Raw genomic sequence first — 71,361 nt, forward strand, 5'->3', positions numbered from 1 at the left:
TCTGGTGCGTGATCTCCTTCCTTTTCTGGCACATCTGATTGTTACAACTTCGGGCCCATTGGCGCACCGGACACTGTCCGGTGCACACCGGATAGTCCGGTGCCCCCTGCCGACCGTTGGTGCGGGCCACGCGTCGCCCGCTGATTGCGCGGCCGACCGTTGCGCTGGTGACCGTTGGCTCACCGGACAGTCCGGTGCACCACCAGACAGTCCGGTGAATTATAGCCGTACGCCGCCAAACTTTTCCCGAGAGCGGCCTTTTCACCGGAGATCAGCCTGGCGCACCGGACACTGTCCGGTGCACCACCGGACAGTCCGGTGTGCCAGACTGAGCTGAGTTTTGGCTGCACCGAGCCAAGTCTTTTTGGTTTCTTTTCTTCCTGTTTCTAGTACTAAGACAAAATATGTTAGTACTCAAAACAATGTACTAAGTCTAGAAACGTACCCTGTTACATGATTGATTTGCACTTCTTACTTGTTTGGCACATAGCTACTCACTTACTATGTGTTGGACACTTAATCACCAAAACATTATAGAAATGGTCCAAGGGCACATTTTCCTTTCAGCTGGCTCGGCCCAGATAGCTTCTCTCTTGTCGGGCGTGAAACGACACAACTTTTGTCGGATCGGCCTCGCCTGGGGGTAGACCTTCAGTTTGTGCTCGGCCAGTTCTCTTGGGACTCCCGGCATATCTGCAGGTTGCCATGCGAATACGTCTCGGTTATCTTGCAGAAACTGGACGAGTGCGCCTTCCTATTTGTCGTCCAAGTTGGAGCTGATGATAGTGGTCTTGCGTTCATCAGCGAACCCGAGGTTGATTCTTTTCGTTTCCTCAGTCGGCCGCATAGAGGTCACGGCTTGAGCTTCATTTGCAGGTACTGCGAGGTCCTCCTCAGGCTTTGAGATCGCTTGCGCGGAAGAAGTCGTTGATGATTTGGTGGTGAGGGCCGCCTGAATGGCCACTCGGAAGCATTCTGCGGCGCCTTGGAAGTCAGTGCGCACGGTGATGATTCCTTGTGGTCCTGGCATCTTCAATATCATGTATGTATAGTGCGGAATGGCCATGAATTTCGCTAATCCCGGCCTGCCGATGATAGCGTTGTATTTGCAGTCGAAGCTTGCTACCTCGAACCTCAAGAACTCGGTTCTGTAGTTTTCTGGAGTTCTGAAGCTAACCGACATGTAGATATGTCCGAGTGGATATTCTCCTTTAGTCGGCACAATGCCGAAGAAAGGAGTGTCTGACTCATGGAGCTCTTTGAGTGTGACTCCCAAGCCTAGGAGTGTCTGGGGGAAGGTGACGTTGATGCTGCTTCCCCCGTCCACTAACACCTTCTTTACCCTGCTCTCTCGGATCACCGGATCAACGAGGAGCGGGTATTTCCCCGGATGATCGAAGTTGAGCCACTGATCCGCCCAAGTGAAGGTGATCGGGTGTTCAAACCATCGATATGGACGGGAGGACTAGTGGCCGCCACCAGTATCTGACGGTCGTTGAGCTTCTGCTGCCTCTTGCTCTCTTGCGACCCGTGCCCGCCGAAGATGACGTTGACTTCTCCGTCAACGCGCGGGAATGCTTCGCCTCCTTCCCCTTCCTGCTGCTAGGGTTGTCGAGGTTCTCCGGGTCCTCCTCGTGGTGGGGGAGGTGGCAGAGGTTGGAAGGGTCGGCCGTTCCCGATGGAGTGCTTGAAATCTCTACAGTTCTGGAGGGTGTGGCACATGTACTTGTGGTACGGACATTGGGTGTCGAGGATGTCGTCCAATGTCCGTTCGCCTTCGTGGGGTGCCCCTTGGACAGGAGAGACGGGTGATCCGGCGGCGTGGACTTCTTCGTGAGGCCTCTTCTCCCAACGCTTGTCGGGTTGCTGGTTCATGTCACGTCGTGGTGCCGGCGGTGTAGGCTTCGTTCCTTCGATGAGGTCCTGAGCCCGTTCGTCGGCGGTGATGTAGAGGTCCGCTTCCCTGAATAGCTGCTCGGAGGTAGTCGGCGCCTTTTGCAGTATTTTTCGAACGAAGGCCGAGTCATTAGATCCCCGGTAGAAGTCCTCGATCACCACTGCTTCCGCAACCTCGGGGATACGATTTCTCATGGTCTGAAATATTTTGAGGTATGATCGGAGAGTCTCATACCCTCGGCGCCTGATGGATTTGAGGTCCCATGGCTGCGCCGGCTTGTCAGAGAGGGATTGGAAGTTGGCGATAAAACACCGACTGAAGTCGCTCCAATCGTCGATGCAGTGTTGAGGCAGGTGTCGTAGCCATTTCAGCGCATCTTGCCCAAGGACGATGGGCAAATACGCAATCATCACATCCTCAGTTGCCCCAGCGGCCCGTGCAGTAGTGGTATAGACAACCAACTAGCCTCCCGGGTCCTGCTTGGGCTCGTACTTGTCGACATTGGAGACCTTGAAGTTAGGGGGCCACTGAATGGCCCTGAGACGTGGAGTAAGCGCCGATACTCCACATGTATCTTCCTGTCGAAGGTTGTGGTGTCGGTCCCAGGGAGGGGAGTTGTCGTTGTGCTGCCTCGACCGTCCCTGGGTTGTGCCGCCAGTTGAAGCTGTTGCCGACTCAACCCTAGTAGCCTGGCTTCGTGCAGGGATGCCGTGATCCCGATCATACTCTTCTCGACGCTGAATCTCGTTCTCATGTCGTCGTTCGCGCGAAGCATTGATGGAACTCCGTGCGCCCCGTCGACTATTGATGGCGTGTCGTAGATCGCTCAGAGGATGAGCGAGAGGCAGAAGATGGTTAGCTGCCCGAGTGAGTAGCCGCCGATATCCCTCGGCGTCTGGAGTCCGAGGGAGGCCTTCGGCTATCCGAGCCAACACTCCATCGACCTCACTCGGGGTGTTCATGGCTCGAGCGAAGTCGGGGTTCAAGTTTCGTCCGAGGAGAGGGTTCTCTTGACGTTGTCTCGCCTCCTGCTCGGCCTGCTCTTGAGCTTGTCGACGATCACGTCGGCGGGAATTCCTCCTTTCCCTGAAGACTCGTTCATCTAGAGTTTCTCCCACCTCCGAGATCTCATCTCACGACACGGGCTGCGCCGGATCTCGTTCTCCGGCTTCATGATGTCGCCGGGCGTTACGACGTCGGTTCCTTTGTCAACGAGCTTCCCGCTGAGGCGGTTCTTCCCTAGGCACAATTGGTTCGTCGTCGGAGATGGGGGACGATTCCACTCTCCCCCCGATAAAGAGGACGTCGGGGTAGAACGGAGTTGTCGTGACGACAAGCTTCTTTCTGTTCTCCTTTGAGGGCGGAGGCTCCAGAAGGGAAGCTTGACGGGTCCTTGTTTCTTTTTTCCTCGTAATCCACGTCCACTCTTCTGTGGATGAGGCGGACAACAGGGTTCTTCGGGTGAATGAATTTTCCGCTCCTGGCTTGCAGGAGGTAGTCTTCACTCGGAGCGCTGGAGGTTGCGCTACTTCCTGTTCCGACTTTCCCAGAGATTATCGAGGAAGGTTTTCTCTCCGGTGGATCCGCTATGCGATGTAGAGTTCCTTCTTCGTCTGCCATGGATGAGATGGTTCCGAAGCAGAACACGAATCCAGGGCGGAGAGCGATCTTGTGCTGGAAAGTGACGGCCATTGAGCTATCTTGGATCAGTGACACACCCCCTACCTGGCGCGCTAGCTGTCGGTGTTTTGGGTCCGACCGCGCACCCGGGGTTGCCCCTCGAGGTGCTTTTTGGAGTAGGACGGTGTTACCGACTGTAGCTCGATGGTTCGTGCGAGATGCATGAGAGACAATGGACAATTTTATACAGGTTTGGGCCGCTTAGAGAGGCGTAACACCCTACTTCCTAGTGTGGATCTTTTATGTGGTAGGTTACATGGGAGTTCTCTAGTATGAGGGATACTAGAGAACTGAGTAGACGGCTAATGAGTGAGTTGTTGTTTGATGGGGTGCCCCTAGGCCTTATATACTCGACCATGGGGCGTTACATGCAGATATGATAACAACGTGCGCCTAAGTAATAGTGAACCGACTGAGCTTATCTTCCTATAATCCTGCCGACTTATCATCATTCAGTTCCGACGTCTGAGGGCGCTGCGCGGGAGAATCGGATCACTGTTGTGGATAACGTTTGAATTCAGTGAGCCGCATGGGCTCGAGTCGATCCGATCTCACGTTGATCCATTTTGCTAGACATTCCTCCCCTGGCCCACGAAGGGATGGCCTTGCGAAATAATGGGCCCAAGGCCTTTCGTGGGGCCTTCTTGCCTTCTAGTGGACCCGGGGGATATCTGTCCCCCATAGGCTCCGCGACCCTTGATGGCGGCGTAGAGACGGGATCTGCGCGATGGGGAGGATCGCGGGGGAGAGGGGGCAGAACCGTGCACCATGTCATGTGGACACCTACACTACTGTCTTAAGAAGTAGTATAGATATAGATAAAGAAGGAAGTCTAATTTAACCATTAAACTTCAAAACTATATTTTAGGATGGTGGGAGTAGTTTTTAAAGAACATACAATTTTTTGAATAAGACGAGTGATTGGGGTTTTTGAAAAAAAACAACCACTTAATAAAAAAGAACGAAGGTACAATCAAAGACCTTTCGATGAACCAAGTATATCTATTTTTAATAATTTGATGCCGAAGATACCTGATTTTGAAGTTCAATATTTAAATATAGACTTCTTCATAAAAATATGTGCCTATTTTATGTTTAACACTAAAAACGAGGCTCATAAATTTAAATATTTTACTTATTTATGTTTTTCTTATAGATAGGAGAGATAAAAAAGGGTAAGAAATAAATATGAGTAATTTGATCTATTTATACATGGTGTAAGCAATGAAAAATGCAAAAAATATAGATCGAGTGTTGTTTTCTAAATAAATTTGGTGAAACAGATGTTCTATGAATTGTTTGAAAACGAATGTTGTTTTCTGAACACCGTCTCAAACTAGTGTTGTTTTGTTTCGTGGATTCTCCGCTACGGATACCTGATGCAGGTGCGTGGTCTGCATTCGTTCAACTTGCATGGGGCCCATTCGAAGAAACAATGAAGAAAATTGAGGAGTTCAAGAAGCCGAGAGAGGAACAAGATAAAGAGTTTTAAAAAAATATATGAGTGAGAAGTGAGATCATAGGTGCAAGCCAAGAAACCTCACGTGGAGGTTCCTCCAGCAACAAAAGGATAATGATGGCCATCTTGACACCGAATCCTCAAAAACACGGTTCCATACACACTCCTATGATAACAACAAGATTTCTATATGTCCCAACATGCACTTCAACCCGTTCAATGTCGGTAACGCGTCACATTTTGATGGTATCAAATAAAGATGCATCTTGTGTCTCTTCACCATCGTATTTGGAAGATCTTGATGACTCCAGAAGAAGCACAATATCTCTACCACAATGTTCAAGCGACATCCGTAATTATTTCACGCTTGAATCCAGATGAGTTCAATAAAGTAATTTGAATATCAGATTCTCAATATCTGCTATAAATCAAACATGGCCATACAAGTTCACTTCTAATTGTTTTCAGGTGCTACAACAGGTAAACAACTTGAATATATTCAATTGTAACAGTGAGGAGCATGACAAAAATAGAATTTTCTATTTTGATGGTTACTTCTTTCTTTTGAAAACCTGTGAATTATAACTTGCAAGTAAACAATGTGAATAAATTCAATTGTAACAATGAGGAACGCGACAAAATATAATTTTCTATTTTGTTGACTAATTCTTTCTTTTGAAAGTTTATGAATATCAATTTGTGTCATTACAGTTGGATGAGATTTATCCTTTATGGCTAGTTTAGAAACTCAAATCACCTTCGAGATTGAAGGGGATTCGAGAGGAAATTAGTTCATTTCCACCTCAATCCCCTCAAATCCTGAAGGGGATTCGAGGTTTCCAAAGTAGCCCTTAGGCTAATCACAATGGAGGTTTTATGAGGTGTTTCATGTATTAATTAGCCTGCCACATCAGCTATTTAGATGACATGTCACATCATTTAAGAAGGAATAGTTTCATGGAGTTTTATGGGGATGAAACCACGTTAACTCGTTTCCAAGGTCTTGGAAACTGTGTGAAACCTCCACCGAGAGTATTTTGTTTCATCTTTATATAATTGAGTAAATTCTATTGGTTATTTATATGCAGCATTTAAGAAAGATGTTGACATATCTGTACTATAACTATTAAGACCGGAATGTAGACTGCCCCCGCCCTGCAACCGCCGCTCCGTTGCGGCACATTCCTTTGACATGGCGCACTGATCTCGTTGCCTCATCCTATGGCAGCTTTATGGTATGTTGAATTACTATCCCCTAGAACTACAAGCCTTCAATGTCTCTAGCTGATTACCCATCACTTCCTGCTCCCATGTATGTGCAGATGGGTTGTACTTGATAGAGGTTGATCGTATCCTGCATCCTAGAGGTTATTGGATTTTATCTGGACCCCTAATCAACTAGAAGAAACACCTAATCAACTGGAAGAAACACTGGAAGGGGTGGCACAGGACTAAAGAGGACCTGGATGCAGAGCAGAAAGCCATTGAGGCAGTTGTCAGGAGCCTCTTCTGGAAGAAGATCAAGGAGGAGGGCGACATTGCTATCTAGCGGAAAGCCAATTAATCACATTCATTGCAAGGCCATCCACAAAGTTATCAAGTCACCACCCTTCTGTTCTAACAAAAACCCAGATGCTGCCTGCTACATACAACATCATGCTAACCATTTTCAGTTTGATTCGTGGTACTCTATGGTAAATCAGTAACCTTATTCATGCGATCAATTTTAGGTACGACAAGATAGAAGCTTGCATAACTCCAGTGCTAGATTAGGTCACCGCGCATAGCAGGGTATTTTCATGATCAAGCACCAACTAACTAATCATTTTGTTGAATATTTTATATACCGTTGCAAAGCACGGGCACCTAACTATAACAATATAACACATATATACATAAGTTATTGTGTTATTATACGGTTCCGTTGCAACGCACGGACACTCATCTAGTGAAATAGTAAGATAAAACTTTCTATTGAGAGGGGGTGTTTCATTCATCCATAAAATTGACGTGGCATTTTTGAAAATAGGGATATGAAATCCTCACTGTGATTAACCTTAGAAATATTTAATTATTAATATTTTATCGAATAGCCAGAGACTGCATATACGTTCCGTCCGAAACCGAAAAGAAACTGGGAAACGCAACGGAATCCGGGGAGAGACGTCTCAAAAGGGTGAGAGATCCAAATCTCCATGACTCCATCCCATAGCCCCGCTCACGCTGTCGCTGTCACGCACATCATCGTCCTCCTCCCTTCCCCGCAGGCCCCCTCGCCTCGCGCGTGCGCCCCCCCTACCCCGTCTCCTCCCTGCCTGCGCGAGCGACTAGTAGAAATAGGCGCGCGTGCCGCCTCGGCCGCTCGCTCCTCTGGTTAATCCCCCCTCGCCACGACTCGCAGCCATCCCTTCACATTATCCGCGCGCGCGCGAGCGGACGTAGCGTGTGGGTAGCGTCGCCGTGCGGACGGTCTCTTGGTGCCGGTGCGGGCCGCGTGACGGTGCGTGTGCCGCCCGCGGGGAGGAGGTCGTTCGGTTGGTTGGCCCTCGGCGACGATGGCGGTCCACGGCGGAGAGGCGGTCTCCGTCGCGCTCCTCTTCTCCCTCGCTTTCTTCTGCGCTCGCCTCCTGCTCGACCGCCTCGTCTACAAGGTATACCCCCGTCCCGACACCGCCAGATTCGTGCCGGGTTCCGCGAGATCTCTGGTCTCCCCGGTTTCGCTCCCACGCCCCAATGCCCCCCGGTCGCGACTCGCGAGTGGCGACGCGGGCGCGGGGCGTGGTATCCGCCGCCGCTCGTTGCACCTTCCTTACCGATCAGCTGATTCCGCTCGTCCGGCGGGGGATCATCCGAGTGCGTGTGACGTAATGCTCCCGCCAGTCGTTAATTGCGTTACTGGTGGCTGGCTGGCCGCTACTCTGTTAAGGACCAACGGCGCTGGTGCGGTTTGCAGTAGTATGTGCAGATGTGCTCGCAGTAGAGCATGGATCAATAACTTTGTCCTTATGCAAAGATTGTTCGTAATAGAACCTTGCACCTAACAAGTCTACATCTGGCATGGCTTGCCAATTGCATGATATTTTCCTGAATTCCTGCAAGCCAGCTATACGTCTTCCCTTTCTCTAGAAGGTTTGAGCCCAACAGAGGTGATGATGTAAATAAGGTGGCAAGGTGATGTATGTACAAGTTTTTTTTCTATATAAGCACAGTGGTACTCATAAGCTGTGCCAATATGCAACTCTTAATTATCTTGGCATTGGATCGCTTCTAAAATTTCAGTATGAATAGTACCTTTTGATATCATATGGCAGTTTAACTACACATCTTAACGCTATGCTTTCCAGCCATTAGCAGTCTACCTTTTCAACACCAAAGCTTCTAAGTTGATGAATAATGAGGCCAGGCAAGCAAAGATTGTCAAGTTCTCAGAGTCCATTTGGAAACTTACCTACTATGCTTCTGTTCAAGCATGGGTCCTCATGATAATAAAGCAGGAACCATGGTCATTGGATATGATGCAATACTTTGATGGCTGGCCGAACCAACCCATCGTGTGAGTGCATACTGTTTCCTCAATAAAATTACTTAAATATACTGGTCCTGCAGGAGCATTTTCCCTTATATTCAGTATCTAAGTTTGACTGCATAGTTATTGCAGGCTATTTAACATGTCCTATATCCAGTCTCTTTGAAGTTGAAGAGACAGCACTTGGCTATATCATTAGGATAAAGGGCCTGTTTGGTTGGTTGTCTAACTTGCCACACTTTGCCTAACTTTTCTGCCTAAGGTTAGTTCTTCAATTCAAACGACTAACCTTAGGCAAAGTGTGGCATAGTTGGCCACAAACCAAACAGACCCAAATTATCCTCTGGATGTTCTTAGAAGTATAGCCCTTGGAACTTTCAAGGGTATTTAAGTGTTTGGTGCGGTTGTTGTGGAAGTCTCGTTTGCTTGTTATCAACATTTTCCTTGTTATTTGTTAAGGCAACAAGATAAAATTGAATGTTACAAATAAAGTCATTTTTTCATGCAACCATATCTATTTAGGATTCCACACTGTAACACTTGTGTGTATTTTTATGGTTGCACTTGAAAAGTTGAAAATAAGAATAATATGGAGTAGCTTACTTGTACAGCTCTATTCATACACTTGTCATTTACTCTTCCATTTTTTATGTAGTCTTCCATTTTTTTTTGTGCATACAATTTACAAACAAAATCTGTATACATGCTACTGCTTTTTATTCAGTTCTTCAGCATTATTGTTTTCACAGCTTATGCATCTTGATTTTTTATGGCTAAATCACTACCAGCTGTAACCATATGAATCCTAAATGTAACCGCCTCAAGTTTACTTCTGTTTGCCGTTTTTTCTCTCTCTACAAACGACAGGGGCACGTCTTGTGACCTTCTGCTAAAAATGGGCTATACAAACTTTTGATCTGTGCCATTCAATGTCAGCACCACCAAACACCATCGAATGCTGACTGAATGCCTTAGATTGGGGGTTGTGATCCTTTTATACTTATTTCCACAAGTGAAAGACACCTAGACAAAAGATGGTATTCAAGGCGATTGACAAAATAAGAAGGGCTTTTCTATGGAAGGGAAGAAAAGAGATTAATGGTGGTAGTTGCTTAGTCGCACGGGAAAAAGGTGATCAGACCTCTTGAGTTGGGGGGGCCTCGGTATTCCAAACCTATAGATCATGGAATGGGCTTTGCAGATGAGATGGTCATGGTTTTGCAAAACCGACACGGCGACACCAGAAAGTCTTGGGCGGGGTTGAAGTGTTGAACATCCCATTAGAGCCGCAGGCTAGAGCTCTTTTCTCTATCTCAGTGGTTACCCAAGTTAGCAATGGCATGAATACACTTTTTGGGGCTGACATATGGCTGTATGGTTGCTTCATAAAAGATCTTGCACCGAAGATTGTTGCTGCTGTTCCCAAGAGGTTCCTGTTTAACAGGACGGTCGCCCTGGCCCTTGAGAATAGGTGCTGGGTTTCCAACATCCAGGGAGCCTTATCGTTGGAAGGTTTACAGCAGTATTTACAGCGTTGGGATGCTCTGGCAAATATAACCTTAACCCAAGAGACAGATGAACACTCCTGGAAACTTGAAGCATCAGGGAGATTCTCTTTCAAGTCTTGTTACAAGGCATTCATTTGTGGTTTGATCAGTTTTGAGCCCTGGAAGAGAGTATGAAAAACTTGGGCTCCTCCAAAATGCAAAATGTTATGTTGGGGTTGGCTATTAAGAGCAAGTGTTGGACAACTGAACGACTGGCACAAAGAGGACTCTCTCTTCCAGAGCGGTGTTTTTTTTTGTAACCAGGGGGACGAGACAATTCAACTTATTGTAACAACTTGCGTGTTTGCTCGTCAGTTTTGGCATAACCTCCTGGGCCCCTGGCCCCTTTGGGCCTGGATCAATTGTCTCCTAGCAGGGAAGAGCTGAACTTCGCAGAGTGGTGGAGGAGATCAACTAGGAGAATTGATAAATCTCAGAGGAAATGTTTCAATAGCATTGTGGCTCTAGGTTAGAATTAATGTATGTGCTCTTGTGCTTAATGTACTAGAATAGTATAGATGAGTCTTTAGACTTCTAGACAATTAGCTGTTGCTGACAGCTAGCTAGCAGCAGTAGGCAGCTGTCAAACAGCTGCATGTACTGCAGCAGCCGGTCTTACTGTAGCAGCCGACGTACTGTAGCAGCCGCCCTAGCAAGCCTTAAAAATAGCCATGTACCCCTCATTGTATACCAAGGCTTGTGATTCTACATACAAACATCTATATACTTCATCCAAAAGGCAGTGTGTGTGGTGTGCCCCTGAGGGGAAGGAGGTGCTGGTTTTGCTAAGAGTGGCATCGGGGGTTGGTTTGGAGCTTTGGTTTCTAAAGAGATGTCGCGAGTGATGAGGTCCCACCGTCCCAGTCCTCTGGACGTCGGGAGCGGTGAGGATCCAACTTGTCGGGGCACAACCACGGTGGCGGAGGCGGTGCTTTGGTCATCCAGCGGAGGGTGCGGTCCCCTGGTCGTCGGGACCTTCATCATCACCATCATACTCGATGCTCACCCGCACCAACTATGACAACTGGGTGGTGATGATGAAGGTCATGATGGAGGCATGTGGGCTGTGGGAGGCAGTCGACACCAGCAACGTCGAGCGCAGCGAGGATCGGTGGGTGATGGAGGCGAGCCTACGAGTGGTTCCTCCGGAGATGCACCAGTCCTTGGGGGTGAAGGTGACGACAAAGGAGGCCTAGGACAACCTGAACACGATGCGGACCGGCTCAAGGCTGGTGAAGTGGGCCAAGATACAACAACTGAGGCAGGAGTATGAGCTCCTAGAGTTCAAGGAAGGGGAAGGATTGATGAAGGCGCAAGCTGGAGCTGGGAGACGCCAGATGCAGGGGAAGATGGGCGCGACTAGAGCTCCTTCACCATCAATTACACTCTGTATTGAGGTGCAGGGGAAAAGTTGTGGGTGACGAAGCTGCGGACGCAGGGGAAGTAGAGGAGAGTGGTGGCGGGTAGCTAGAGCAAGAAGCTTTAGTTGAGCCGTCGTCGCCGCCTTCACCACTGCCTACAGTGCATGGGTCACCCACGTCCGCGGAGGCGGGCGGCTCAGTGCGCTTTGTCACGCTACCACCTGGAGCTGAAGAACACCTCGATGCGGAGTATGACGATGAGCCAAGTTGATTCCGTGCCGTCGACAACATCTTGGGAGATGCATCACCACCGGTACATGTTGTGCAAGAGTTCGACGAGCAACTTTTCTTGGCAAGCGTCGAGGAGCCACCTACGCTGGAAGCAGCAGAGGCGGATGTGCGGTGGTGGCACACCATGGAGGAGGATATGGGGTCGATCAAGGAAAACAAGAAATGGGAGCTTGTAGACCCACCGATCGGGTGCAAACCGATTGGGCTCAAGTGGGTCTTCAAGTTGAAGAAGAACGAGCGTGGAGAAGTGGTGAAGCACAGGGCAAGGTTGGTGGCGGAAGGGTTCGTGCAGCGCGAGGGAATATACTTTGAGGAGGTATTTGCGGCAGTGGCACGAATGGACTCGGTGTGCCTGCTGCTCGCCCTGGCAGCCACAAAGGACTGGAGCGTTCATCACTTGGACATGAAGTTTGCCTTTCTCAACGGGGAGCTTGTCGAGGTGGTCAATGTGCGACAGTCGCCCGTATTCATCGTCACCAGAGAAGAGCAAAGGTGTTGCGACTTCGGAAGGCGCTGTACGGGCTGCGCTAAGCGCCATGAGCGTGGAACTTGAAGCTGGATGCTCACCACGCTCGGCTTCATGGAGTGTCCATTTGAGCATGCATTATATACCCGACGCACGAAGGAGGGAGTGCTCATGGTCAGGGTGTATGTTTATGACCTGATCATCACTGGATCCGAGCAGCAGCAGAGCAACACATTCAAGAGCGATATGGCAGCAAAGTTCAAGATGAGCGATCTGAGCATCCTCACGTACTATCTTGGGATAGACGTGAGGCAAGGCAAACATGCCATTGAACTCAGCCAAGGCGCATACGTGCGCAAGTTGCTGAAGAGGGCTGGGCTGGGGAATTGCAATCCTACCCAGGTACCAATACAAGAGAAGATCAAGTTAAGCAAGGCCAGCAGTGCTGAGAAGGTGAATGCAACTGTTGGAGGCCTTAGGTACTTGACTCACACACGGCCAGCCAGACATCACGTTTGTCGTAGGGTACGTGAGTAGGTTCATGGAGGATCCTCGTAAAGACCATAAAGCAGCAGCGAAGCATTTGCTCAGGTATATTGCAGGCAATTGTGACCTTGGACTCTCATATTCTCATAGAAAGATGACAGAAGAGTTGAAGCTGATTGGATTTAATGACAGTGACATAGGGGGCGATGTCGATCGTAGGAAGAGCACCTTTGGCATGGTCTTCTTGCTAGGTTCTTGCCCCATCTCTTGGCAGTCGCAGAAGTAGCAGATTGTAGCTCCACTTGTGAGGCCGAGTACATTGCTGGAGCAGTTGCAGCCTGTCAAAGAGTCTGACTGGGACGGTTGCTGAGTGAGATCACTGGACAGGTAGTGCCGCCACTGGTTCTCAGGATCGACAACAAGTCGGCCATTGAATTGGCCAAAAATCCCGTCCTTCACAGCCGCAACAAGCACATAAATATCAAGTTTCACCTCATCAGGGACTGCGTGGAAAAGGGTCAGGTCATCCTGGAGCAAATTGGAACGGGACAACAACTCGCAAATGTGTTCACCAATCCACTGGGAAAGATCAACTTTGAGAAACTCAAGACCCAGGTGGGCATAGTGGAGATTAAACAAGAGCACCCACATTAAGGGGAAGAGATGTTAGAATTAATGTATGTGCTCTTGCGCTTAATGTACTAGAATAGTATAGATGAGTCTTTAGACTTCTAGACAGTCAGCTGTTGCTGACAGCTGGCTAGCAGCAGTAGGTAGCTGTCAAACAGTCGTAGGTACTGTAGCAGCCGAAGTACTGTAGCAACCGCCCTTGCATGCCCTACGAATAGGCATGTACCCCTCTCATGTATACCAAGGCTTGTGAAATAAGACTTCCGCATACAAACAACTCTATACTTCATCTGAAGGCAGTGTGTGGTGTGGCTGAGGGGAAGGAGGTGCTGGTTTTGCTAACATAGGTGTCTGGCCTTTGTGGTTACATAGAAACAAGTGTGTGTTTGATAGGGCTGATCCCTCTCTTGAGGTGGTTCAGCAAGCCTTTGTTGATGAGATGAAGTGTTGGATCCTAGCAGGAGCCATTGAACTACATGACCTAGGTATAGGAGAGGTTCAGGTCTGGTCAGGTCGCTTATCCGGTTAGTCTCTATCTTCGCCAGAGGCCTTGGTTAATTCCTGCTGAGGCATTGTATTGGCCGTGTAGCCAGTGCCATTTTTGTGGTACTTTTCCCTTCTCTTCTGTATGAAAGACGCACATTTATCTTGCGCGTTCAAGAGAAAGACACCCAGACATATTACTTTGTGACCATTTAACATGTTGTCTAGAGCAAAGTGCTGATATTTGCTCCCTCTAATGTATATTCTGTTTTCCCTCAGGTCTTCATTGATGCTTTTCTATATGTGCCAGTGTGGATTTTATATCTATAGCATCGGTGCTCTTGTTGCTTGGGAAACCCGCAGAAAAGATTTTGCTGTAATGATGTCTCATCATGTAATAACATCTACTCTAATTGGAGTTTCATATCTGACTGGGTAAATCTTTTTCCGTGTACTTAATGATGTATTTGCACTTCACAACTTCATTCTCATTCTGGTGCTATCTATTAAGGCTCAACCTATCATATTGTGAATTTATGAGGCTAAGCGTAATCAATTACTCCATAACTTACATACTAATTCAAGGATATACTGAACTTAGATAATTGTTCAGATCTTTTGAGTAGTCATTATTTTCTAGAGTGAGCAAAGTGCTGTAGTTTGATTCCCCAAAATGTATTCATAAGCGGTTGGATCTAGGATTGTACATACACAATAGAAAAGAAAACTCTCAATGTCAATGGGATGTAAAGGTAAGTATTGGCATCAATTGATCTTGATGTTTTAGTTATGATCCTTAATCTGGCTTTTCTCCCTTGAAGTTGTAACTATGTCCTCGAAGAATACATTAAGGTGGTGTTTGAATGCACTATAGTTAATAGTTAGCTGCTAAAATTTAGTTGAATACATCCAAACAGTATAGCTAATTGTTCAGTTATTAGCTACTTTTAGCAAATTAGCTAATAGTAGCTAGCTAATTCCACCAGCGATTTTTAACCAACTAACTATTAGCTCTAGTGTATTCAAAAACCCTCTAACTTGTCTGATAATGTGTGTGCTTAGCTAGCATGGTTTTACCAGTTTTTCTTCCACATCATTTTTCTAGTATTATGTGCTTCTGGTAGGCCTTGGGTATTGCTATTTTAAGACAATTAAAGTTATGCTCACTTTCAGATTTTTCCGAATTGGGACCATCATTCTCGCTCTTCATGATGCAAGTGATGTGTTTCTTGAGACTGCCAAATTGTGCAAATACACAGAAAAAGAGCTGGGTGCTAGCTTGTTTTTTGGTCTCTTCGCTATCTCCTGGCTTCTATTGCGTCTGATTTACTTCCCATTTTGGATAATCAAAGCCTCTAGGTTTGTTTTTTACTTCTCTTTGTGATAACTTTCTGTTTCTGTAGTCTTGTAGTTTTGGACTTATTGCTGTTGCCGTTGCAATGGCAGCTATCATTCCATCACATTCTTGAGGAAGCTGGATGAATTCCCAACAACTTTGTACTACATCTTGAACACAATGCTTCTCACATTGCTTGTATTCCATATGTACTGGTGGAAACTCATATGTTTGATGATAATGAGACAGCTGAATAATAAAGGACAAGTTACAGACGATGTCCGATCTGGTAAGAAAAATTTCTTTGGTGAAATTACTTAGGGCATGTTCATTTTTATCACAATCCACGTGGATTGGGTGGGTTTAAATCTATAACAAGTCAAAATATTTTCTATTTTTTTCTAATCTCATCCAATCTATGTGGCGTAGAAATAATCGAATAAGGCATTATATGGTTGGTTTACACTGAGCCATGAATCATAGATGTTATTTTTGGCACATCTTTATTGAAACAAGAGACGATTTATTTATTATTACAGTATTTATATTTAGGTAAAAGAAGTAAAGGATCCTTATGGCATGTGTGTTAATGACAGGCCCAGCATTTCTATTTCAGATCTCTTCTGGCAAAATGGATTGGCACACATTTTACGAGCTGTCATGTCATAATAAATATAATAGCATAGATTTGTGAACTTTCATTGGATAGAAACCCTAATGGTGAAGGCATCTGCGTGAGTTCAACTTATTTTATTTTGCTATAATGCAGATTCTGAGGATGAGGAGTAATGGGAGATTCATTCTTTGACATCTGCAACGTGGCATTTCCTCGTCAATACTTTTCTATGCCTGCTTCCAGAATTGATTGCTTTTAATCTTGGCAAGTCTCGGGAACGTATAGGAAAGTTTAATCTCTGTATATTGCCTTATGATATCAAACATGGCTAGACCGGGAATGGATCTATACATGATGACGGGCATAGCTAGCAAGCTTACTTCAAGGTTCCTTAAAAAATTTTGGTTCACCTTTATTTGATATGGGGAAAGACATGAGAGGGTGTACAGCTTTTTCCTGAAGCTTGCAGAACCCCCCTCTGTACCATGATCAATATACTTCACTTGTGAGTAGATTTAGTTCTAATTGATGATAATAAATTGATTCTTTTGATTGGGAATGAATCTCACCTGAACCTTAATGATCTCATCTGATGTGTATTGAGCATTATGATGCTATATAATTTTTTTTTTGAATCAATGCATTAGGACGTGACTTTTATCTATCCCTCGAAATGGGAGGAGAGCAAGTTTGAAAAAAAGATCGTGGAGTGTCTAGGGTCAGGCCAGGAGGAAATAAGATGGTTTGCAACTCTACCTAAGCATTTACTAGTTGATGAATTAAGTCTTAACCAGAAGGGAGTAAAAAACATTAATCTATTTATTAAGGATAATAATATCATTATTGCAGCGGGAAGAAAGGTGTGACTGATGAAGAAAATCAGTACCTTTTCTCACATGAATACGGTGCACCAGCAAATAGTCCATCAAAATTAAACCGGGTTAACTGCTGATTAGGAGACTTCCCCGTCCTAATCTAGGGATGCCTATTCTACGCAATATGATGGAGACATAGTTGAGATCTAATTTGGTTATAATAATCTCAAATTAGGCTCCTATACTGGTCGAATAAACAATTGAATGTACTCTGAACTAATCACTAATCAGAATCAATGCAGCAATTTTCATATTAATCAGATCCAGTGGAGCAATATTCATATTAACAATGGAAAAACATGTATATTAATCAGATTCAATGGAACACTACGCATTGAAAAGGAGAGCTTTTGGAGAGAGCGGGAGCGTGAGCGAGCGGTGTGTTAAACCTGGATAGAACTGGAACTAGCACGTGGACAATTTTAGCGAGGTTCATACCATAATGTGTAAAGAATCAACTGAGCACCGCTCTCCATTTCCACTTGGTTACTGTGGGAGTTCTAGTCTAATGGTCTCTAAATCACCTTCATGTCTGCCCTTAGATGTGAGTGCCCTTTCTCTGTAGGGAGTATGAAAAGAGAGAGAGCGAGAGTCCCCCCCCCCCCAATCTTTACTCTACTCCCCTTTTATAGAGCAAGTAAAATAGAGGTTACATGTTAGTCGGGCAGGGTCCAACCGACTAAGACCCAACTACCTTAGTCCCAACTACCTTGATCTTATCTTGGTTGTGAAGTCGTACGTACAACCATGCCTTTGATCGTGCCACAACATTAGGATGTCCTTCGATGGTTGTCGTACCTGCTGCAGGGGCATATTTGTCATATCGCTTCTACGATCGTCAAGGCCTATGACGTTGGGTATAGCGTAGTTGGTAATTGATGTAGCAATATGTACTTGATAATATTTCATGATATACTATAATGCACACATGTGACGACTATGGGTTGATGTACACATCAAATATTGGTCTTGTGTACCTTGCTATCTAAGTTGTGGTGATAGTGCACCTGTCAAGTTGTAATGTCACAACCCACACATTTAATATGTTTTACGAGAGGCTTATCTAGAAATGTCTGTTATGGACCTATCACCATTATGCTTCAAACATAACATCCTAGTTTCAGCGCCCAAATGCCCCTGGTGGGACTAGCCATATCCTTCTGATTTGAGGATAAGTTTACACTTATCCATAGCAAGTCCCTTGATCCTATGCGAGGCTCTAGAGCTAGGGTCCTCGAGGCCTGGTCATTCATATTATGCGAGATTGGGGATCTTAGGTACCTAGGGGCCAACAGAGGGCTTTAGGCGACTAAGTGTTTATGCCATTATGAGTATCTCGAGACACAAGAGGACTAAGACATTGAATCTATCATGAGCGCCCAGGACACAGGGGTCCAGAGGACTTGGACCATCCTTGTGGACAAGCCCCAGGGCACGAGGGGCCTGAACAAAATTATTGTAGTTGAGGGCGTCTTGATGCAACGAGGGCCCAAGGGCTTAAACCATCATCGTGCACGGGTTCCTATAAGCACGAGAGTGCCCTAAACTCAGGAGTGCTTTAGGGAACCGAGGGCCCTAGACCCTTGGTGGTGATGTCATTCTTTTAAAGTGTCTTGAGATCAAGTTACCCGAAGGGTTAAACCCCTACCTTGATGGGCCCCCAAAAGTGGTGGTCCTAGTAGCTAGACCTCATAGTAGCCTCCTATATCGAGGTCATTGAACATGTATTGGAGGTAGTATAACCATCCTCGGACACTGACAGAAGCCCTTGGGTCTGTTGCTGGACTAGTTCTATAAGCGAGTCCATCCCTCTAGTTAGACACCTAATGTAATAGATTTTGAGTATGCATTGTCGTTACCATGCATGTCATCGTTAGGGGCACCCACCTATAGGCATCATGACAACCGAGCCCTAGGATTATCAAGTGACCCATCATAACAACACAAATCCATATCATGATTTAGCTATTCCTTGGGTTTCACCTTCAGGATTTGTTGCTATGCTCGTGTGGGGCCATTTGTGAGCCATTGTTATCATTGACTTAGAAGCTGAAGCGTCGGTAGTAGTCATGTTTTGTGTTTGCACTCCTTTGATATGATATGTCGTACCTTGGGCCTAGAGCATAATCATTTAGTGAAATAAAAAGGTGTTGTCATTGATATTTTATGTGATAAGATATATTTGGTAATCATGTGTGGATCCCAAGTGTGGGCTTGGTTCCCAAGCGTGTATGACATAATATCTCGTCATGTAGGTTGAGAATCTCGGGTGTAATAACCATAGTGGTTGGACCATTATTGAAAGTCGCCTAGAGGGGGTGAATAGGCTAAACCTGAAAATTATAAACTTTGAACACGCACTTCACTCGGGGTTAGGGTTAGAAATAAATAATCTTGAATTCAGAGTGCGGAAGATAGTTCCTCTTGATATGAGTTGCTTAATCAATGCGGATAACTTTGGGAGCAAACTCAAAACAATATGAGCAAGTGAACTTTAGAGAGAGAGGATAGGGAAGAAATAAATCGAGTGAAGATCAACACAAGTGAACAAGGCGATTTGTTTACCGAGGTTCGGTTCCAAAGAACCTAGTCTCCGTTAAGAAGGCCACAAAGGCCGGGTCTACTCCAACCCTTTCCCTCTCTCAATAGGTCACTTAGACCGGTTGAGTGCTTCTTCTTAATCACAAGTGTCACTAAGACCCTACAAGGATCACCACACAATTAGGAGTCTCTTGCTAGCTTTACAAAGCAGTTGAGAAGAGTTAGAGTGAGAAGAAGAGAGCAATCTAAGCAACAAGAGCAACAAAAGAAACACAAATGACCCTCTCTCCAGTCTCTAAGCACTTGATTTGATTTTGGAGCTTGGATGGGATTGAATGCTTTGATTGTGTCTTTGGAGAGTATTCTTTGCTCTAGTATTGAATGTGAAGGTTGGAAGGCTTGGATGGCTTGAATGGAGGTGGTTGGGGATATTTATAGCCTCCAACCACTTTCTAGCCGTTGGCTGAGTTTGCTGTCGATGGGCACACCGGACAGTCCGGTGGTGCACCGGACACTGTACTGTTCACTGTCTGGTGCGTGCCACGTCAGCTGACCGTTGGGGTTTGGAGTTGTTGACCGTTGAAGTCCTTTGTCCTCTTGCGGCACCGGACAGTCCGGTGGCACACCGGAGAGTCCGATGCGTTCTGACTTTTCAGTTCTGACTTCTGACTTCTGCATTGTTTACTGTTCCCGCAGTCAGCGCATTCGACCATTGGGCGAGTTGACCGTTGCTCCGTTGGCACACCGGACAGTCCGATGAATTATAGTGGAGTGACTCTGAGAAAATCCGAGAGCGACCAGTTCGCGAGGTGCCTTGGCCTGGGCACCGGACAGTGTCTGGTGTGCCACTGGCTGCACCAAATTCTGTTTTTGCTCCAAACTTTGTAGAGTTCCCCAACTCACTTTTTTTGTTGGTTTATGTTGAACTTTATGCACCTGAGATAAAACACAACTAGGCAAACTAGTTAGTTCATATGGTTTCTGATGGACGTCAAACACCAAAATCGATTATAGGAAATGGTTAATCCCATTTCCCTTTCAATTATCATCTTTACATCAGCCATGTCACATGACTCACCTTTTTGTGCGGGTCATGCAATGTTTTAGGTTCCTAACCCTAGATCAAAGAGAGGGAGAGAGGGAAGGGCTTTAAATAGGCCTTTGTGTGGTATTTTGCCTTTCTTTTCATGTAGTCTTGAAACCTTTTTGTCCTTGCCTTCTCCCACTGGTCATCTTTCTTGAGTTGTTTTTTTCTTCGTGTCTGTCTTTCCTTCCCTTGTTCACTGCAATGGCTACATCCTTTGCCCTTAATAAGCTTCCTCGAGGGAGAGTGCTATACAAGGAGGGTTAGACAAGGTGCAAGGGCTCCTAGGACGGATCATACCACCGACTTCAAACCATGTCTGTTTGGAGACATCTCCATCGTGGACCCCTTAGGAGTGAGGAGAATACATCATTTTTTTATTCTCATGTAATGGTGGTTCTAAATTTTTCCTCTTTCTCATTTCTTTCTCCACATCCTTAACTACTACAACCTCTAGGTTAGGCATCTTTTGCCAAACATTGTCCTTGCCATCTCTATGAACACAAGGTTGATATGTGCCTCGCAGTTCGTGTTTCTGAGTGATTATAACATCTTGAATCATGTGGACTAACTGGGGCATGAGTATGTATATGCAACATATCTCTTGGCTTGTGGTGTGTAGTGTGATGTCTAGAGACGGTAGTCGATGGCTAATATGAAGGTCATATGAGTTTGTGCTGAGTGGTGAGAGACGAGCAGTGGGTCTTGACTAGGGAACTAGAAAAGCTAGGTGACTAGATGTGGTGGCTAACACTTGGGGACACCGACGAGTGCAAGGACATGGCGGAGCAGATCATGTTGCCGACATGATTTAGGACCAACAAGGCACATTTCCAGAACGTGGGAGGCACTTATAAAGTATACCTGTAGAGGTTTGGTGATTTATCTTTAAAACCACCAAGTTCTCATGTTTCGGCTGGGTTTGAGCCTTAAAACCCAACGATAAGGTTACAGAAGAAACCATAGACCACCAAGTTCTCATGTTTCGTTGGGTTTGAGCCTTAAAACCCAATGATAAGGTTACAGAAGAAACCAGAGACAACACATGGTGTTATTGCGAAGGGTACGTGAAGGCAAAACAACTTTGTAAAAAATGTGTGGCAGTCAGATTAATGCATCAAGAGTTGGTCGATTTTGACCATATGGCTGAGTGGATAGCTGGCCCATCCGTTCAGCTCTCTCTCTTAGTTGGCTCAGACGCTCAGTTCGTTATACCAAACCAGCGCTTTCTCTTACATGGCTCAGCTCAGTATACCATTTCACAGGTGCTCAGGCAGAGGAAGCAGAATTGGGGAAGTTCGAATCCTTCTAATCACGGTGAACTCACCAGTGCCAAGCAAACAATTACACCATAGCTGGCCAATAAAGAAACAAAAACGAGACATCACGGTGTCAGTAAGTTGAAGTACACAACATATGAGACGAAAGGCAAAAAGCATTGAAGAGAACCCCAAAATTGTTCTTGCTCAAACAAAAATATGCAAGGGTCAGCAAGGTTGTATTGGACTGGGGTAACAGAGTGTATGGAATTCCCATTTACTCGTTTCCGTACACTTAAAACACCAGCTAGCACATCAGGGTTATTAGTAACTGGGACACATTTAGAGAAACTCCGAATGATGGCACCTTTGTTTACAAGAGAGTGGGAGAGCTGACTAGACATCTTTGCACCTAGGAAATACACAGATTCATGCTTTGAGCACTTGAGATCCAAGTTTGAATGATCAGGCATCGGTTTCCAGCTTCTTAGAATGTAAATTGAAGCACATGCACTTATCAATGAGGGCCTCTGACTCGTTACCGTATTCTTTGAACCTGTACTCCTCCAACTTGAAGGCCGAAGGAACCTTCCCTTCACTGTAGCACCGGTTGCACAGGCTGAATGAGTGTTTTGTTTCCTTAAACCGTGACCCAATGATAGGGTACCGGCAGATGGAGCATGTGTGGCTACCATGGCGTATGTGGTCACTCTCTTCGAGCTTCACCAGAGTGCTCAGGATCCCAAATCCCCAATCCGGATCATTGAACATCTCTAAGAATTCCGTGTATGATACCATGGTAGGGTCGGACTCCCCATGCATTTCGAGCATGTCACTAGCCCCATGGGTGGGTATATAAACAGCCCGAAGAAGCTTAACGTAGGTCAATGCATCGCTCCTCCTTATCTGGCCATTGCTTCCTTCGCTAGCAGGACGCCAAAGAAGTGCATCAAAGACGATACGCTTGCGCCTATCCACAGGGCCTGAACAGATTGGAGCAATGATGGCGAAGAACATACCCAGATCAACACGACCAGAACCAGGAGCATCAAGGACAGAGAGAATTCTTTCGTTGATTGCCTTGATGGCACCCTGAAAGGTGTCTGGCTTGAGAAAAGAGAGGAGCCTGCGGAGAATAACCTCAAGAGCTGCTTTGCGTATTGACTTCTCAGGGATGCCAGTGCCTGAGTAAGATACGGGGACATCAGTCTCATTCATCTCTTTTCTAAGAAGCTCCACATCGCAGTGGCCTAGCTTCGTCATCCTCTCGAAGGCCCTTATATCTAGAGCATTGGCCAAATCCTGCCGCAAGGTAGTCTTCCTGCCAACCCTCTTGAACTTGGATGCCTCCACAATAACATAAGTCTGCTCCCCTTGACCATCATTTTTTCCTTTGGAAGGCTTTAGCTTCTTCTTTTGCAATGTCTTCAAATGTGAGATAGCATCATACACTTCCACCCTCTGTGTCATCTTAAACGCCTCCTTGAGTGCCTTCTTAGCCTCCTCGGATTCACCCTGCCCAAGCAAAGCCACTGCCTTGTTTAGCTGCGCACGCCAATGGTTTGGTCGGATGCTCAGCACACGAGTATACATCTCTGCAGCCCGTACGAAGCGGCCAGCATCCATGTTCAATCCACCAAGATTGTACAAGGCATCAACATGGCCAGGTTTGAGATCAATTGCTGTCTGAAACTCCTGGATAGCACGGTCATCCTCCCCTACTGCATGCAGGGCCGACCCAAGGTCACAGTGCGCATCAGCATAGTCTTCCTTCAGGAAGATGGCCTCCTCCAGTGCCTTCTCAGCAGCTCGGTACTCCCCAACGCCAAAGAGAGCGCTCCCCAGGAGCTTGAGTGCCCTGGCATGAGATGGGCACAATATGGCGGCTTCTCGGTAATGCTCACAGGCACCAAGTACCATCCCTTCGGCCTCCATGGCAATACCAAGGTTGACATGGATCTGCGGGAGGATGTCCGCGGACTGTGAGCCACCAGCCTCCGCGGCTTCAAGGGCAAGAAGGTACTCCTCCTTGGCTTCAGCATAGCGACCGAGGCCGTACAGGCAGTTCCCCGCGCGGAAGTGGGGACGGACGTCAGTGGGCTGCAGCTCACAGGCGCGGCGGAAGCTGGCTAGGGCGTCTCGGAAGAGGCGGTGCTCGGAAAGCGCCCGCCCGATGATCATGTGGTTGTCGAAGGCCTCCTCACGCGAGCGGGATGCGTCGGCGCGCGTGCGGAGCACGGCGAGTTCCTTGACGAAGGTGAGGTAGTCGCGGCTCGTCTCGTCCCACGGGGCGCTGGTGGATGCCGAATCCGCCGCGCCGGAGATCTCCCTGGACCACCCGGCCTCGGAGAAGGAGTCGAAGTTGCTGTTGCCGGCGCCGCCGCTCCCGTCGATGGAGCCCTTCCGCACCTGCTTTGAGCGGAGGCGCTTGACGAGTATCTCCAGGTCGTCGAGGAGCCCCCAGGAGGAGTCGAAGGCGATGCCGTGGTTGGGCGAGCCCGCCCACGCCGGCGCGGCGGCCGTGGCGCGGGAGCTGGCCGTGGCTGGCGTCGGAACGCCGCCGCCGCCGAGCGGCATGGCGTGGTCGTCGAGCAGCGACGCGGCGGAGGCGGAGGGCGGGGAGGAGTGGGCGGCGGCGTCCCCCGCGGCGATATCCGGGGATGAGGCGTCGGAATGGACGGTGGGAAGGGAGAGCGCGACGAAGTCGCGGTCGACGTCCCCGGCGCCGTCGTTGTAGGTGCGGAGCAGCCCCGACAGGGAGAGGCCGCTGCCGTCGGGGAGGATGAACTCGGCGTAGGTGCGGAACACCTCGTCGAGGATGGCGGAGATCTGGTCCTCGCTGAACTTGACCCGAGGGTTGACGGCGACGACGAGGGCGGCCATCTCGTTGCGGTCCAGCCCGCCGTCCCCATTGGTGTCGAAGCGCTCGAAGATCCTCCTCACCTTCTCCGCCCGCGACCCGCGGCCGGTCGACGCCGCCGACGCGGACAGCGCCATTACGGCTCGCTGCGCACGGGGAAAAACCAGCCGGATTACGGCGAAATTCGGGCACGCGGGGCGGGCGGAGCGACGGCACGCGCGGGTGGGGGATTTGATGCAGGAATGCCCGGGTGGGCCCAGCCAGGACGGAGAGGGCCGAGGGGAGGAGAGGAGGGCGGAGCGGAAGGGGCGGCGGAGCCGTGTGCCTGGCTGGCTGGCTCGGCTGGCTACTTGCTATTGCTAGCGAGAGGAGACGATGGTAATGATGACGGTGGATTTTGGTAGGGGCTTGCAGGCGGCGCACGAGTGGTGGCTCTGCATTGGCAAGCCTGGCTCGCTCGCTCCGCCATCAGCTCTGGTTTGGGCTGGAGCCCGAGCCACATCAGATACGCTCGTCGATGGCGGCGGGGCCGGGACGCGTCGCTGTGCTGCTGTGTGGAGGAGTAGCGGTACGGTACAGGTACAGCTGCGGCCTGTGGCGACAGCGGCAGGGGGGTCTTGTTACGCCAGGCGGCCGAGCCCGAGCTGGTGGTGGTGCGCAAAGCTGGCGTGGTCCGGGCCCAAGCAACTTTGTTGGTAGGGGTGGGCACATTTTTACCATAAACCGAAAACCGAACCGAACCGTACCGAACCGAACCGAAATTTCGGTTTTTTTGGTAGTTCGGTTCGGTTTCGGTTTTTGTATCTAAGAAGTTCGGTTTTCGGTATCGTAATCGGTTTTCACCGTATACCGAACCGAAAAAACCGAATACCAAACTTTATCAATTCTCAAATTTGACTATTCGATTATGTGAACTAATTGTGTGATATAATTAAATTGTTATTCACTTATTTGTATGTGATGTATGATGTATATCTAATTATTTGTACCTATATAATTTTTACTTTTTAAAATTATATGTAACCTATCATGTAAACTTGTTGTATGTATTGTCTTGATTATAAGTTTGGTATTCGGTTTTTACCGAAAAACCAAAGTAAAAAACCGAAACCGAACTTTTCGGTTTTTCATTTTCTAGAAAACCGAACGGTTTCTAATGTTTGAAAAACCGAAGTTTTTTAAAACCGAAAAACCGAACCGAAGTTTAGAAAAAAACCGAATGCCCAGCCCTATTTGTTGGGACCGGTGATTTGGATTTCTGAGGCGTCAAAAGCAACTGGACAAACTGTGCGCGAGGCCAGCTGTCCAAGGCCTCGCGCCGTCTACCACTATTTTTGTTGGATACCGTTACCGTCTCATCTGGCCATCTAGGGGCACGGGAGCCATTTGTTTGATCCATTTATGTTTCGTTTTTTTATTTATTATAGTGCGTGTAGAATTAGAATCTAATAAATGATACTACCTCCGTTCCGATATATACGTCGCTGCACACTAAACAGCGTCATATAAAAAAAATCGGAAGGAGTATATTGGTAGGTAGGGGGCATGGGCGTATCTGAAGAATCGAGTCCTCTCGAGCTAGCAAGTGTACGTTTCTCCTGAATACACTCATGTGACCATGTCATTACCCTAAGCTATGACCATGCCATTACCCTAACCTACGAGATAGCCGGGCCAACAGGCAACAAGGCCACAAGGGGAGGACCTGAGTGGCAAAGCAATTGATTTGCTGGGCTTGAAAGATAAGGCTATCGGTGCTTTCTGCTAACTACCAGCTCATAATTGCTGGAATCCGCCCCCAAGATAAGTAATCAGATGGCATAGCTAATGCGTGTACGCCAACCAAATTTTGAGAGTTCGTTTTGGTAGAATGAGCTTGCAAGTACAAGCCATTGCCTAGGACTAGAGACCAATCATATATAACTGTCCATATTATATAATTAATCGCAAACTCAAACACATAGTTCAGCCTGGGTCACACATCAGTGACCCAAGGATCTCGTTGCCACCTGATGTCGGGCCAAACTAACGCCATGGTCGTGTGTTATAGTTTGCGATTTTTAAGAGATTGAACTGTTCAATATCCAAATTGCCAAGTCAATGGAGGATGCTTTGCACTCCGCGCAGCACTTTGACTTCTTATTTTACAGGTATTTAAAAATTTACAAAACCTTATGGCAGAAGACGCCTTCGCTTAGACTGTCCCGCTAAATGTATCCTTTCGCAGGGGATTGCATGGAGATAACTTGGGACGGTGGTATTCGCTAGTTAACAGGGTAGTGGGCCTTTCATTAAACCAATCAAAAGACACTTTCAGTTGGAGCCTTCACCAAAACGGGAAGTTCTCCTCTCACTCGATGTATGCAGCCTTGATTGAGAGGGGAATACACCGTCAAGAGTCTCTCATCTGGAAACTTAAAGTACCACTAAAAATTAAGATATTCTGCTGGTTCCTAACACGGGGGGTGATCTTGACAAAAGACAACCTAATCAAAAGAAACTGGGTAGAATCAAAAAAGTGTATGTTTTGTTCTCATGACGAGACCATCCAACATCTTTTCTTCGATTGTCACTATGCTAGATTTCTTTGGTGAACGATTTTCTTTACCTTTGGTATTAGAGAACCAACTAGCATACAGGATATGGGATCCTCCTGGTTGCAGAAGTTCGATAAAGAAACAAAGGCAAAGATTTATGTTGGTGCCATAGCAATCTGCTGGGCGTTGTGGCTAAGTCGAAATGATGTGGTTTTTGATAAGAAGCCTATTATAACTTACTTGCAGGTACTCTTTCGAGGGACTTATTGGTGTCGGTTCTGGGGGCTTCTCCAAAGGCGTGAAGAGGACATCGTAAGGATCAAAGTTGCCTGCAGGACCCTGGAAGTCTCAATGATGCAAATCTTCGCCAAGCACGGTTGGAGCTTTAGAAATAGAATAACTAGTGGCTAGTTATTCAATCCCAACTGTGCTTGGGTCTTTTTGCCGCTTGTGGCTTCTTTTATTTTCTGGCAGTACTACTGTTTTTTGGACGGCCGTCATCTTTGATGTAGGCCGGGAACCTTTTTCCCATTATCTAAAAAAAACAGTTTGACACTCTATTTATATATACACATAAATATTTACCAAATTGCCAAGTCAATGTAGCAGTGAAAGCACAGGAGCCGGGTAAATTTTCTGAGTTCGAAACACGGCCTCAGAAGTTCAGGTGATGGAAATACAGACGGACGGTAACAATCAGTCGCACAAGACAAACTCCGCCAAGAAGTTAACCAGGAGCACAAATCAACGATGGGCTTCTCACAGAAATTTGCTGCGGTAAATCTACCATCAACGGCAGTGTCTTTTGATCCAGTGGCAAGTCATAGTGGTACTGGTACATAGGTTCTAAAGTTTGGCAATAGATTAATCGTATTAACATAGCAGTATCTCGTACGATACTCATGTGATACATAAATTCTATTCTACGCATAATATATCTCCATGCCAAGTATCTTGGAGGACTGGCACAGGGGGCAGAAGCTCAGCTTGCTCTCGCACTCCTTGCATAGACAAAGATGCCGACAAGGCAGCAAGAGCATGGATGCCTCACTTGATTTGCAGACCCTGCAAGCCGTCAAATCCTTCGGTTGTCTGTTCTCCTTCGGAGTCAGTTGAAAATTGATAGCACCACCATCGCGACAGGACGCCGTGTCATCTACCTCGCTATCGCCGCAGCCTTCCTTGAAATCCTTGCTCTGGTGAGCACAAACCTGTTCCAAGTTGTACTTGAGTGCATTGATCATGCTTTCATTGTACTTGGCCCTATGCTGCCAAGCACCAACTTCCACTCCCAAATGCTTAATCTGGTCCTCTAGTTCAGAGTTCCTTTTGTTTATGGTCTCCACTTCCGCCTCTTTGTCCCTTATTTTTCTGAGTATCTTGTCCTCAACTGAGGCCAGTGCCTCAAATTGCTTTGCCTGAACTTTTTCCAGTATAGATTGCCTCAGCCGTTCACTCTGAAAATTAAAGAACATTAGAAGTAGAACTCTAAAACAAGTATCAAACAAAGAATGTCAAGCTCATTTTTTTAACAATAATAATCACCCAGGTAAGATCGGACATGAGATTAAGACATCTGCATAAGCAGTGTTTTCCTAGACCATTGGTAACCCTTTGTTTTGCGTTTAGCCGATGTACGTGATAAATTAGACAGTTTAAACAATTTGCACTTTAGTAATAGTAAGTATGCATACAATGATAAAAACACTATAATAGTAATTTTCTGTTGGGTTATTCTTTTCAAGGGCAGGCCTGGTGTGGTGGTGAGAGTTGTCTCACCGAGTCACTAGGTCACAGGTTCGAAGCAGCCTCTCCGCATATGCTGGGGACGCTTGCCTCGGTTTATCCCTTCCCTAGACCCCACTCGTGTGGGAGCCTCTAGCCCTAAGTCTGGGTTTTAAGACTCTCAACAAACTAACTGATAACCTTCCTAGATAATCTCAACTAATCTCCTAAATAATCTCAACTAATCTTCTAATCTTATATCTAAATATCATTATCTAATCCCCTTTGAGGGCCCATGGCTACTGCTGCCGCAGCCCCTCTGTGGGCCTCCTTAGGCCCTGACAGTTATGGACCGCGATGGGTTGGAGAATTGGAGAGGGAGTTGTAGTTGCAGGAACGCCGGCCGGGAGCCTCTGCCCACGACCGGGCATTGCTTCCTAAAAGAAAGATAGTTCATGCATCCAGTACTCCAGGCATTGATAGCCAAGTTCGGACATTGGATAGAACAATTAACCAAATACTGTCAATAAAGGTAGAACTAAATAATAAAACTGGAATACTGCAAATGAGAATAAAGTGTTGAAATGACGTAGATTGGCATCTGCAATACTTGCCCTCTGCCATTGTATCTCATTTCTTTCAATGTTTGACAAGGTTCCTTCGGAGAATTTGGAAAACTTTCAAAATAGCAACATCATGGTCAGGATGTAGAAAGCATAGAATATGTCACTGAGTGTTTTTGACTGATCTGCCTACTGGCCTGAGAAACTCTACCACATACACACGCGTGCACTCTGATTGCATTGCTGCAAGATATGAAGTATGACGACTCACTCAACTGAAGCACACGCAACCAAGCTTCCCAACTTTCCTGGTTTCCACATTATTGCCCATACCCTCTTTTTCTTCATCTCCTCCCCTTCAATTATTCAACTCGATGCTGTGGTTTTTAAGTAAAAGCAACACATGTATTTCCACCATAAAGCAATTTTCCGTTGCTAAGTACCTACTTCAAAATAAACCATCATGATCCATCGTGCAAACTTTTTTAAAAAATAGTACACCCAAAAGTAAGGCCCACCAGCCAATGTACAAGTACATATGTAGCCCATCTCAACCTCAACCTCGAGAAGTCCAGATCTGCCCAAAGATTAAGTATTCTACCATCAATGAGGATTCATTAGATTTTAAATCGTGCTGCATCATTTAGACCATCCATGCCCAATGCATTCAGTGTTGGAAATACAAACAAATGACAGTAACATGAGAAATAAAACTGGGATTGGTTTTATAATCATCCTTTAACCATCAGTATAAGCACAAAGGAGGATACAAGATTATCTCTAATATTAAATATGGACAGCTACCTTGACTTGTGATATCTGTTGTGTGTATATTAAATATGGACAGCTAGTTCATTAATCACAAGCACTCACAACTAATGCTTGCAATAACATATGAAATCCTCAATGAAATGCACAAGTGATCATGATATAGCATTGGATTGCTTGTTTCAACAGAAGGCTGATGACCAAATCAACATGGCCTACTACCCATGACCCATACCGACAAGCTATTGTCCGAATGTGCAGCCCATGCAACACCATTGTGCTAATAACTTTGTTTTGCCCAAAAAACAGGATTTTTTCATGCCAAGCAGGATCCAAACATATAACTTCCATTAAGTCAGGAAAATCGTGTCTCCCCAGGGGCATGCGCTGATGCGCATCTATACACCACTGGAGATGCATCAGGATGCATGGACAGACTCGGTGGGCTATCCAGGTATGGCCCAGCATACCCTAAGAAAGGCCAACAGGCCCAATTACCACTTACTAAAAGAACATCTACTGCACGCTCGACCGCTCGTCTCCTCCGCTCGACAGAGCACTATGTCCCCTGCAGGCCTGCACTACCCATGACGCTGGAAGCGAAGGTCAAGTCGGCGACCCAGGGCTTCTGCCCGTTGACTGGAGACCAGTGGACTTCTCCACACCAAGTCCCACTACCAGCATCATAGTAGCAGCCCCTGTGTGGCTGCCCCAGCTTGGCAACTCCCCAACATATATACAAACCCTAGCCCCTAGGTGACAGTAGATGACTAGATGTAGATATATGTATACAAATTTGGAACCATTAGTATGTTGTTTGAACTACTTTATTGTAACTGCTAAAGTTAATTTAACTGTTGAATTTGAGACTTGTAGTGTTATTTAGTACTTATTGTGTTAATTTAACATCTTTTGATGCCACTTACTAATTAGTAGTTTTGAGGCATAAGTGCAACTATGGTTTATGCATTGATGAACTTTAATTTTTGCCTTCAGAAATTCCTTAAATAATCAACCTTTTGTTGTCCTACCAGTTTAGCAAGATTGCACAACCATATTATAACATGATTTCTCTATCACGAAGCCCTATATTTCTAACTCCATGAATTCTCATACTAAAAAGTCCTAGAATTCCTGCAGCAATGTGCGGGGTATCACCTAGTTAGATATGAACTAAGAAACCCAACACACATGAAAGATGTCTTGCACTAAATTAAAAAAAATTATTTATATATCAGTAAAAATGCAACCATATCAGGCATAAGATTATCTCCAACAGTCTCCCTATCTCACTCCTTATTTCAAACTCCACTCTGTAAACAGTGTCGTCTACAGTACAAAACAGTTTTTTGCACGCCCATATGCGCGCTCTGCTGAGCACGGCCTAAGGCCTAAAAATACATAATAGCACAGGCTTTGTTTTATAGTTATTAGCTAAGTACAAGTATCTTGCACTTTTGGTCTTGGACGGAGGGTCCCTACACACCTGTGCAACATACGTGAAGAATATCCAGATCCATTTCTACTGAAAACCATCTTATATTTTTTTTCTCTTCTTAATGAAATATTGTGTAGTTCGAGGGAAAATTCCTCCTTTAGCACTTCAGTTTCCTTGATGTGTTACTGCTTCATTCATAGATGTAAGTCTTATCAGATTGCACACCTATTCTGCTGGAATAAAACTTCCCTGATATTGATAGTGATGCTGAACAAGGACTAAATACCAAAACATGGAAGATTGTGAGAAGGAAACCTGGATGCTAAATCAGACATAAAAGAGGAAATGATGTCAAAGCCCCATCCAAAGTGAATAGGCAAAGATCTAGAGACTATCTATGTGCTCCATTGGCACCTCACCAAACAGGGATTAGCTATCCTTCAGGTGCCTGTTTTCCCTTTTCTCAGGTGATGAACAGGAGCCATTGGATGATGATCTAACGGCTAAGATCATGTATTCATGTGCACTATTCATCTTCCTCCTCTTGCCACTGGACCAGCCTGACCCGCCACCAGCCTCCCCCGCCATCGCCCGGCGGCCACGCCGCCCACCAACCACCACTTCCGCGCCAACCCTGCCCTTTCCTAATCCCAAACTCGCGACCTCGCCGTCGACCCCTCGCCCCCGCCGCTGGCACTTGCCATCTAGTTGTCCTACCCCACCCCCTCGGCAGTTCCCTCACCGCCTCGCTCACTGTCAGCCAACCTGCCACCGCCGCCTGTCCAGGTGGCCACCCTCAGATCCCTCCCTTTCTAAGGACGCCGGATTCTAGTCGCCCGAATGTCGCCAAAATTCAGGCGGCTGAAATGTAGGAAGCATGTACCAAATACTATCAATGTACAGCAAGACTAGTGAACACGAATGCAAACACTAGGGCTTCGATAAGTTCCCCCAAAACAGTTACATGACTTGATTGAGGGCACTCACACAAAGCACACAGCACACAGTTGCACACGGACACCTTAATGCATCAACAGTTATGTTTGTTACCAATAAAGATGAGTGGGTGACCTGAGCTTTAATAAAGCGGTCCATATCAGCGTCAAGCCGCTGGACCTCGCGTGAGATGTCATCGTCCAGCATGGGCAGCAGGAGCAGCGGTGAATCGCCAGAGGAGTTCCCAGCCCCGCCGCCGACGTGGCGCCGGTCCTCCAGAGACAGCGCCAACCCCGTCGACACTGCCGAGCCCGTCTGCAGAAAATCAATGGACGACATCTGGGAGTTTTCCCCAAGCAGTTCCTGCTCCCTCGGCTGCCTCCACCCAAGCCCCGCAGCTGCCGTCAAGCCCACCGCATCCACCACTGCTCAGAACAGAGGGAAACCCCTCCAAAATCAGCGCCAATTTAAGCGAAATTCGAATAAGCGGAGAGAGGATTCGCGGAGAGAACTTACGAGGTGCCTGCGCGGGTTGCTCCGGGAAGGCAGGCGGCGGGTTGAAGAAGGTGAGGGGCGCTGGGATCTGGCCATCCACAGGCACCGGTAGCGCGTTCCTGCCCAGAATTGCGGCATCCGAAAAGGAAATTCAGCGCGATTCTCACTTTAATCAACAGTCTTAGACAGAAGGGGTGCAAATAAAATTGAGGTCAAGCATTCACCTGAAGGAAGGGAGCACTGGCTGCTGCGCGTGTGGCTGCTGGAGATGGTGATGAGAGAAGAACGCCATGGCGAGGTGAGGAGGAAGGAGATGGCTTAGGGGAAAGGGGCGGGTCGCGGGTGAGATGGGTGAAGGAAGGACCGAGGGAGCGAGAGACGACGAAATGGGCCTTCGGGAATCGGGAGTTGGGTTGGCAAATGGCAAAACGATAAGCAATACACATTTGCTCAAAAAATTAAGGAATACACAGCTATGCATTGTATCTGTGACTGACATACTGGGCCATGTAAATACTTGTCTTTGCTTATGCGCCAGTAACTGTACATGTGTGGTTTACTGGTTTTTGCTAACACCCCTGTACTTTCGTCAAAATACATGAAAAATGAGATACTTGCATAATTGCCTGTTTATTTCGTAATATTTGTCCCTATCCAGAAAATTTTTTGTTTGTCAAATGTAGCCCCATGTACATGTACACGTACACGCTTAGCTGTAAGACTATGGGCCTGTTTGGTTCGTGGCTAACTGTGTCACACTTTGCTTAAGGTTAGTCATTCGAATTGAAGAACTAACTTTGGGCAGAAAAGTTAGATAAAGTGTGTCAAGTTAGGCAGCGAACCAAACATGCCCTATATCTAGCAGCTTACTCATACTCATATTTATATTTATATTCAAACTTCACTATACGAACAGTGTAGTCTATAGTGTAGAACATTATTTTTAGATAAACTATGGATAGACTACTGTAGACGCCCTAAAATACGTAAACATGTGTAATCTTATAATGAAATTGATGAGTAGACTTTATGGTTGAAGTTATGAACATCATCTCGTAGTCATCGAAACATTGCCTATTAGGATATCTTCAGCAATGTGTTGTTATAAGAGTGCAATACAATGTTTTGCACTATAGACGAGTCGGGTTTAAAATAGGAGATGGCTTAGTGAGACGACAGTTAGGCTATCTCTCGCGGCCTCTCTATCATACTCTCCATTTTAAACTCCACTATATAAATAGTATTTTCTACAGTACAAAATAGTATTCTACACGCATGTGTACACATACTGCTGGAGATGGCTTAGCCCTAAGCTTGTAAGCACGAATGTCCATGTTGAATCAAAGATTCGAACATGAGTAGTTAAGTCCTAGCATACGATCATTTACAATATACACGTTCCATCTCAATTTATAATTCATTTGACGTTTTGCATTAAGTTGACTCGCCCGTCCTATTCATATTTAAAAAAAATAAAAAATTACAGTCATATTTAAAGTATATTATGTGCTAACCTATATCACAATAAAATTAATAATAATTATGAACTTTTTGTAACACCATGAATTTTAAGGTATAAAATTTCTTCTCTAAATGTCTACTAAATTCAGGTGTTACCTCTTGTCTCTCTCTAGTCTCTCTCTCCATTTTCCTTTTGAGTAGAATTAGGTCAATTAAGTGAGGGATTAATTATTTATTTTGTCAAAACTATGTGAGTTGTGAAATGTTGCATCATGATGAGCCTAAATTATCCTTTTGTTTGATGCACATGTTTGAAATGGTTTGAATTTGAACTGGTGTTTGAATTTGATTTGAATCCCCAGAGAAAATAGAAAAGCATTTAAAATTGTGTTCAAATGTATTGTTCAGTTTCCGCCTATCCACCCCCCTCTAGGCGACTTTCAGTTGACCTTTTGTGTTTACTCTGATCTGTCAAACTTGTGTTCACTTGGTTGTATATGTTTTGGTGTATTGTTCATTTGTCTTTATCCAAATGTATTGAATGCATGATCCTTTGTTTAGATAATGAGCAGCTCGTGGTTTCTGAGTGTGTTGTTGAAGACCTTCCTGAGCAACAACCTAGTGGAAGCAAGTGTTCTCTAACCTATTATGTCCTACTTACTTTAAAATTCACCGTCCTGCATTACTTTATTGAAACCTAAGAATTGACTCGTCTGTATTTACCTTACCCTTGTTTACCTTTTGGGTTATCATGGTTAGCTTTATGCTATTGCTTTAACTTAATTCACGAACATGATGTGAATATTTATGATACGATGATGTTATCTCGATGATGATCTTGTGATGTTTCCTGAGTACCTATCCATAAGGACCTGTTCGCTGAGTGACCACCTGGGATAACAGTACAACCATGAGGGTGGAATGAGACGCCCTTAGCTGATTAATTAGAGGAACTTGATGTGTAGTTGGCTTCGCGTTGGGCCGTCAATGGGGTCTGGGCACAGTACTTGCTCTGCCGAGGCTGGTTGCCGAGGTTCTTTCGATTTGGTTTTGTTAGTCACCCTTCCTGTGGGGAGAAGTATTGTGTTTATCAAACTGGAGAAACCTAATGGGCGGCCATGACCTCTGGGAATCTTTGTAAAGGCTACGTAGTGAAACCTTGCCTACTCACCTTGGTAGTGTTTGAGGGTTTGATCGACCCGGGGCAAAAAGGGATCACGACTCGTGGGTAAAGTGTGCAACCTGTGTAGAGTGTTAGAAACTGGTATATCAGTCGTGCTCATGGTTAAGAGCAGCCTTGGGATCCTCTTTGATTAGAAGAACTTTGGATACTCATATGATGATGATTAATATTGATGGTTATAACTCTGGTCTTTGGTATTTCCTCTTTGAGGGAGTACTTTTGGGTAATAACTGGATTTATTACTAAAACTTAGCTATACTACTAGTAATAAATACCTGACCAACTAAAAGCAATTGCTTAACCTTAACTCCACATACAGCTAGTCCACTTTACTCAAACGGCACATTTGCTGAGTACGTTGATGTGTACTCACCCTTACTTTAACCCCCCCCCCCCCCCCCCAGGTTGTCCCCACTGTACTCAGTGCTCAGGAGAAGATGCAGGCAACATGGAGGACTTTGAGGAGTTCCAAGACTACGACGAGTTCTAGTTATGTTAGTGGCAAACCCCCAGTGAGCTGTCTGTGAAGGCCATATCTGCTACGTTCGCTTTTCTGCACTTTGATAATACTAACGACAATATTATGTTAATGACTCTGTGGATATCTTGGACATCTTGATGTAATAAAGTATTATTTCCGCTATTTACTTTGAGCAAAGTGTGATGATATCCAATAATGTAATCACTGTGTACGTGAGTTTCTGATCCTGGCACGTACATGGTTCGCATTCGGTTTGCCTTCCAAAACCGGGTGTGGCACTTTTTATTAAGACGAACCGATTAAACTTGGACTGAAAAGGTCAAATGAATTATAAATTAGAATGGAGGAAGTAGTAAAAAAAGGTTACCTTATGCAATCTGTCAGTACCCTGGAATAGGGGTACCCGTTACTACAGTATGAAGGTGCGGTGTCCATGCGGCTATCCCTAGTCACGCGGTGAATAGCACCCGACCCCTCCACGTGGGCGACTCCGGGGCCGCCACGTGGCCAAAGGAGATGATATACTCCAAGGTGGCGACAGTGGGTTCGAACCCCCACGGGAAAGTGTTGGACCCCTGGATGCACAGCCCGGACCTCCGGGCGAGGTTCAAGACCTCCGCAGGTACAAACCAGACCCCTGGGACGGGACCCGGACCCCTCAGGAGGGGTCCGGGCTACTCAAGTGGGGTCCCAGGATTCCAAGGCAAAGAATACCCAGGCTTTAATCAAGGCCAGGCGGGGTCCGGTGCTGACACGTGTCCGGACCATACCACGAGCGCTCCTACTCCCTGCTCAGGCGGAGACCCGATGCTACCACGTGGCCTACTGCCTGTAACGTAAGCCAGCGGGCAGAGCCAGATGTAAGGCCTCTAGACCGCGCATTTATTGCGGAGGAGGCGCGCCGCCTGTCAAGCTGGCAGGTGATGTGCCGCCTCAGCATTAAATATGCCCTGTCTACTCCACTAACAAGCGATGTGCCGTCTCAGCATTTAATGTGCCTTGTCCACTCTGCTGACGGGCAGCGGCCAGGCCATCCTGCAGGCGGCGTGCCTGTCCACTCTGGTGGCAGGCAGTACGCCCGTGCTGCGGCATACGCTGTGCTCATCATCACTCGTATGTTGCCAGTGAAGCTTCCGCTGCACGCCGATACTACGCAGGCTGCGGATATCAGGGCAAGGAGAATGCACTGGCGACCAGGATTAGTTGCTCCAAGTATTACATCTGTTATGTCATTGGGCCCGCATGTCAGGGCTCAGCACCCTTGTACGTGCCCCCCTTCAGCTATAAAAGGGGAGGCACGCAACGTTACAACTGAGGCCCGCTTAAGCAGACTCAAGCTCACTTAGACCCAGTTCAGGCTCACAAGTTCATACAAACTCTCAAGCTCAATACATCACACAGTGGAGTAGGGTATTACGCTCCAGCGGCCCGAACCACTCTAAACCCTTGTGTGTTCTTGTGTCCGTTCTTCACTTAGCAGACAGGCAAAACGCTTAGGCCCCTCCTTATCCTAGGATTTAGGGCGGGTGCATTCCGCCACCCGGCCGGATATTTCCTCTCCGACATTTGGCGTGCCAGGTAGGGGCTTAGGCTTTAGGTTTTTGCTTGTTTTCTTGCTCAGCATGATGGTGCAAATCGTTGAGCACCGCGCCGAGACTTCGGTGGATTTCCTGGTGGACGATGAAGCTGCTTCTTCCACGCCATAGGTTCTGAATCGCCTAGTGGCGGGCACTGCTGCTGTGCACGCTGCGCAGCAGCATACAGCTGCGCAGACATCCCGGACTCCGTCAAGGGCAGCTCCGGGGGCGTTGTCTGCGGCCAGGGAGCTGCTACGCCACCCCCAAGCTCCACGGCCTCACCAGGGGCCATGAAGCAGTGGTGTGACGACGTTGACCGACTGCTCGGCATGGCGCACTCCGGCTCGACCAGGTCGAGGCCACGGTCATCCCGGCGCCAACATGAGGCGACGACGTCTGTGCGCTCACCCTCGGTGAGGGGTGCACACACCGACGACCTCCGGGCAGAGCTCAACCGCAGGCGTGCGGGAGAGGATGCTCGGGTCTCCCTGGAGAGGGCGCGGGAGCGCCGACGAAACATCGAGGGTCGCAACCTCGATCAAGATTTTGCTGCGGTAGCATCGCAGACCCCAGCGGGCACCCGGATCCAGGCGAGTGTCCCATTGGCCGGCGTGGGCTGCGCCGCGCTCGCGGATCATCTCTGTGCGACAACCTGGCCACCCAAGTTCCGGTCGCACCTGCCGGAGAAGTACGACGGTACGACCAACCCGTCGGAATTCTTGCAGGTGTACGTCACCGCCATTACGGCAGCGGGTGGAGACACCGCCGTAATGGCAACATATTTTCATGTTGCCTTGTCTGGCCCTGCCCGGACTTGGCTCATGAATCTTACCCCAGGATCAATATACTCCTGGGAAGAGCTCTACGCGCGGTTCGCAGCGAACTTCGTCAGTGCTTATCAGCGGCATGGCGTGGAGGCTCACCTCCACGTAGTGAGGCAGGAGCCCAGGGAAACTCTCCGGACCTTCATCTCCCACTTCACCAGGGTACGAGGGACTATACCCCGTATCTCCGATGCTTCCATCATCACCGCCTTCCGCCAGGGGGTGCGTGATGAAAAAATGCTAGAGAAGTTGGCCACGCGCGACGTGGAAACTGTCACCACGCTTTTTGCTCTGGCCGACAAGTGCACCAGGGCTACCGAGGGCTGTGCATGGCACTCGGCTCCACAGACCGGGGTTGCCCAGACGGGTGGCTCGGGTGCCGTCTCTCAGGATGGCAAAAAGAAAAAGAAGAAGAACCACGACTCCGAGAGGCCACCGTCTACTGCTCCGGTCGTTGTAGCTGTGGCTGGGGGCCGAAACGAGCGCAATAAGCACCCACAGCCGCAGAGGGGTAACAGCGGCTCATGCCCTGTACACCCCAACAGTCGCCACAGCGCCACGGAGTGTCGCCAGATCATCGAACTCGTGAAGCGCATCAGCGAGCGGCGCGAGCAGACCTCCAAGGATGGCTCCCCTCCTCGTCGCCGGCCTGGCAAGGAAAGGGTCGACAGCGGTGAGGTGGCCGCGGGAGAACCGGACCTCGGGTATCAGTCACCCGACGGTGTCCTGAAGGACGTTTTCACCGGAGACTCCAACTTCGGTGATGACAACTAGTCAGGCCATCGGGGAGAGCCCGTCCTTCCTGTCTACGAGGCCGAAGCATGTCTTCCCTCAGAAACCTTTATGGGCTCCTCACGAGTCCAGTATTCTAACGAATCTGTGCAGGAGCGGCCACAGCGTAAGGATGTGGACTCTTTCCTTGCACGCAGGGGGCAAGCAGCGACCTAAAATGCACGTTGCAACCAGGCGCCCAGGCGCTACTCATGGTTCGTACATAGTAGGGAACCCAGGGTCGAGACCTAGCCCTATGGCGAGTACTGAACCGAGAAGGGTCCCGTAAACACTCCCCCAGCTGGGAGGGACCCTTCAAGGTGACGGAAATGTGTCGGCCCGGGGGTAACCACCTTGCTGCAGCTGGGGTTCCTCTTCCTAACCCCTGGAGCGTCTCTGTAAGTACTATCCATAGGAGCAAGTCTGAGGGGTTGAGTTTTTCTCCCTTTTTGTAACTAGGTTGTGCATACGTGTGCGCCAGCCCGGTGAGGTCCGCCCTCATACGCCCATCCTGTTGGCCTGCACTGAAAGGGAAATGTGCCTTCGGGCCATTTCTAAGTATTTTGGTGATTGAGTGCAAACACAAGTGCTTAAATGTGAAAATATGCCCAAGGATGAACAAAGTGCAAATCACAAGTTAAGGTATGTTTCTAAGCCTTAGTACATTGGTTTTGTGTACTAATATATTTGTCTAAGTGTTAGAAACAGATAGAAGAAGAGAAGAGAAGACTTGGCTGTGTACAGCCAAGGGGCTGCTTCGGTCTGGGGCACCGGACTGTCCGGTGGTGCACCGGACAGTGTCCGGTGGTGCACCGGACAGTGTCCGGTGCGCCAGGCTGCCTCGGCCGAAGAGGCCGCTCTCGGGTTTTTCTCCGGCGACTTCGGCTAAAATTCACCGGACTGTCCGGTGTGCACCGGACTGTCCGGTGAGCCAACGGTCGGCCGGGCCAACGGTCGGCCGCGCGATCGGCGCGCGACACGTGGCCGAGCCAACGGTCGGAAGGGAGCACCGGACTGTCCGGTGTGCACCGGACTGTCCGGTGCGCCAGATCTGCAACGGTCGGCAACGGTCGGCTTCGCTTTCTATGGAAACAAATCGGGCACCGGACAGTGTCCGGTGTGCACCGGACTGTCCGGTGCGCCACGAGACAGAAGGCAAAGATGGCCTTCCAGATTTGTTCCCAACGGCTCCTAGCTGCCTTGGGGCTATAAAAGGGACCCCTTGGCGCATGGAGGAGGACACCAAGCATTCCTTGAGCACTCTTGATCACTCACACATCAATCTCGCGCACTTGTTCGACATTCTAGTGATTCGAGCTCCGTTCTAGTGTGCTAGTCTTTTGAGCTCAAGTCTGGGTCTTGTGTGTGCGTATTCGCTGTGATCTTTGTGTCGTGTGTGAGTTGCTAATCCCTCCTTTGCTCTGTGATTCTCTGTGAACATCTTTTGTAAGGGCGAGAGGCTCCAAGTTGTGGAGATTCCTCGCAAACGGGATTGAGAAAAGAAAAGCAAGAACACCGTGGTATTCAAGTTGATCATTGGATCACTTGAGAGGAGTTGAGTGCAACTCTCGTCCGTTGGGACGCCACAACGTGGAGTAGGCAAGTTTTGTACTTGGCCGAACCACGGGATAACCACTGTGTCATCTCTGTGATTGGATTCTTGTGGTTATTGTGTTTTGACTCCTCTCTAGCCACTTGGCATAAACTGTGCTAACACCTAATCAAGTTTTGTGGCTATAAGTTTAAGTTTTTACAGGATCACCTATTCACCCCCCCCCCTCTAGGTGCTCTCAATTGGTATCGGAGCCGTTCTCTTCAAGAAAGGGACTAACCGCCCGAAGAGATGGATCCTAAGGGGAAGGGAATTGTGATCAACGACAAGGAGAAGGAGTCCTTCGTCAACGAGCCAAGGGATGACAAGTCCAATGACTCGGGCTCGGGCCACAAGCGAAGAGATGGGAAGAAGAAGAAGACAAGACGCATCAAGGAGATCGTCTACTACGACAGCGATGAGTCCTCTTCTTCCCAAAAGGACGACGACTACGACAAACAAAGGAAACCGGTTAATTCTAACTTTTCTTTTGACTACTCTCGTATTCCGCATAGTTCAAATTCACATTTGCTTTCCATTCCACTCGGCAAGCCCCCACACTTTGATGGGGAGGACTACGGATTTTGGAGCCACAAAATGTGTAGTCACCTATTCTCTCTCCATCCTAGCATATGGGAGATTGTAGATAGTGGAATGCACTTTAATAGTTCGGATAGTCCTATATTCATTAATGAGCAAATCCATAAGAATGCACAAGCTACTACTGTTCTTCTAGCCTCATTGTGCAGGGATGAATATAATAAAGTGAGTGGCTTGGATAACGCCAAGCAAATCTGGGATACCCTCAAGATCTCTCATGAGGGAAATGACGCTACCTTGCTCACCAAAATGGAGTTGGTGGAGGGCGAGCTTGGACGGTTCGCGATGATAAGGGGCGAGGAGCCAACTCAAACATACAACCGGCTCAAGACCCTTGTCAACAAAATAAGGAGCTACGGAAGCACGCGATGGACGGACCACGACGTCGTCCGACTAATGCTCAGGTCCTTTACCGTTCTTGATCCTCATTTGGTGAATAATATTCGTGAGAATCCCAGGTACACCAAAATGTCGCCCGAAGAAGTACTAGGAAAATTCGTCAGCGGGCGAATGATGATCAAGGAGGCAAGGTATGTGGACGACGCCTTGAATGGACCGATCAACGAGCCGCAACCTTTTGCTCTCAAAGCCACAGGGAACAAGGAGGCGCTACCCAGCAAGGTGGCGCAAATTGAGGCGGCCGGTCTTAATGAAGAAGAAATGGCCCTCATTATCAAGAGATTCAAGACGGTGCTAAAGGGTCGCAATGGACAGCCGAGCAAGACTAAGACCAAGGGGAAGCGATCATGCTTCAAATGCGGTAAGCTTGGTCATTTTATTGCTAACTGTCCTGATAATGATAGTGACCAGGAAAAGGGGAACAAGAGGGAAAAGAAGAAGCATTACAAGAAGGCAAAGGGCGAGGCGCATCTAGGCAAGGAGTGGGACTCGGATTGCTCCTCGTCCGACTCCGACAATGAAGGACTCGCCGCCACCGCCTTCAACAAATCAACCCTCTTCCCCAACGAGCGTCACACATGCCTTATGGCAAGAGAGAAGAAGGTATGTACTCGCAACTCTACCTATGCTTCTTCAAGTGAGGACGAATCTAGTGATGAGGATGAAGTAGATTATTCATGTTTGTTCAAGGGCTTAGATAGATCTAAGATAGACAAAATTAATGAATTAATTGATGCCTTGAATGAAAAGAATATACTTTTAGAAAAGCAAGAGGATTTGTTGTATGAAGAGCATGATAAATTTGTTGAGGCACAAAAATCCTATGCTTTAGAAGTTAAGAGAAATGAAATGCTTTCTTTTGAACTATCTACTTGTCATGAAACCATTTCTACTTTGAAAGGTGTCAACAATGATTTAAATGCTAAATTAGAAGTAGCAAACAAATCCAATTCTTGTGTAGAACATGTTGAAATTTGTACTAGGTGTAAAGACTTTGACATTAATGCTTGTAGTGAACACCTAGTTTCAATTTCCAAGCTTAATGATGAACTGGCTAGTCTTAATGCTCAACTTAAGACTAGCAAGAATGATTTCGATAAGCTAAAATTTGCAAGGGATGCCTACACAATTGGTAGACACCCCTCAATTAAGGATGGACTTGGCTTCAAGAGAGAAGCTAAGAACTTAACAAGCCATAAGGCTCCCATTCCCGCCAAGGAGAAAGGGAAGGCCCCTATGGCTACTAGTGCTAAAAGGAACCATGCATTTTTGTATCATGATAGAATACAAACTAGAAATGTAAGTCATGATGCTTATGATTCATATGTTTATGATTCTCATACCATGTTTGCTCCTAGTTCCTCTTATGTGTATGATAGAAATGTTACTAGGAGAAATGTTGTTCCTAAAAGAAATGCTATTCATCATGTGCCTAGAAGGAATGTTATTCATGCTCCTAGGAAAATAGCAAATGAACCTTCCACAATTTATTATGCTTTAAATGCTTCCTTTGCTATTTGTAGAAAGGATAAGAAAATTGTTGCTAGGAAGTTAGGGGCAAAATGCAAGGGAGACAAAACTTGCATTTGGGTCCCTAAGGATATTTGCACTAACCTTGTAGGACCCAACATGAGTTGGGTACCTAAGACCCAAGCCTAAATTTGCCTTGCAGGTTTATGCATCCGGGGGTTCAAGCTGGATTATTGATAGCGGATGCACAAACCATATGACGGGGGAGAAGAAGATGTTCACCTCCTACGTCAAGAATAAGGATTCCCAAGATTCAATCATATTCGGTGATGGGAATCAAGGCAAGGTAAAAGGGTTAGGTAAAATTGCAATTTCTAATGAGCACTCTATCTCTAATGTGTTTTTAGTAGAGTCACTAGGATATAATTTACTATCTGTTAGTCAATTGTGCAATATGGGATATAACTGTCTGTTTACAAATATAGATGTGTCTGTCTTTAGAAGAAGTGATGGTTCACTAGCTTTTAAGGGTGTATTAGACGGCAAACTTTATTTAGTTGATTTTGCAAAAGAAGAGGCCGGTCTAGATGCATGCTTAATGGCTAAGACTTGCATGGGCTGGCTGTGGCATCGCCGCTTAGCACATGTGGGGATGAAGAACCTTCACAAGCTTCTAAAGGGAGAACACGTGATAGGTCTAACCAATGTTCAATTCGAAAAAGATAGACCTTGTGCAGCTTGTCAAGCAGGGAAACAGGTGGGAGGAGCGCATCACAGCAAGAATGTGATGACCACTTCAAGACCCCTGGAGTTGCTGCATATGGACCTCTTCGGACCCGTCGCCTATCTAAGCATAGGGGGAAGTAAGTATGGTTTAGTTATTGTTGATGATTTTTCCCGCTTCACTTGGGTGTTCTTTTTGCAGGATAAGTCAGAAACCCAAGGGACCCTCAAACGCTTCCTCAGGAGAGCTCAAAATGAGTTTGAGCTCAAAGTGAAAAAGATAAGAAGCGACAACGGGTCCGAGTTCAAGAACCTTCAAGTGGAGGAGTTCCTTGAAGAGGAAGGGATCAAGCACGAGTTCTCCGCTCCCTACACACCACAGCAAAATGGTGTGGTAGAGAGGAAGAACAGGACGCTCATCGACATGGCGAGGACGATGCTAGGAGAGTTCAAGACCCCCGAGTGCTTTTGGACGGAAGCCGTGAACACGGCGTGCCACGCCATCAACAGGGTCTACCTTCATCGCCTCCTCAAGAAGACGTCGTATGAGCTACTAACCGGTAACAAACCCAATGTATCGTACTTTCGTGTATTTGGGAGTAAATGCTACATTCTAGTAAAGAAGGGTAGAAATTCTAAGTTTGCTCCCAAAGCTGTAGAAGGGTTTTTATTAGGTTATGACTCAAATACAAAGGCGTATAGAGTCTTCAACAAATCATCGGGTTTGGTTGAAGTCTCTAGCGACGTTGTATTTGATGAGACTAATGGCTCTCCAAGAGAGCAAGTTGTTGATTGTGATGATGTAGATGAAGAAGATGTTCCGACGGCCGCTATACGGACCATGGCGATTGGAGAAGTACGGCCACAGGAACAAGATGAACGAGATCAACCTTCTTCCTCAACTATGGTGCAACCCCCAACCGAAGATGACGAACAGGTACCTCAAGTGGAGGCGCTTGATCAAGGGGGAGCACAAGATGATCAAGTGATAGAGGAAGAAGCGCAACCGGCACCTCCAACTCAAGTTCGAGCGATGATTCAAAGGGATCATCCCGTCGACCAAATTCTGGGTGACATTAGCAAGGGAGTAACTACTCGATCTCGATTAGTTAATTTTTGTGAGCATTACTCCTTTGTCTCTTCTATTGAGCCTTTCAGGGTAGAAGAGGCCTTGCTAGATCCGGACTGGGTGTTGGCCATGCAAGAGGAGTTAAACAACTTCAAGCGCAATGAAGTTTGGACACTGGTGCCTCGTCCGAAGCAAAATGTTGTGGGAACCAAGTGGGTGTTCCGCAACAAACAGGACGAGCACGGGGTGGTGACGAGGAACAAGGCTCGACTTGTGGCAAAAGGTTATGCCCAAGTCGCAGGTTTGGATTTCGAGGAGACTTTTGCTCCTGTGGCTAGGCTAGAATCAATTCGTATCTTGCTAGCATATGCCGCTCACCATTCTTTCAGGTTGTTTCAAATGGATGTGAAGAGCGCCTTCCTCAACGGGCCAATCAAGGAGGAGGTGTACGTGGAGCAACCCCCTGGCTTCGAGGATGAACGGTACCCCGACCATGTGTGTAAGCTCTCTAAGGCGCTCTATGGACTTAAGCAAGCCCCAAGAGCATGGTATGAATGCCTTAGAGACTTTTTAATTGCTAATGCTTTCAAGGTTGGGAAAGCCGATCCAACTCTTTTTACAAAGACATGTGATGGTGATTTGTTTGTGTGCCAAATTTATGTCGATGACATAATATTTGGTTCTACTAACCAAAAGTCTTGTGAAGAGTTTAGCAGGGTGATGACGCAGAAATTCGAGATGTCGATGATGGGCGAGTTGAACTACTTCCTTGGGTTCCAAGTGAAGCAACTCAAGGACGGCACCTTCATCTCCCAAACGAAGTACACGCAAGATCTGCTAAAGCGGTTTGGGATGAAGGACGCCAAGCCCGCAAAGACTCCGATGGGGACCGACGGACACACCGACCTCAACAAAGGAGGTAAGTCCGTTGATCAAAAAGCATACCGGTCAATGATAGGTTCTTTGCTTTACTTATGTGCTAGTAGACCGGATATTATGCTTAGCGTATGCATGTGTGCTAGATTTCAATCCGATCCTAAGGAATGTCACTTAGTGGCGGTGAAGCGAATTCTTAGATATTTAGTTGCTACGCCTTGCTTCGGACTCTGGTATCCAAAGGGGTCTACCTTTGACTTAGTTGGATACTCAGACTCCGACTATGCTGGATGTAAGGTCGATAGGAAGAGTACATCGGGGACGTGCCAATTCTTAGGAAGGTCCCTGGTGTCATGGAACTCTAAGAAACAAACCTCCGTTGCCCTATCCACCGCTGAGGCCGAGTATGTTGCCGCAGGACAGTGTTGCGCGCAACTACTTTGGATGAGGCAAACCCTCAGGGACTTTGGCTACAATCTGAGCAAAGTCCCACTCCTATGTGACAATGAGAGTGCTATCCGCATGGCGGAAAATCCTGTTGAACACAGCCGCACAAAGCACATAGACATCCGGCATCACTTTTTGAGAGACCACCAGCAAAAGGGAGATATCGAAGTGTTTCATGTTAGCACCGAGAACCAGCTAGCCGATATCTTTACCAAGCCTCTAGATGAGAAGACCTTTTGCAGGCTGCGTAGTGAGCTAAATGTCTTAGATTCGCGGAACTTGGATTGAATTGTAGCATACATGTGTTTATGCATTTGATCAGGTTCATTCTGCATTTTGTTGCTTATTGTGGTGCTCAAGTTGTACCAACACTCCCTGGACCTCACAAGTCCGTTGCAAAGTGATGCACATGTTTAGGGGGAGATGTGTTACAACTTGACCCTTTGAGACTAACCATTTGCTTGAGTTTGCTTGATTTAGTCTCGAAGGAGGATTGAAAGGGAAAAGGTGGACTTGGACCATGAAAGACTTCCACTGCACTCCGATGAGAGGGTAACTAATTCCAAGTTCATCTCATGAAATCTTATTGCCATTTGCTCTTAATTGAAGACTTTGGTGAGGCAATGGGGTTAAAAGGCCAAGATTGATCCCGTTTTGGTGCTTGATGCCAAAGGGGGAGAAAATAAAGGCCAAAGCGATAAATGGATCAGCTACCACTTGAGAGATTTTGAAAATAGTAGGATAGAGTTTTTGTTTTGTCAAAAGCTTTTATTGTCTCTTATTGTCTCTATTGTCAAAAGTTGGCTTCTTGTGGGGAGAAGTATTGAGTATGGGAAATAGGGGGAGTTTTTGAAATCTTTGATCAATCTCTTTTGGAATGACTCTCTTTATACTTCAACATATGTGTTTGACTTAGAGATAGAGATTTGAGTTTGATTTGCAAAAACAAACCAAGTGGTGGCAAAGGATGATCCATATATGTCAAAATTGAATAAAACCAATTTGAGTTTTTATTTGAAGTAATTTTGCACTTGTGCTATCTACTTTATGTTGTGTTGGCATAAATCACCAAAAAGGGGGAGATTGAAAGGGAAATGTGCCTTCGGGCCATTTCTAAGTATTTTGGTGATTGAGTGCAAACACAAGTGCTTAAATGTGAAAATATGCCCAAGGATGAACAAAGTGCAAATCACAAGTTAAGGTATGTTTCTAAGCCTTAGTACATTGGTTTTATGTACTAATATATTTGTCTAAGTGTTAGAAACAGATAGAAGAAGAGAAGAGAAGACTTGGCTGTGTACAGCCAAGGGGCTGCTTTGGTCTGGGGCACCGGACTGTCTGGTGGTGCACCGGACAGTGTCCGGTGGTGCACCGGACAGTGTCCGGTGCGCCAGGCTGCCTCGGCCGAAGAGGCCGCTCTCGGGTTTTTCTCCGGCGACTTCGGCTAAAATTCACCGGACTGTCCGGTGTGCACCGGACTGTCCGGTGAGCCAACGGTCGGCCGGGCCAACGGTCGGCCGCGCGATCGGCGCGCGACACGTGGCCGAGCCAACGGTCGGAAGGGAGCACCGGACTGTCCGGTGTGCACCGGACTGTCCGGTGCGCCAGATCTGCAACGGTCGGCAACGGTCGGCTTCGCTTTCTATGGAAACAAATCGGGCACCGGACAGTGTCCGGTGTGCACCGGACTGTCCGGTGCGCCACGAGACAGAAGGCAAAGATGGCCTTCCAGATTTGTTCCCAACGGCTCCTAGCTGCCTTGGGGCTATAAAAGGGACCCCTTGGCGCATGGAGGAGGACACCAAGCATTCCTTGAGCACTCTTGATCACTCACACATCAATCTCGCGCACTTGTTCGACATTCTAGTGATTTGAGCTCCGTTCTAGTGTGCTAGTCTTTTGAGCTCAAGTCTGGGTCTTGTGTGTGCGTATTCGCTGTGATCTTTGTGTCGTGTGTGAGTTGCTAATCCCTCCTTTGCTCTGTGATTCTCTGTGAACATCTTTTGTAAGGGCGAGAGGCTCCAAGTTGTGGAGATTCCTCGCAAACGGGATTGAGAAAAGAAAAGCAAGAACACCGTGGTATTCAAGTTGATCATTGGATCACTTGAGAGGAGTTGAGTGCAACTCTCGTCCGTTGGGACGCCACAACGTGGAGTAGGCAAGTTTTGTACTTGGCCGAACCACGGGATAACCACTGTGTCATCTCTGTGATTGGATTCTTGTGGTTATTGTGTTTTGACTCCTCTCTAGCCACTTGGCATAAACTGTGCTAACACCTAATCAAGTTTTGTGGCTATAAGTTTAAGTTTTTACAGGATCACCTATTCACCCCCCCCCCTCTAGGTGCTCTCATGCACCCATGCATGTCGAGTTATAAAGAGAAAATTTACCCCCCTCATATGTGCTTCTATGATAGTTTTATCCTCCTGTCTCCATGGTTTTATCCTGCAGTTTCTGGATATTATTTTTTATCTAACCCACCCATGCAGTTTCCATCTGTTCTGGCATGAAGACATCCGAATTGAGTAGCCAGGCCTGCAGGACCCCTCTACGAAAGCAAGGGGTCCGGTAGCCTGGGGGCGGTTCTAAAGAACAGGAGCTCGTTCCATGGGGTGGTCCGGAGCAGTGTAGCCGCTTAGCTGGTTCCGTACCCAAAGCCTGCACACTCCACCACTCTGTGACGGGCACTCTAGTATTTGGAGCTATAGTCCTATGGGTCCGACAACCTGGGGTCTGGTTCTAGAGAATGGATACTTGTCTCCTGGAGTGGTCCGGAGCTGTGTAGTCGCTTAGCCTAGTCCCGTACCGTAAGCCTGCATGCTCCACCACTCTGCGACAAGTGTCCTAGTATTTGGAACCACGGTCCAGGGGGTCTGGACACACAAGTTAGCTTCCCAGACTAAAATTGGCAGGTCATGTGCATGTATCAAAGGATGGCTAATGTCAGACGATGGGTCCTATGGGTGTGCTACTAACGCTCCCTAGCCGAAGCTGTGTTCAGGTCCAGGTCCCAGTCAAGGCTGCCTCCTGGGGGCCGTTGCCAACTCTTTTAGGTATGCTGGTATCCAGCCTCGACACGTCAAGCCTATATCCTAGGGGGGCCAGGTACCAGGGAGGAGTCGGCAGCGCCACACACAACAAGGACAATAGTATGCAGATAAGTGCTAATACTGCTCAATAAATAGTACTCAAAAGGTACCTTACAAAAACAAAGTTATTACATCCGCCTTCAAGCGGGACCCTAGCCTTGTGTCTACAGGTATGACCTACTCGACATCAGTAGGGTCGCGCTGGAAGCGCGCGGCCACCATCTCCACGGCGTACAACGTCTTGTACGACCCCCCGGGCGGCGTCCTCAGTAGCCAGGCCAGCGGTCAACATTGGAGGCGGCACCGAATCCATCAAAGCCAAAGAGATGGAGCCGCAGCACGGCTCGCTTCCCACCCCAAGGAGTTGGGGCGCGAGGGATGGAGCCGCAACTCAGTCCGCTGTCCACCTTCACGAGGCTGGTGAACATCCTTCCCCCCGAATGCTGGAGGAAGAAGCGGGAAGGAGCGTCTCCCCCACGGACATCCTATGGAGGTAGGCGATGATGGCCGCCTGAAGGATGAAGCAGGGCGTAATGTGTAGAGGTTGGAGGCCAAGCCCCTCTAGTAGCAGCACGAAGAAAGATGGGATCGACAGCGCCAACCCACTAGGGAGGTTGGAGACGAAGAACACAAACTCTCCAGCGGCGAGATCGCCGTGAGGAGAGGCACCGACACAGATCTTTCCGGCAAACGCCGACACACCCCATCCGAGCAGGTTGCGCACCAAGTTGAGTGCCACCTCGGGCTGGAGGCACTCGGGAGGATCTAGCAAGGCCATGGTGGCTACGACAACATAAGAGCGCGGAGAACTCGAGGGCGAAAGGGCGCTGCGAGCGATGAGAATGGCTACCACGCTCGGGGGAGTCCCTTTTTAAAGAAGGATTCCCCCACTGACGCCCCGAGACGCCGCTAAAGATCTCGCCCGACATGTGCCAGGGTGGCCCAGCCTCTGGCACGGGGGCCTGGGCCCACGAGTCATAGTCCTTCGGCGTCGGCCTCCGTGTGCGGAGAAGGCGAACCGCCGCGTGAGGAGCACGCCACCGTCTGCGGTAGTGCGCCTCTTCACCTCCGCCGAAAGCAGCGGACCAGCCTCTGGCACGGGGGCCCGGGCCCACGAGTCATACTCCTTGGGCGTTGGCCTCCATGTGCAGAGAAGGCGAACCGCCGCGTGAGGAGCACGCCACCGTCTGCGGTAGTGTGCCTCTTCACCTCCGCCGAAAGCAGCGAACCAGCCTCTGGCACGGGGGCCCGGGCCCATGAGTCATACTCCTTGGGCGTTGGCCTCCGTGCGCGGAGAAGGCAAACCGCCACGTGAGGAGCACGCCACCGTCTGCGGTAGTGCGCCTCTTCACCTCCGCCGAAAGCAGCGGCCCAGCCTCTGACACGGGGCCCGGGCCCACGAGTCATACTCCTTAGGCGTCGGCCTCCGTGTGCGGAGAAGGCGAACCATCGCGTGAGGAGCACGCCACCGTCTGCGGTAGTGCGCCTCTTCACCTCCGCCAAAACCAATAGCCCAGTCTCTGACACGGGGGCCCGGGCCCACGAGTCATCCTCCATGGGCGTCGGTTCCTGGGTGCAGAGAACTCGAACCGCCGCTCGCGCCAGTACCGCGCCTCCTTGGGACCGCCGCAGAAGACAGAGAAGGTAAATTTTCAAAACCAATGCAGCGGTATCGAGGCACCCCGCGCGTGGCCCAGCAAAACCATCAAGTGCGAAGGTCACGGGTCAGTCAGCCGTGGGGACAGGCGTGGCAGTTGGCGTGACTGAGGGCGGACTGGCAATAATTATGTCAGCGAGCGCATAGAAGCAGCGCGCCAATCGACAAACCAGCTTTGGCCCCATCTGCAGGCTCATATCCTCCCCTGAGGCGGGCCCGAGGGCCACTGTCAGTACCCTAGAACAGGGGTACCCGTTACTACAGTATGAAGGTGCGGTGTCCATGCGGCTATCCCTAGTCACGCGGTGAACAGCACCCGACCCCTCCACGTGGGCGACTCCGGGGCCGCCACGTGGTCAAAGGAGACGATATACTCCAAGGTGGCGACGGTAGGTCCAAACCCCCACGGGAAAGTGCCGGACCCCTGGATGCACAGCCCGGACCTCCGGGCGAGGTTCAAGACCTCCGCAGGTACAAACCAGACCCCTGGGACGGGATCCGGACCCCTACTCACAATGGGGTCCCGGGATTCCAAGGCAAAGAATACCCAGGCTTTAATCAAGGTCAGGCGAGGGTCCGGTGCTGACACGTGTCCGGACCATACCGCGAGCGCTCCCACTCCCTGCTCAGCGCGGAGACCCGATGCTTCCACGTGGCCTAGTGCCCGTAATGTAAGCCAGCGGGCAGAGCCAGATGTAAGGCCTCTGGCCGCGCATGAAAGGGAAATGTGCCTTTGGGCCATTTCTAAGTATTTTGGTGATTGGGTGTCAACACAAGTGCTTAAATATAAATCTATGCCCATGGATGAACAAGGTGCAAATCACAAGTAAAGGTATGTTTCTAAGTCTTAGTACATTGGTTTTGTGTACTAATATATTTGTCTAAGTGTTAGAAACAGAGAGAAGAAGAAAAGGAGAATGTTGGCTGTGTACAGCCAACAGGATGGTTCGGTCTGGTGCACCGGACTGTCCGGTGGTGCACCGGACAGTGTCCGGTGCGCCAGGCTGCCTCGACCCGAAGACGCCGCTCTCGGGAATTTGCCGACGGCGTACGGCTAAAATTCACCGGACTGTCCGGTGTGCACCGGACTGTCCGGTGAGCCATCGGTCGGCCGAGCCAACGGTCGGCCGCGGAATCTGCGCGCGACACGTGGGCTGGCCAACGGTCAGAAGAAGGCACCGGACTGTCCGGTGAGCACCGGACTGTCCGGTGCGCCAGATCTGCAACGGTCGGCTGCGCCTGTTAAGGAAAGAAATCGGGCACCGGACAGTGTCCGGTGTGCACCGGACTGTCCGGTGCGCCCGACGACAGAAGGCAAGGATGGCCTTCCAGATTTGTTCTCAACGGCTCCTAGCTGCCTTGGGGCTATAAAAGGGACCCCTAGGCGCATGGAGGAGAACACCAAGCATTCCTTGAGCACTCTTGATCACTCACACATCAATCTTGCGCACTTGTTCGACATTCTAGTGATTTGAGCTCTGTTCTAGTGTGCTAGTCTCTTGAACTCAAGTCTGGGTCTTGTGTGTGCGTATTCGCTGTGATCTTTGTGTCGTGTGTGAGTTGTTAATCCCTCCCTTGCTCTGTGATTCTCTGTGAACATCTTTTGTAAGGGCGAGAGGCTCCAAGTTGTGGAGATTCCTCGCAAACGGGATTGAGAAAAGAAAAGCAAGAACACCGTGGTATTCAAGTTGATCATTGGATCACTTGAGAGGAGTTGAGTGCAACTCTCGTCCGTTGGGACGCCACAACGTGGAGTAGGCAAGTTTTGTACTTGGCCGAACCACGGGATAACCACTGTGTCATCTCTGTGATTGAATTCTTGTGGTTATTGTGTTTTGACTCTTCTCTAGCCACTTGGCATAAACTGTGCTAACGTCTAATCAAAGTTTTGTGGCTATAAGTTTAAGTTTTTACAGGATCACCTATTCACCCCCCCTCTAGGTGCTCTCAATTGGTATCAGAGCCGTTCTCTTCAAGAAAGGGACTAACCGCCCGAAGAGATGGATCCTAAGGGGAAGGGAATCGTGATCAACGACAAGGAGAAGGAGTCCTTCGTCAATGAGCCAAAGGATGACAAGTCCAACGACTCGGGCTCAGGCCATAGACGAAAAGATGGGAAGAAGAAAAAGACAAGGCGCATCAAGGAGATTGTCTACTACGACAGCGACGAATCTTCCTCTTCCCAAAAGGACGACGACAACGACTAAAGGAAGACGGTCAATTCGAACTTTTCATTTGACTATTCTCGTATTCCACACAATTCGAATTCGCATTTGCTTTCCATTCCTCTTGGCAAACCTCCACACTTCGATGGGGAGGACTACGGATTTTGGAGTCACAAGATGTGTAGTCACTTATTCTCTCTCCATCCAAGCATATGGGAGATTGTAGAGAATGGAATGAAATTTGATAGCTCGGATAGTCCTATGCTTATAAATGAACAAATCCATAGAAATGCACAAGCTACTACTGTTCTCTTAGCATCTTTGTGCAGGGAAGAATACAATAAGGTGAGCGGCTTGGACAATGCCAAGCAGATATGGGACACCCTCAAGATCTCTCACGAGGGCAACGACGTCACCATGCTCACCAAGATGGAGTTGGTGGAGGGCGAACTTGGGAGATTCGCTATGATAAGGGGGGAGGAGCCAACCCAAACATACAACCGGCTCAAAACCCTTGTCAACAAGATAAGAAGCTATGGAAGCACGCGATGGACGGACCACGACGTCGTCCGCCTAATGCTAAGGTCCTTTACCGTTCTTGATCCTCATTTGGTGAATAATATTCGTGAGAATCCCAGGTACACCAAAATGTCGCCCGAAGAAGTTCTTGGGAAGTTCGTAAGCGGGCGAATGATGATCAAGGAGGCAAGATACGTGGACGACGCGTTGAACGGTCCTATCCATGAGCCTCAACCCATTGCTCTCAAGGCAACAAGGAGCAAGGAGGCGCTACCAAGCAAGGTGGCGCAAGTTGAGGCGGCCGGGCTAAATAATGAGGAGATGGCCCTCATCATTAAGCGCTTCAAGACGGCGCTTAAAGGTCGCAAGGGACAGCCAAGCAAGACCAAGACAAAGGAGAAGCGCTCATGCTTCAAATGTGGTAAGATCGGTCATTTCATTGCTAACTGTCCCGATAATGATAGTGACCAGGAACAGGGAAACAAGAGGGAAAAGAAGAAGAATTACAAGAAGGCAAAGGGCGAGGCGCATCTAGGCAAGGAGTGGGACTCGGACTGCTCCTTGTCCGACTCCGACAACGAAGGACTCGCCGCCACCGCCTTCAACAAGTCATCCCTCTTCCCCAACGAGCATCACACGTGCCTCATGGCTAAGGAGAAGAAAGTAAGTACTCGAAACTCTACTTATGCTTCTTCTAGTGAGGATGAGTCTAGTGATGATGAAATAGACTATTCATGCTTATTTAAAGGCTTAGATAGATCTAAGATTGACAAAATTAATGAATTGATTGATGCTTTAAATGATAAGAATAGGCTACTAGAAAAGCAAGAGGATCTCTTGTACGAAGAACATGATAAGTTTGTAGAGGCTCAAAAATCCCTTGCATTAGAAATTAAGAGGAATGAAATGCTTGCTTGTGAGTTGTCTACATGCCATGATTCAATTTCTAAATTAAAGAGCATTAATGATGACTTAAATGCTAAACTAGTAGAAGCACATAAATCTAACTCTTGTGTTGAACATGTTGAAATTTGCACTAGGTGTAAGGATGTTGACATTAATGTTTGTAGTGAACACTTAGTTTCCATTTCAAAATTGAATGATGAATTAGCTAGTCTTAATGCCCAACTTAAGACTAGCAAAAGTGATTTTGATAAACTAAAATTTGCTAGGGATGCCTACACGGTTGGTAGACACCCCTCAATTAAGGATGGGCTTGGCTTCAAGAGGGAAGCCAAGAACTTAACAAGCCATAAGACTCCCATCTCCACCAAGGAGAAAGGGAAGGCTCCTATGGCTAATAGTGTTAAGAAGAATCATGCTTTCATGTACTATGATAGGAGATATTCTAGAAATGCTTTTAGAGGTCATGATGTTTTTGATTCACATGCTTATGACTCTTATGATATGACTGCTTCTAGTTCTCATGTTATGCATGGTAGAAATGTGCTTAGAAGAAATGTTGTTCATCAAATGCCTAGGAGAAATGTTGTTCATAATGCTCCTAGGAAAGTAGTGAATGAACCTTCTACAATCTACTATGCTTTAAATGCTTCCTTTGCTATTTGTAGAAAGAATAAGAAAATTGTTGCTAGGAAGTTAGGGGCAAAATGCAAGGGAGACAAAACGTGCATTTGGGTCCCTAAGGATATTTGCACTAACCTTGTAGGACCCAACATGAGTTGGGTACCTAAGTCCCAAGCCTAAATTTGCCTTGCAGGTTTATGCATCCGGGGGTTCAAGCTGGATTATCGACAGCGGATGCACAAACCATATGACGGGGGAAAAGAAGATGTTCACCTCCTACATCAAGAATAAGGATTCCCAAGATTCAATTGTATTCGGTGATGGGAATCAAGGCAAGGTAAAAGGGTTAGGTAAAATTGCAATTTCTAATGAGCACTCTATCTCTAATGTGTTTTTAGTAGAGTCTCTTGGTTATAATTTGCTATCTGTTAGTCAATTATGCAACATGGGGTATAACTGTCTTTTTACAAATGTAGATGTGTCTGTCTTTAGAAGAAGTGATGGTTCACTAGCTTTTAAGGGTGTATTAGACGGCAAACTTTATTTAGTTGATTTTGCAAAAGAAGAGGCCGGTCTAGATGCATGCTTAATAGCTAAGACTAGCATGGGCTGGCTGTGGCATCGCCGCTTAGCACATGTGGGAATGAAGAACCTTCACAAGCTTCTAAAGGGAGAACATGTGATAGGTTTAACTAACGTGCAATTCGAAAAGGATAGACCTTGTGCAGCTTGTCAAGCAGGTAAACAAGTGGGAGGAGCGCATCACAGCAAGAATGTGATGACCACTTCAAGACCCCTGGAGCTGCTGCATATGGACCTCTTCGGACCCGTCGCCTATCTGAGCATAGGAGGGAGTAAGTATGGTCTAGTTATTGTTGATGACTTTTCCCGCTTCACTTGGGTGTTCTTTTTGCAGGATAAGTCTGAAACCCAAGGGACCCTCAAGCGCTTCCTCAGGAGAGCTCAAAATGAGTTTGAGCTCAAGGTGAAGAAGATAAGGAGCGACAACGGGTCCGAGTTCAAGAACCTTCAAGTGGAGGAGTTCCTTGAAGAGGAAGGAATCAAGCACGAGTTCTCCGCTCCCTACACACCACAGCAAAATGGTGTGGTAGAGAGGAAGAACAGGACGCTCATCGACATGGCGAGGACGATGCTAGGAGAGTTCAAGACCCCCGAGTACTTTTGGACGGAAGCCGTGAACACGGCTTGCCACGCCATCAACAGGGTCTACCTTCATCGCCTCCTCAAGAAGACGTCGTATGAGCTACTAACCGGTAACAAACCCAATGTATCCTACTTTCGTGTATTTGGGAGCAAGTGCTACATTCTAGTGAAGAAAGGTAGAAATTCTAAGTTTGCTCCCAAAGCAGTAGAAGGGTTTTTATTAGGTTATGACTCAAATACAAAGGCGTATAGAGTCTTCAACAAATCATCGGGTTTGGTTGAAGTCTCTAGCGACGTTGTATTTGATGAGACTAATGGCTCTCCAAGAGAGCAAGTTGTTGATCTTGATGATGTAGATGAAGAAGATGTTCCAACGGCCGCTATGCGCACCATGGCGATTGGTGATGTGCGACCACAGGAACACTTGGTGCAAGATCAACCCTCTTCCTCAACAACGGTGCATCCCCCAACTCAAGACGATGAACAGGTTCATCAACAGGAGGCGTGTGATCAAGGGGGAGCACAAGATGATCATGTGATGGAGGAAGAAGCGCAACCAGCACCTCCAACCCAAGTTCGAGCGATGATTCAAAGGGATCATCCCGTCGACCAAATTCTGGGTGACATTAGCAAGGGAGTAACTACTCGGTCTCGATTAGTTAATTTTTGTGAGCATTACTCCTTTGTCTCTTCTATTGAGCCTTTCAGGGTAGAGGAGGCCCTGCTAGATCCGGACTGGGTGTTGGCCATGCAGGAGGAGCTCAACAACTTCAAAAGAAATGAAGTTTGGACACTGGTGCCTCATCCGAAGCAAAATGTTGTGGGGACCAAGTGGGTGTTCCGCAACAAACAAGACGAGCACAGGGTGGTGACGAGAAACAAAGCTCGACTTGTGGCAAAAGGTTATGCCCAAGTCGCAGGTTTGGATTTTGAGGAGACTTTTGCTCCTGTGGCTAGGCTAGAGTCTATTGGTATTTTGCTAGCATATGCCGCTCACCATTCTTTCAGGTTGTACCAAATGGATGTGAAGAGCGCATTCCTCAACGGGCCAATCAAGGAGGAGGTGTACGTGGAGCAACCCCCTGGCTTCGAGGATGAACGGTACCCCGACCATGTGTGTAAGCTCTCTAAGGCGCTCTATGGACTTAAGCAAGCCCCAAGAGCATGGTATGAATGCCTTAGAGACTTTCTAATTGTTAATGCTTTCAAGGTTGGGAAAGCCGATCCAACTCTTTTTACAAAGACATGTGATGGTGATTTGTTTGTGTGCCAAATTTATGTCGATGACATAATATTTGGTTCCACTAACCAAAAGTCTTGTGAAGAGTTTAGCAGGGTGATGACGCAGAAATTCGAGATGTCGATGATGGGCGAGTTGAACTACTTCCTTGGGTTCCAAGTGAAGCAACTCAAGGATGGCACCTTCATCTCCCAAACGAAGTACACGCAAGATCTGCTAAAGCGGTTTGGGATGAAGGACGCCAAGCCCGCAAAGACTCCAATGGGAACCGACGGACACACCGACCTCAACAAAGGAGGTAAGTCCGTTGATCAAAAAGCATACCGGTCCATGATAGGCTCTTTGCTTTATTTATGTGCTAGTAGACCGGATATTATGCTTAGCGTATGCATGTGTGCTAGATTTCAATCCGATCCTAAGGAATGTCACTTAGTGGCGGTGAAGCGAATCCTTAGATATTTAGTTGCTACGCCTTGCTTTGGGCTCTGGTATCCAAAGGGGTCTACCTTTGACTTGGTTGGATACTCAGACTCCGATTATGCTGGATGTAAGGTCGATAGGAAGAGTACATCGGGGACGTGCCAATTCTTAGGAAGGTCCCTGGTGTCATGGAATTCTAAGAAACAAACCTCCGTTGCCCTATCCACCGCTGAGGCCGAGTACGTTGCCGCAGGACAGTGTTGCGCGCAACTACTTTGGATGAGGCAAACCCTCCGGGACTTTGGCTACAATCTGAGCAAAGTCCCACTCCTATGTGACAATGAGAGTGCTATCCGCATGGCGGAAAATCCTGTTGAGCACAGCCGCACAAAGCACATAGACATCCGGCATCACTTTTTGAGAGACCACCAGCAAAAGGGGGATATCGAAGTGTTTCATGTTAGCACCGAGAACCAGCTAGCCGATATCTTTACCAAGCCTCTAGATGAGAAGACCTTTTGCAGGCTGCGTAGTGAGCTAAATGTCTTAGATTCGCGGAACTTGGATTGAATTGTAGCATACATGTGTTTATGCCTTTGATCATGTTCATTCTGCATTTTGTTGCTTATTGTGGTGCTCAAGTTGTACAAACACTCCCTGGACCTCACAAGTCTGTTGCAAAGTGATGCACATGTTTAGGGGGAGATGTGTTACAACTTGACCCTTTGAGACTAACTATATGCTTGAGTTTGCTTGATTTAGTCTCGAAGGAGGATTGAAAGGGAAAAGGTGGACTTGGACCATGAAAGACTTCCACTGCACTCCGATGAGAGGGTAACTTATTCCAAGTTCATCTCATGAACTCTTATTGCCATTTGCTCTTAATTGAAGATTTTGGTGAGGCAATGGGGTTAAAGGGCCAAGATTGATCCCGTTTTGGTGCTTGATGCCAAAGGGGGAGAAAATAAAGGCCAAAGCAATAAATGGATCAGCTACCACTTGAGAAATTTTGAAAATAGTAGAATAGAGCTTGTGATTTGTCAAAACTCTCTTATTGTCTCTTTTGTCAAAAGTTGGTTTCTTGTGGGGAGAAGTGTTGATTATGGGAAAAAGGGGGAGTTTTTGAAATCTTTGATCAATCTTTTTTGGAATGACTCTCTTTATGCTTCAACATGTGTGTTTGACTTAGAGATAGAGATTTGAGTTCGATTTACAAAAACAAACCAAGTGGTGGCAAAGGATGATCCATATATGCCCAAAATTGAATAAAACTCAAATTTGTTTTATTTGAAGTGATTTTGCACTTGTTCTAGTTGCTTTATGTTGTGTTGGCATAAATCACCAAAAAGGGGGAGATTGAAAGGGAAATGTGCCTTTGGGCCATTTCTAAGTATTTTGGTGATTGGGTGTCAACACAAGTGCTTAAATATAAATCTATGCCCATGGATGAACAAGGTGCAAATCACAAGTAAAGGTATGTTTCTAAGTCTTAGTACATTGGTTTTGTGTACTAATATATTTGTCTAAGTGTTAGAAACAGAGAGAAGAAGAAAAGGAGAATGTTGGCTGTGTACAGCCAACAGGATGGTTCGGTCTGGGGCACCGGACTGTCCGGTGGTGCACCGGACAGTGTCCGGTGCGCCAGGCTGCCTCGACCCGAAGACGCCGCTCTCGGGAATTTGCCGACGGCGTACGGCTAAAATTCACCGGACTGTCCGGTGTGCACCGGACTGTCCGGTGAGCCATCGGTCGGCCGAGCCAACGGTCGGCCGCGGAATCTGCGCGCGACACGTGGGCTGGCCAACGGTCAGAAGAAGGCACCGGACTGTCCGGTGAGCACCGGACTGTCCGGTGCGCCAGATCTGCAACGGTCGGCTGCGCCTGTTAAGGAAAGAAATCGGGCACCGGACAGTGTCCGGTGTGCACCGGACTGTCCGGTGCGCCCGACGACAGAAGGCAAGGATGGCCTTCCAGATTTGTTCTCAACGGCTCCTAGCTGCCTTGGGGCTATAAAAGGGACCCCTAGGCGCATGGAGGAGAACACCAAGCATTCCTTGAGCACTCTTGATCACTCACACATCAATCTTGCGCACTTGTTCGACATTCTAGTGATTTGAGCTCTGTTCTAGTGTGCTAGTCTCTTAAGCTCAAGTCTGGGTCTTGTGTGTGCGTATTCGCTGTGATCTTTGTGTCGTGTGTGAGTTGCTAATCCCTCCCTTGCTCTGTGATTCTCTGTGAACATCTTTTGTAAGGGCGAGAGGCTCCAAGTTGTGGAGATTCCTCGCAAACGGGATTGAGAAAAGAAAAGCAAGAACACCGTGGTATTCAAGTTGGCAGGTGATGTGTCGCCTCAGCATTAAATACGCCCTGTCTACTTCACTGACAAGCGATGTGCCGTCTCAGCATTTAATGTGCCCTGTCCACTCTGCTGACGGGCAGCGGCCAGGCCATCCTGCAGGCGGCATGCCCGTCCACTCTGGTGGCAGGCAGTACGCCTGTGCTGCGGCATACGCTGTGCTCATCATCACTCGTACGTTGCCAGTGAAGCTTTCGTTGCACGCTGATACTACGCAGGCTGCGGATATCAGGGCAAGGAGAATGCACTGGCGACCAGGATTAGTTGCTCCAAGTATTACATCCGTTATGTCCCTGGGCCCGCATGTCGGGGCTCAGCACCCTTGTACGTGCCCCCTTCAGCTATAAAAGGGGAGGAACACAACGTTACAACTGAGGCTCGCTTAAGAAGACTCAAGCTCACTTATACCCAGGTCAGGCTCACAAGTTCATACAAGCTCTCAAGCTCAATACATCACACAGTGGAGTAGGGTATTACGCTCCGGTGTCCGAACCACTCTAAACCCTTGTGTGTTCTTGTGTCCGTTCTTCGCTTCGTAGACAGGCAAAATGCTTAGGCCCCTCCTCATCTTAGGATTTAGGGCGGGTGCATTCCACCACCAGGCCGGAGATTTCCTCTCTGACACAATCAATGTCCTAAAGCTAGACATATATATTGTATATAATCATAGCATGAAAAAACTCAAGTACACTTCAGCTATGAGAAGGAAAGAAATTATTTTCCCTCTTTCTTTTCTCTCATCCCAAAGTAGGATAGTGTTTCTAGTCATTTCGGCTACTGCCAATATTTTAGGAGGAAATATCTATTGTCCATAGATCCTTCTTTATAATCAACTCATGGAAAGGTATATGATGGTGAATATGATAAAACTAGAATTACTCACAGATAACTCAAAAAGATTAGCTACCACCATATATTAATATATGGGTGTCGGGTACCGTAATTAGGGGTACCCACAATACTCCTAAACGCGGCCGAAAAACATCTTCAGAACAAACCATACACGGCTGATAAAGCGCGGTTCAAGTCAAGGCCACATCTACCGAGGGACGTGACCTCACCCGAGCCCAGCCTCGGCCTCGGCTTGGGCGGACTTTGTCGTACAACGACCTTGGCCAAATCGCCTTACCAGCCGACCGTATCGCATGCGCATTTAATGCGGGGATCGCCTGACACCTTATCCTGTCACGCGTGCCTCAGTCGGCAAGGTCGAAGTGACCGCAGTCACTTCGCCCCTTTACTGATCGATCTGACAGGAAAACAACGTCGTTCACCCTGCTCCGGCTACTGTGCCAACCACCAGGATAAAACTAAGTCACGATCTCCCACGAGTCCGGCCTCGGGCGCAACAAGGAGCTCTGCCTCGCCCGACCTTAGGCCTCCGCCTCAGCCTCGGCCTCGTAAGAAGATCTCCGCCTCACCCGAGCCCAGCCTCGGCCTCAGGAGAAGTCTCCGCCTCGCCCGACCTGGGCCTCAGACCGACTACGCTACAGGGAGTACATTATTACCCTACTCCTAGCTAGCTCCTCAGGCTATGAAGGAACAAGACCGGTGTCCCATCTAAGGTTACTCCGGTAACAGGTAATGATGGTTCCGCGCGTGCGCCCATGACGTCGAATTGCTCTCAACCTCCTACGGAAGCAAGATAACGTCAGCAGGATCCATGCCACGCCGACAGCTGTGCTTCTACAGGGCTCAAGGCACTTCTCCGATGGCCACGTTAGCTCGTGTACAGGGCTCAAGGTGCTTCTCTGACGTCCACATTAGCTCGCAGCTACACCCCATTATACAGCCGGGCATCTCCTTGTATCTATAAAAGGGGATGTCCAGGGCCTTCCTAAGTCACGTGGTGGAGCACACAACACACCACGCGACGTGGTAGAACGCACAACACACCACGCGAAGTCGCGAACAGACGTGGTGACACCGCCAAGGTTGGCCGGCGCCCTCTCGCTCTCGCCCTCGCTGTCTCGCGACGCTTGTAACCCATACTACAAGCACCTCGATGCGAGATAACATAAGCCTCATTTCCCTCTTGTGTTCCATCTTGCATCAACCCATCTGGGCAGGGGCACGCAGCAACAAATTCACTGGTTGGTTGACGGACCTCGCGGGTCCAAAACACCGACAATGGGTTTCTCAAATAAGAGTAAAGTTCAATTTTCATATGATATTAATATTAACTCCCCTCATAAATGATGGATTAGAAGGTTTATTTGTATTAAGAACATCTCTCCTAGTTAGGTGCGAATATAAACATAAAAAAGGAAGTATAAGGTAGTCTCAATGGAGTATGTGAGGAGTCTCCATTCATTCTCGTGCAGCCACCAACAACCTAGTGGCGGAGCCAACCGAGAATCAAAGCCTGGGTACTCATATAGCACGAGCGGTTGCCAGCTGGACTTAGGCTGATAACAGGTCCCCGTCTTTTTAGATTTTTAGCCTTTTTTGAAAAAAAATTCATAAGTATACTCTTTTCAGTTTGAATTCAAAAAATGAGCCTTTACCTCGGTGTCGAGGTATCGCTCCGGAGCACCGATGTGGCGTCTACATGGCAGGGGTGGGCGCCATCACTATTGGCGTCGTCCCCACAAATGCCGCTCGGCCTTGGCTCGGGCGCACGTTATATATATATATATATAGCTTGTATATTACGAGCTCGGTGCTCTAATAGCTAGGGGAAGCCCTGGCCTAATGCTGTCATCCGGTTGAGTCGTACCAGGTCTCGCGCGTCTATAAAAAGAGCCCCAGGCCGCTATGGTTCAGTTTTTTACGCCCCCACCACGATACACGAGCGACGGTCGCCCACCTTGGTGCGCGCGGCGGTGGCCTCTGGTCGTGCGACCGACGGCCGATCCCAAATCCGGAGGCGCGGTAGCGGCGGCTCCCCGATCCGAATGCGCAACAGCGGTGGCTCTTCGATCCGAAGGCGCAACGACAGTTGCTCCTTGATCTGGTGGCACGGCGGCGGTAGGTCCCCGATGGTGCGATGGCAGCGATTCCTCGATCCGAAGGCACAACGACAGCGGCCCCCCGATCCGGTTGCACGGTGGCGACAATTCCTCGATCTGGAGGTGCAATGACAGCGGCTCCCTGATCTGGAGCCTGGAGGCACGACGTCGATGGCTTCCCATAGGTGCGGCGGCGACTGCTCCCCAAAGGCGGGCGTGGTTCGCCATCCACACCACAGGCCCTGTGACATCCTCCAATCTGGCGCGCTTCGTGCATCCTCCAGTGAGCGGTGGCGAATCCCAGAGGCGAGGTGGCAGTTCGGCGAGTGGCGACCCTGTTTTTATGCGACTTTGTATACATATTTTATACCAACGTCAGTACGTGTTTACGACATATATTTCAGTTCATGGCTCCCCTTCCATATATTGTCTGCTGATGATATTTTTATTCACATTTTACGCAAATGTTTATTGATTTTATGCATTATCTCATTACCTAACCCAGTGTGTATATTGGGTTCCTACCATTTACGTCATATGTATAAGTTTTACGACACACTCGTATACGCAATGAAACAAAAAATCACAAAAAAAGTAACTACTCTCGAAAATAAGGTCATTTGCCATGATTTCATAAAATCTCACACATGCAATCACTTGATTTATAGAGTCTATTACTGCCATAAAAGTTTAGATTCCCTAATCAATCCACCTCATTAAATCACCTAATCAACTCGCCTAATCAAATTCTTTTGATTTATGTTGACGCATGGATAGGGTGCTGTTGATTCGAACCGCATGCCAGATGTTCACATAGTGTACCGCAGTGCATAATTATCTTCACCGTGTAGCATAATTAGTATTAGTATATATCATAAATTGGTTCTAAGGAACCTAGATGCATGGTTGTTGGAGAGCCTATATTTATAAAAGAAATAAAGCATTTAAAATCAAAATTTTTGTTTCCATGCATGCTAATCGATTTACTTTCTCATATTCTTGTCATCCTAAATTTGTACGTATACAACAAGAAACTGATTTTTTTACGAGCGTACAATATTACATAAATACTTAAACCTTGTAGCATAATTAGTATTAGTATATATCATAAACTAGTTATAACGATCTTAGTTGCATGGTTGTTGGAGAGATACTATATTTATGGAGAAAATAAAGCATTTAAATCATATTTTTGTTTTCATGCATGTCAAATCCATTTTCTCAACGCACATTCTTATCATCCTAAATTTGTGCACATGCAACAGGAAACTAATTTTTACGCAGCATACCTTATTGCATAAATATTTATACCGTGTAGCATAATTTATAATAGTATATATTATAAACTGGTTTTAACGAGTTAGCTATATGGTTGTTATACAGATCCTATATTTATGGACGGATAAAGTATTTAAATCAGATTTTTTTTCATGCATACCAATCCATTTTCTATATTTGTGCGCATACATTTCAAAACTTTCGTGCATGCAAATGGTAATGTGGGGACCGATGGGTTTGACTGACGTGTGTACGTGTGGAGGTTTGACCTGATGCATAGGCAGGGACACACCAGACCACATGCACGTGTTTGTTGGGTGCAGTCAAGAGGTGGTTGGGGCATCTTGTACCTATTAGAAACCTAGGCATCCATATATATATATACATATATATATATACTTATTTATATAAATATATATGTTTATATATATATATTAATATATGTTTATATATTTATATATATAGCCTCAATGTAATTGAGTTATATAGACCTATTCACAGGTTGGTAGTATGGATATATGCTACACCTTGCAAGGTTTGTAAAAAAGTTGTATAATTATTAGTCGAGGCGGTGAGATGAACTTGCAAACGATACTTATGCACGAAGCAATCTGTGTTTTTCTTTTAACTATTCACGCGGATGTTGGTCGAAACTCATTAGTTACATGCGCTTATACAACATGGTTTATAATTTTAGCGACCAACCATCAGTCCATAATTTTTAGCAACCAATAGTTGATACCTAATAAGATCGCTAAAACTCAACCGTTGTGTAGTGTAGCGAGCATTACAAGGTGTTGCGCATTTTCATGCATCAACCTTTGAGTAGGTTTATATAACTCAATTCCATTGTGGTTATACACAAATATATATAAACATATATATTATATATTTATTTAAATAAATAAATATGTTTATGTATATTATTATATATATATATCGCATGGACGTAGGAACCGAGGCCGAGCGGCCATTTGCGGGTGCCAGGGGTCGGCGCCAATACTGACGGCGCTGACTCATGCCTCGTAGGCACCGCATCGGTGCTCCGGAGCGATACCACGATGTCATTTATATTGGCGCCGAGACGTGTAACCTCAGCGCTAATAGTGATGGCGCCGAGGTAAGGGTTAATTTTCTGAATTCAAACTAAAAAGGTCATACTTGTGAAAAAAACTTTCTCCAAAAAAGCCAAAAAACAAAAAACGACAATGGGTCCCAACAGATACACCTCATCTCTTGGTCAGTACTATCCACAAATACACTCTGTCATTCCACCAGCTACTACACTAACCCCCTAGCCCCGTTGCGCCACCGCGCTAGCGACGATGCGATCGCCGCAGGTCACAAACGCCAGGCAACTATGATGCCTCGTTGCTACGCACACCCATGAGTGGACAACTGGACAAGCCCGGGCACTTGCTCAGACATGCCAGGAGGTGGCTCCGCCATTGCAGCAACCTATGCAGTCTCCACCGAAATGGTCATGACTCAAAGCTCATAAGTCTAAATGATGGGTCAACCATTGTGTTGAACAATTTAATATTATGTTTTTTAATGATATAGCATGTGAATGTTAAAATTATAAATATTAATGTTAGCAAACCATAAAATATAGCAGTGATTTTGCATGCTTCTCGTGGCCTTATCGTTCTCTTTGTTGAAAAACTCGTCCTTGAGCTCAAATTCTTTAATTGTCCATAATACATGAAGTATTACTTGCTGATGCAATCCAATCAATAGACGTGGATGCTAATTCAACCAAACAATTATTGTATGTCGATGTAAGTCTTGTTTTAGTTTTTCGTTTACTCTTTCTATATGATCTTACCAGAAGAGACTCTTTCTTAATTTTGAAATCATCTTTGAGATACCTTCATCATGTTGTTAGATAGGACTTAGAAGGTGTGGCAATTTTAGACATGTTAATTGTTGACGTTCACATAGACATAGGAAACAAAAACATGCCCACAAATTCCTCCTCAGTGTAAGTTAGATGTGATATGACTATGATCATAAAATGCAAAACACTCAATAAACACATCACCAACAACAAGTTCATCAACTTGATATACAAGTCATTCATAATCAACACAAAGAGAATGAAGCATAGACTCAAGGATCACCATGTTCTAAATTTCATATGCTTCGTTGGAGAGATCAGTTAGTTCTTCATCATACCCTAGTAGAAGTATGGAACACAATGACACCATCGCTTGAAAATGCCATACTAGTTGATAATTCCATGACCATATTGATTGCAGTGATCATAATCAAAAGCTTTGTTTCTATGATGTAAACTATCAAGATCATGACTAACAATTTGGAAAGGAGTAGCATAAAATTGAGCAAGATCATGACGAGCAACACGATGACCACAAAATTCATTAGCGGTAGAATCATGACAACCAACATCTTGATGAAGTCCTTCATGATATTTCTGTTCATCATATATTGGTGTAACACAATGCATCGATTTTTGAACAAACCTTTTGAATTAGTAACTCTAAGATCACATTGCTTGCAACAATCATAACCAAAAGAGTTCTCTCTTTGATGTGAAACATCAACATCATGACTAACAACTTCGAAAGAAGCATAAGGAAGAATAGGATCATAACGAGCAATATGTTGAACATAAATTTCATGGGTATTAGCATCATGACTATAGGTGTACATTTGGGCCGGGCCTGATGGGCCGGCCCGAAGCACGAAAAAAAGCACGGCCCAGGCACGGCATGGCTCGAAATAATTTAGTGTCGGGCCGGCACGTCCCGTTATATCGGGCCGGGTTTGGACCGAGGTCACGGCCCATGGGTGGGCACGAGCACGGCCCGTTTAAGGCAGGCACGAAATGGCCCATATAGAGGCACGAAATAGCCCATATATTTATTAAAACCACACTTCATTCAACACTTTCATATACTTGATAAAGAACACAAAGCTAGAGATAATGATAGTTAGATGTTTTTTGTAGCTTTGAATTAGAGTGTGTGATGTAATTTTGCTTTTGTTATGAACATTAGACAATAAATTGAACTTACGAACTTTGTATAGAGCTGGTTATACTCTTTTTCCTTCTAACAAAATGATTTATAAACGAGGTAGTCATTGCATAGCTGTGGTAACTTTAATTAATACAAATATTAAGTTTGATTTGTTCAAATTTATTTGTCTTATCTTTTACTTGTTTTATTATTTTTTGAATTTAGGGGTCTAATGTGAATTTTGGGCCAAAAACTGAATTTCGGGCCAAAATTGAATTTCGGGCTTTTAGAATTTCGTGCCGCCCGAAATGAGCCCGGCACGTTTAAGCAATTATGGGCCGGGCCGTGGGCCGAGGGCTAGGCCCATGGGACGGCCCGGCACGGCCCGAAATTCAAACGGACCGGCCCGGCCCGAAATTCAAACAATGGGCTTGGGCCGGGCCGAGCCGGGCCGGGCGGCCCGAATGTACACCTATAATCATGACCATCAACCTCCAAAACTTATGTCATGTTGGCTTGGCTAGAGTATGAGTAGCCAAGCAATCGCATCCAACATTTCCAAAAGCCTAGTCCTAACAGCTAGCGACAAGGTCAATTGAGCCCTTAGCCAATACTAGGGTTGGGGATAGAGAAAACTAGGCTACTTACTAAGGGATAGAGAAAACTAGGCTACTTACTAAGACTGACTCCAAGGGTGCACCATAAAATACCCTAGGTAGGATATAGGGGCACTAAACCGCTCCAACGATTGATCCCTCCACATATGGAGAGAACGAATCTTCATGTATGCCTTATTTTTTAATCACACTATTTCTTATGATATTAATTTTATGTAAACCTTCTAACATGATAATATTATGTATTATGATAGTACAAATGTTATATTTTTAAATAAATTAAAATAGTAATAAATAAATGCTAACAGTGTATAGAGAAAGATTATAGAAAGAATGGTTAGGGAAAAAACTTTTGAAGAGAGATAGTAAAATATAATAGAAAATACAGACGATAAAGAAAAATAGATAATGGGAATTGTTGAAACATAAACTTCCAAATGCCCAGGTAACGAATAACTCCCTGCGCATGTTCTCAAGTTCGGAATTATGTTGAGGCAGTAAGATATTGTTCTGTTATTCTAATTCTATACTGAGATGGAATTTAACTATACCATCCAATCCACGTTAAACGAATAAGCCCTAATAAAGAGAAGTATGCTTGGAAGAACTAGTAACTCGTCCATTTTCATGCTCTATCTGATCATCAAATACAACTACCCGCAGGCCGCAGCCCGCAGGTGCCTCACTGTTTGTATTCACCAATTACTGCTATACAAGACATTAACAGAACAGCACACCAGACAATTTATTAAACTTTGTAACTGATCTAGTTATTATGCAATCAGGCAGCGGTACACGAAAGATGAACCATGAATGTACCATGCGAATCATGCCAGAGTCAAGCTACAGGTAAATAGGCTGTTAATAAACGACATATCGATTATGATACAATCGTCTGACAGTAAAATACATATCAATAGCTACGATGTTCTTCAGAACATACAGAAGCATGTGTATTCATTTGTTATACGTAGTCATCAGGCGGAACGGTTGCACGCTTATTAGCCACAGCAGGATCCACAAGCAGGGAGAGAACCTGAAATCAGAACTGATGTTTAGAAACCTGAAGTTCACAATGGTGAAATGGTACAGAGTAGTCCGGAAATCGAGCACATACTGTGGTCATTGGATTGGATGTCAGATAGAGTGCGAGGACCCCGTGAACCACCTCCACCTCCGCCGCCGAATCCTCCACCTCCTCCACCGCCATATGGGCCCCGCCCACCACCACCAGGTCCACCATCCCACTTCTTACCAGCACCATACCCTTTCTTGAAGTTGTCAGTTTTGTCCAACTAAAAGGTCCAAGTACAAGGATTAGATTCTGTTTCTCAAATCTTGAAATTACATGCAACAAAATGAAAAGTTAGCCGTGAGATTGATTCCTTACTGAGAACAGTGTGTCAAAGAAGATTCTGATAAAGCTCACAATGGCCCAGAAGAAGTCTGAGATTATGCTCAGTCGCCATATAGTCCGTTTGTCTTTCACAACACCTGCGAAAAAGTACAGATGAAAATGAACTTTCCTCTGATTGTGATAGATTATAAATACAACCCCCGCTCTATACAAGTAAGAATAAAGAATGCAATCCAGTGTATGTGTCTGTGTATGTCTTGGTGAGGGGAGAGGGAGGGGGAGGAACCAGGAACACAACCTATCTACCTATCGGACTACCTATCCTATTTTTGGTAGTGGAGGACAAAAAACCCAATCCAGCAGACTCCCTACTAGGCCACCCAAATTTGTTAAGCCCCCCAAATCCCATCTCCCACTACCCATTCCTGTCGGGCCAAGATTTGACTACCAAATTCTCGTTCGGATTTGGTTGTTCTGCTACACGCACGGCGCACGCGACGTGACTCTTCCTCGCCCCGCGCTCTTTGTCGCCGTCATCCTTGCTCCCAACCTGCGTTGCGCGTCACGGGGCTAGCCAACTAGCCAGATCTGAAGGTCCAGTGTCGCCTCCATCCCTCCTCCGCGGCTAGCGCGAACTCCGTTCCTCCCCGTGTCCACCGTCGTCCGTCCAGCCTGGCGCGCCTCCACGGTCAGCATGGAAGAACGGGAGGCGTGGCTCCTGGCACGGGCTTGGCAGGCCTCCCAGCATGGGCGCGCCTCACTGCGGTCTCTCCTCTGTCCGACAGCTGGCCGAGTTCGTCTATGGTGAAGAGAATGTGGTCCCACATGTCATCCTCTACTAAGATGGATTTGGGAGGTCTATTTAGGTAGTATTGCTGGAAAAAAAACAGTAGTGTGAAAATGGGTGGCTACCAAAATAGACAAGTAGGGGGTCTGTTTTGGATAGTATTTTTCTAAAACTGAAAAGATTGTGGGAGAGGGTCTCACAGTCCAAAAATAAATATATAGAACAGAATGTACAGGATAAAGGTTACAGAAGCGCGAAATGATACAAACTAGAGGAGTTGCTGTTTTGGATAGTATTGCTAGAGATGCTCAATTTCAGTTGCTGTTTTGGATAGTATTGCTAGAGATGCTCAATTTCAAGAGCGAATTGGCCACTATACAGACCTAGTACAAGCATTTAAATTTAATGCATATCCGACGTGGTTTATCCAAATAACTGCATGTTTTTTCATAAAAAAAAATCAAAGACCCTTCAAATTCTTCAAAACTGAATGCAGTAACCTAACCTCCTCTTGCATCCACCTGAGTTGAAGTACATCTATCAACTTCGCCAAAAAGGTTTCAAGAAAATCCTGGCCACTAGTACATACTTTGCCATTAGACAAGCATTCAAATTTGATGCAACTACCCAATGTGGTATATCTAAATAACTGCATGCTATTCAGAAACAATTATGAGCTATCTGGTTGCATGGTTCTAAATCTCCTGCTATAGCGGCCGTTATCTCCCGCTATAGCTGTTTTGAGGGGAAATAGCTATTTGCTTTCGTGCACAATTGAGCCGCTATCTCCCGCTATAACCCCATTTAGCCCGCTATTAGCTGTTTGATGAGGCCAATCGCTAAATGCCATAACCCGCTATTTAAAACACTGCCTGGATGTGATTTGATGCTTAAATCAGGACCACAATATTGTTCTTTT

General features: G+C 47.0%; 4 protein-coding genes and 1 long non-coding RNA gene across 5 annotated transcripts in view; 2 read left to right on the top strand and 3 right to left on the bottom strand.

Annotated features, from left to right (window-relative positions):
* Positions 1-7,308: 7,308 nt before the first annotated feature.
* Positions 7,309-16,335, top strand: LOC100192594 (ASC1-like protein). The gene is made up of 6 exons (NM_001137809.1): positions 7,309-7,687; positions 8,381-8,589; positions 14,106-14,261; positions 15,000-15,185; positions 15,273-15,451; positions 15,932-16,335. The coding sequence occupies exons 1-6, from the start codon at positions 7,592-7,594 to the stop codon at positions 15,949-15,951; spliced, it is 846 nt and encodes a 281-aa protein (NP_001131281.1). The 5' UTR covers positions 7,309-7,591; the 3' UTR covers positions 15,952-16,335.
* A 4,908-nt stretch (positions 16,336-21,243) lies between these two features.
* LOC103639327 (uncharacterized TPR repeat-containing protein) lies at positions 21,244-24,577 on the bottom strand. The gene is made up of 2 exons (NM_001330534.1): positions 22,080-24,577; positions 21,244-21,633 (listed from the first exon to the last, which is right to left on the bottom strand). Exons 1-2 carry the CDS (start codon positions 24,532-24,534, stop codon positions 21,623-21,625), a joined length of 2,466 nt encoding a protein of 821 aa, NP_001317463.1. The 5' UTR covers positions 24,535-24,577; the 3' UTR covers positions 21,244-21,622.
* Positions 24,578-26,228: 1,651 nt separating this feature from the next.
* LOC111590109 (uncharacterized) lies at positions 26,229-27,502 on the top strand. The gene is made up of 2 exons (XR_002749191.2): positions 26,229-26,547; positions 27,181-27,502. It is a non-coding gene; the product is annotated as an uncharacterized lncRNA (long non-coding RNA).
* A 51-nt stretch (positions 27,503-27,553) lies between these two features.
* On the bottom strand, positions 27,554-33,269 carry LOC100282576 (uncharacterized). The gene is made up of 4 exons (NM_001155484.2): positions 33,084-33,269; positions 32,881-32,978; positions 32,500-32,789; positions 27,554-28,391 (listed from the first exon to the last, which is right to left on the bottom strand). Exons 1-4 carry the CDS (start codon positions 33,149-33,151, stop codon positions 27,858-27,860), a joined length of 990 nt encoding a protein of 329 aa, NP_001148956.2. The 5' UTR covers positions 33,152-33,269; the 3' UTR covers positions 27,554-27,857.
* Positions 33,270-69,024: 35,755 nt separating this feature from the next.
* LOC100276509 (uncharacterized) overlaps positions 69,025-71,361 on the bottom strand; it is a 4,765-nt gene continuing 2,428 nt past the window's right edge. The window contains exons 2-4 of the mRNA NM_001371572.1: positions 69,689-69,792; positions 69,416-69,593; positions 69,025-69,334 (exon numbers count right to left, since the gene is read on the bottom strand). Coding sequence (NP_001358501.1) covers positions 69,300-69,334; positions 69,416-69,593; positions 69,689-69,792 — 317 coding nt within the window. The 3' untranslated portion in view covers positions 69,025-69,299. The remainder of the gene's footprint in view (positions 69,335-69,415; positions 69,594-69,688; positions 69,793-71,361) is intronic.

The sequence above is a fragment of the Zea mays genome, chromosome 9 (genome assembly GCF_902167145.1).
Source record: "Zea mays cultivar B73 chromosome 9, Zm-B73-REFERENCE-NAM-5.0, whole genome shotgun sequence".
Classification (NCBI taxonomy): Eukaryota; Viridiplantae; Streptophyta; class Magnoliopsida; order Poales; family Poaceae; genus Zea; species Zea mays.

Excerpts from the sequence above, each read along its gene's own strand:
- LOC100192594 (NM_001137809.1), top strand. The coding sequence starts at position 7,592 with ATGGCGGTCCACGGCGGAGAGGCGGTCTCCGTCGCGCTCCTCTTCTCC. Across the intron at positions 15,186-15,272 it reads TGGATAATCAAAGCCTCTAG|CTATCATTCCATCACATTCT; the intron begins GTTTGTTTTTTA and ends TTGCAATGGCAG. Across the intron at positions 15,452-15,931 it reads TACAGACGATGTCCGATCTG|ATTCTGAGGATGAGGAGTAA; the intron begins GTAAGAAAAATT and ends GCTATAATGCAG.
- LOC103639327 (NM_001330534.1), bottom strand. The coding sequence starts at position 24,534 with ATGGCGCTGTCCGCGTCGGCGGCGTCGACCGGCCGCGGGTCGCGGGCG.
- LOC100282576 (NM_001155484.2), bottom strand. The coding sequence starts at position 33,151 with ATGGCGTTCTTCTCTCATCACCATCTCCAGCAGCCACACGCGCAGCAG. Across the intron at positions 32,979-33,083 it reads CCAGTGCTCCCTTCCTTCAG|GAACGCGCTACCGGTGCCTG; the intron begins GTGAATGCTTGA and ends AATTCTGGGCAG. Across the intron at positions 32,790-32,880 it reads GCAACCCGCGCAGGCACCTC|TGGTGGATGCGGTGGGCTTG; the intron begins GTAAGTTCTCTC and ends TGTTCTGAGCAG.